Source organism: Sinohyriopsis cumingii, chromosome 5, assembly GCF_028554795.1.
Source record: "Sinohyriopsis cumingii isolate HCF-2022 chromosome 5, ASM2855479v2, whole genome shotgun sequence".
Classification (NCBI taxonomy): domain Eukaryota; kingdom Metazoa; phylum Mollusca; class Bivalvia; order Unionida; family Unionidae; genus Sinohyriopsis; species Sinohyriopsis cumingii.
In genome coordinates, this window is record NC_142965.1 from 91,692,557 (window position 1) to 91,764,645 (window position 72,089).

At 37.6% G+C, this 72,089-nt stretch overlaps 1 protein-coding gene across 1 annotated transcript; it reads right to left on the minus strand.

Annotated features, from left to right (window-relative positions):
* Positions 1-3,857: 3,857 nt before the first annotated feature.
* On the minus strand, positions 3,858-51,009 carry LOC149799756 (uncharacterized). Its single transcript, XM_089959147.1, has 18 exons — positions 50,640-51,009; positions 36,854-37,057; positions 24,504-24,655; positions 21,747-21,877; positions 20,557-20,689; positions 19,951-20,019; positions 19,172-19,269; positions 16,333-16,414; positions 15,797-15,964; positions 11,755-11,835; positions 11,169-11,263; positions 10,386-10,469; positions 9,922-9,982; positions 8,444-8,551; positions 7,364-7,428; positions 5,921-5,992; positions 4,688-4,857; positions 3,858-4,139 (listed from the first exon to the last, which is right to left on the minus strand). Exons 2-18 carry the CDS (start codon positions 36,936-36,938, stop codon positions 3,940-3,942), a joined length of 1,854 nt encoding a protein of 617 aa, XP_089815273.1. The 5' UTR covers positions 36,939-37,057; positions 50,640-51,009; the 3' UTR covers positions 3,858-3,939.
* Between the last annotated feature and the right edge of the window lie 21,080 nt (positions 51,010-72,089).

A 72,089-nucleotide genomic window follows, 5' to 3' on the forward strand; every position in this document is an offset into this window, starting at 1 on the left:
AAATATAAATGAATAAAATTGTCACCAATTAGCTTAAATGAATGATCACTTTGAAATTTTCTCTGCAAAGAAAATCGCATCTCCATTTCCGCCAAAGAAACTCGGCCAGTTAACACCTGACATTCCTCTACCGTATATGAAAAGTTTAATTACCATGATTAAATTACAAGGAATAAAACAAAATATACCATGCAGTATATGTGGCTCTAAAGAACTAATTCTGAATAAATATTTTATTCAGCAAACAGTGTTACATGCATTAAGACTTAAACCTAAGGAAATAAGGTGGGGCATAAAACTTGAGAAAAACAGTTGCCACATGTACGGTAACTTGTGACTGCAGATTTGAACTGTTAAAATGAAGTCCATGGCATCGTAAGTAACAACAAAATAGGCATCGTTTATTTGGTAATCAATTGCTGGTGCTTACACATACACACACTATCAAACATGGTTTCTTTGAATTATGTCCGAAGGGCAGTCCTTTTCACAAGATCAATGCAAGGATAAGGATTATGTTCATTAGTCACACCGGCTTTATTGTTTGAGTCCTTAAATCAAAACTTTAGCTATTTTGCAATTTAGCCAGAACTGACCAAATATGCAAAAGGGGCTTGTCGTGGGGGAATAATAAGGCGTATCACGGGGAGAAAAGGCACGTCAAATGGGCGGTCGCACATTGGGGCTGGGGGGGGGGTGTCAATAGCCCCCCCCCCCCCCGTTCTATTGTCAGACAGTTAATGTGAAACTTTGACCTCTTTTTTTTTAATCGCTGCTTTTTAAACTGCCCAAGGAATAGTCTTATATCAGTTCCAATTATTACAGATTACCGTTTATGCATACTACATGTATACAATGCATTTTTTTTAATTAAATTTTTAATTTTTATAAGATTACTGAAAATTGTGTTTTCTTGAAACACGACAGGTTTAGAATCTTATTTTTAGCAAAGCTTCCATTTGATTAAAATCAAATCTAAATTTCACCTAGGACAGTGGTGATTTGATTTAGATTGTGCCGTGTTAAGGCATGTATGTCAACATCTTGAAAATACATTTTCTCATTTCACCAGCGCGATCAAATGTTTTCTCAGGCAAACAATTTTTGTTTCGACAAGCCTGACGGGCACCTCACTTTGAATACAGGATGGGCCGGAACTAAAACCAGAAGGGGCCCAGAGTGTCGGGCTATTAGATTTGTTTTTAGCACTGCTGGTGTAGATAAAAGATATGTGGATTGATTGTTGCATTTTGTGGTCACTTACTCGTCCTTCTGCCTATTTTCGTAACTCACACGTTTAACACTTTTCCCAGGATTTAAAATGTCCAAAGGTATTTCTGGAACAGCGCCAACTTTTAGTTTAGGCCTAGCATTTGCGTATCTTTGAGCTGCCATTTTTTCATGATCCCTCTCGTAACATTCCTTTGAGAAATGTAACGAGCACATAGTGCTGTATGGTGTTGCTTTGAAATTAACTCGTTTGTAATAATGTACCCATTCTTTCATTATGCCTTTATCTTTCGGAAAAGAAATTTTTTTTTATGTCCACAGGCTTTTCTTAATGTTCTATTACACCCGTAAGTAACGCAAAACGGTATTGTCTTTTACTCTGGCAACACCCACTTGGGCTGCTGGAGTCGCTACTATGACGTCACATCCCGAAAGTAACCGAATAGGCGCGGAAATTTTGCATACGAGGTCACGGAAATTCAGCTCCTAGAAGATAGGCCAATATTTAAATATTGGCATTACGGTCGCAGATGATACTTCAGAATAAGGTTTTCTGCTATAGTACTTTTATTATTATTCTATATTTCCATTGGTTTCTGGTCTCCTTTAAACTGGATTTGTGGAAATTTTCATTGTAAATCTTGACAGTCTTATCTAGTTGCAGTACATGAGCAAAGGATAGTTCTCAAACATACAGTAGCTTGATTTATCCAGGGGTCATACTTAATTTGATAGTATTTCAGGACGCCTATATATGCCTATACATCAGACAGTAGTAGTATAAATAGGGCAGCACTGCATTGTTTGAATGAAATTCTAAATTACCGATGACCGAAGCTAGCGAGCTGTCGCTAAATGGTATGTGTATATACCTGGTTATACCTTCGGAAAAAGTTGGTCATATTTATAACACATACTTTGGTACATGCAGTTATCAAATTTGATGGCAATGTTCATATTTGAATCACTATAGCCATAAGTCACATGTAGATAAAGTATAATATATGTAGATAAAAGCAATACACATGTACGATTACGCGCTGTTATATATTTTCTTTCTTTCTGTATTTACATGTAACATAGTTTTATAAATCTGCTCTATATATAACCAAACAATACTGGTGTATGTATGGTCATGAAATACTGTTGTATGTATGGTCATGAAATACTGTTGTATGTATGGTCATGAAATACTGTTGTGTGCATAGCCTTGAAATACTGTTGTATGTATAGTCATGAAATAATGTTGTATGTATAGTTATGAAATAATGTTGTATGTATAGTCATGAAGTACTGCTGTATGTATGGTCATGAAGTACTGTTGTATGTATGGTCATGAAATACTGTTGTATGTATAGTCATGTAATACTGTTGTATGTATAGTCATGAAATAATGTTGTATGTATAGTTATGAAATACTGTTGTATGTATAGTCATGAAATAATGTTGTATGTATAGTTATGAAATACTGTTGTATGTATAGTCATGCAATAATGTTGTATGTATAGTTATAAAATACTGTTGTATGGTCATGAAATACTGTTATATGTAGTCATGAAATAATGTTGTATGTATAGTCAAGAAATACTGTTGTATGTATAGTCATGCAATACTGTTGTGTGCATAGCCTTGAAATACTGTTGTATGGTCAGGAAATACTGTTATATGTAGTCATGAAATAATGTTGTATGTATAGTCAAGAAATACTGTTGTATGTATAGTCATGCAATACTGTTGTGTGCATAGCCTTGAAATACTGTTGTATGGTCATGAAATACTGTTGTATGTAGTCATGAAATAATGTTGTATGTATAGTCAAGAAATACTGTTGTATGTATAGTCATGCAATACTGTTGTGTGCATAGCCTTGAAATACTGTTGTATGGTCATAAAATACTGTTGTATGTAGTCATGAAATAATGTTGCATGTATAGTCATGAAATACTGTTGTATGTATGGCCATGAAGTAATTTACGAATGGTCATGCAGCTTGACATGTGCATCACCTGTGTCGCTTATTGTAACACCAAAGAAAAGTAAACTGGTTGTAGTGATATACCTTTCATTCTAAAGTGGCTAATCTAAGTATACGGACCAGGTACCGGAGAATCAGTCGAAACATACAATTTTGACTATTCTTCTAACTGAACTGAGCAAATGCAGTTTTGCCATTATTTGTCTGGTGGGAGTCAAACCAGATTTTCTAAGGAGCCATATTGCCTGGTTCACTGAATGTTATTACCATCATATTCATTTTGGAGCATAAGAATCCTTTTGAGGAAAAATGTTTTAAAATAATTATAACATTTACAAATCATTTGCATATCATTATTCAGATATTACGAAATTCAAAGAATTTGTATAATGTCCATAACGCGTACTCGACAATTTGTAATTAAGACATGCAAATTCAGTCTCAAGTGGCAACAGTGCAGGTCCATGCGCCTAAATAGATTTTAATATATATATATATATATATATATATATATATATATATATATATATATATATATATATATATATATATATATATATATATATATATATATGTAATATTATATTTAATGAAAAACTGTGCTGTGACTATTTTTCTCATAAAATTGCCTAAAAAGGAATACAACAATATATTACAAATGAATTTTTTTAATTACAAAAGGTCATTTAATTACAAAATATTACTTGGATTACGACATGTTATCTAAGGCTTCTCTAAAGTAGATAATAAAAACATATAAAAAGAAAGATAAGAAACGCGGCATCGTTGTACAAAATGGACGACGCTTTGTTTAGCGCAGACTGTGTTTCACTCTCTTCCAGCCACTCGTCAATTATGTCATCCAGGAAGTCGAGAGGCATCGGACCAGCAGCCAGAACCCGGTGATGGAAATCTCTCTCATCAAACCGACTCCCTGGAGAAAGATATACATAATTTGATTGATTGATCATGTGCTAATACACGAATTAGGCCAATATCACTATTCCAATACAGCTTTGTCACTAAATGTTGAGACTAAGACATAGTACTAGTTTTTTTTATCTAACACATAATAAATAACTTCCTTATGTCTTTCTTAACGTTAATATAAGAGACAAATATATATATTTTGTGACAACACGTAAAATTAGAATCAGATGAAGGTGGACAAATATCGAAATCTTCGCTCGAATTTGCTTTGTCTTCCAGTCTCAATAATTGTATCACACTTTGAACACCTGAAAACTTAAAGAGACTTTTTAAAATGTGTTAAGAAATAAGTTAAAGGTGAAAATAAAGGATCTCTTCTTTTTTCTCGTCTGCAAGTTAATTCCCATGGTTTGGGTCACACACACACACACGCACGCACGCACGCACACACACACACATACGTGTGCGCAAACAACAACAGAAAATCAAGAAATAACGCAAGAACCGGCTTAATTTAAATTTATTTGGAACCGTGTCAGGTGCAGATCTTACCCAGCACCTCCTCTGCTTTCTTTCTGAGGGCCCTCATTTTTAGCTCCCCCATTTTATAAGCACAACTCTGTCCAGGCCATGTGATGTAGCGGTTGATTTCAGTCTCGATGTGAGTGTACGAGATGTCCGTATATTTCTTCATGTACTCCATAGCTTCAGAATGGTTCATTCTGTTTAATAATAATAATAATAATAATAATAATAATGACAATGATGATGATAATAATAATAATAATAATAATGACAATAACAATGACGATGATGATGATAAATAATAATAATAATAATAATAATAATAATAATAATAATAATAATAATGATAATAATGATAATAATAATGACGACGACGACGATGATGATGATAATAATAATAATAATAATAATAATAATTTAAATGATAGTTATTGTCGAGAAGAAGGAATATGAGTTTAATTAGGAGAAAGACATTAATATAAACAACAATATGGTAAACAACGAAGCATCATCAACAAAACAAGACCACGATGGACTATCTTCGTGTCTTAAAGAATGATTCACCAGCTAAGCTGTGACTGCTAACCATTTAATCCCTCAAGCCTTCCTTAAAGAGCAACTTCATCAGTGATAATATCTCTGAATTAAGTAAAATCAGTGAATACATATTGATTCTATAATAAGAATATGCCGGACGCATTCCGTATCGTCCTTATATTTCATGCAAAGACTAAATATATCAGTCAGGCGACATTGTGATGACTGATTACTTTTGGTTTTGTTTCCTGTGAATCACTTTATTGAAGTCATCGAGTAAAACTGCAAAAGATAATATGCACCAAAAGATTAGTAAGATTTGATTACATCACTATAAAATATCGGAATATTCTAATCTCAGAAGTAAATTTTTCCACACATCTAGGTCGTTGAATTCGCAAGCACGATTTGCTAGACATTTGCTCACTGAATTCTCCTGAAGAAAAATATTGGTTGATGCACAATAACATTTATTAGCATCATGCTTTCTCTTGTTAAAAATAAAAGTGAAATAGGATATTAACAAGTGCAAGATTTTCGTCAATTATGAACGAGGATGACATGACAAACTTAGAACAGCCGTCGCATACATTCGAAATTATTTGTAACTTATTGAGTCATACCCTGATTCATTGCCTTTTGCGTCCAATTAAATCTGTGTGATTTATTTTAACATACAAAGGAAATTTAAAACAAGTAATTTATACAGTGTAAAAGTCTTACCCAAATGCATGTATCCCAGTATCAACCACCAATCTGCAAGCACGGAACATTTCCATTGTCAGCCTTCCGAATCTAACAACACAAATAACATTTTCAAATTCAGCCTTTTGAATCAAAAAACACAAATAACATTTCCAAAGTCAGCCTTTCGAATCTAATAAAACAAACAACATTTCCATAGTCAGCCTTCTGAATCTAATAGCACAAATAGCACTTGAATAGTCAGCCCTCCCAATCTAATAACACAAATAGCATTTCCATAGACAGCCTTTCGAATCAAACAAAACAAACGACATTCGACTATTAATAAACAAAGTCATCATAAATTCACTGTCGGAGTGTTCAATATTTTTAGGGGTGAGAAGTTGGTACGATTTGGGGATACGATTGTTTCCCACTTCGTAGCAAAGAAAAGCGGGGTACAATCTATTTTTTTGGGTGGGTGGGGTGCAAAATTAAATGCAGGTTAAAGGACACACGGTTCTAATTATAAGGAAAAATGGGAACCAGTCTGGAAATGGGTGAACATAAAATAGAGTATATATGGGTTTGGCTGGTCAGGATTGGTTAATTATGTAAGTTATTTTTTTTATAGTAAAAAGAGTCTTTTGAGAGCTTATCCTAGTTGTAAATGAAAAAATAAGAGACACTGCTTTATTGATGAAATTTCAGTCCTTTAACAGTCTTGAGTTTGGAACACTCATTACTAAAATTAGCATCTGACTTTGGTGCGGAATTGAAAGCACATGCTTCAAACACACGCAGGTCCAGAAAATGCCTCGGCTCATATCCTTTTCTCTAAACAGAAGCTAAAATCCAGGTTTCATCTGTACTGATAAATATAGGTTTGATCATGAGCACTCAAAGATGTTAAGTTATTGAATTTTTAATATCATGGTGTTTGCATAGGTTTACTATGGGAACTGAATTAGTACCGTGAGTCCCTAAAGTTATACGTCTTATGGTTGATGTATCGTGTACTGTGTAATGGCAATAAAAAAAGGTTGAATTTCAGTGTAATATATCTTTCAATTCCACGGCCCACCACGCCAGTAACTATGAACAGAAAATCTGAGGCGTGCATGATTAATAGAATTGCGAGGGAGATAAATAATGCCTACAGCCTTTTCGCTGTTATATTCATTAACTTAAATGGCTTGAAAATTGTAATCAGGTAATTCGATAAATATTAAAATGTTAATTCCTATCGTTGTGAAAAATTACAATAGCATCTCAGACAGATGTGATATATCATACATTTTTTTCTTTAACTAGGAATAAAAACAATCATTGTCAAACGCAAATGATTATCACGGAATATATTCCCGCCTATAAGTCGTTATTTGTTTTTTTTTTTTTTTTTTTTTAAATGGCGAAACTGCATACAGGAAAAGCAGCAAAATATCACAGTACTTACGACACTAATTAATTTTGAATACTTACTGCTCATGCGGATCTTCATATAAACCAAGTTCCTCCCCGAGATATTCCGCATACAGCGCCCAGCCCTTTACAGGATACAAATTTAGAGTGGAGACATATATCAGGTGTTTGCCACAGTATTTTATTAATTTATGTTTCAACACTTTTTTGATTAAGTAGCAAGATATTGATATTAAAGATAAATATACTGGGATTTTCGTCTCCAAACCATTCTTGCATATATAAATTAATAATAATAATAATAATAATAATAATAATAATAATAATAATAATACAGTAATAATAATAAAGGCTGACAGTCCTAATTATATATGTGCATACAAATATGGTACACACACGAAACTTAGGAATGCTAGGACAAACACCCTGACATTCAAAGTTAACAATTATGTAAATGAATAAAATGGTTGCTAATCTAATGAGAGAGTTTTATAACTTTATGCAATTTGTATTACAGTAAATGTTCCAGGATAAATAAGATTTAATAAAATTATTAAACATGGGGCACTTTAAAACAACAACAAAAACAATATGATAATAATAATAATAATAATAATAATAATAATAATAATAATAATATTATTATTATTATTATTATTATTAGTAGTAGTAGTAGTAGTAGTAGTAGTAGTATTTGCATAGACCCACTAACTCTTTTCATTTAAATTAAGAATACACAAAATTTAAAATGAACATTTAGTCAAGATACTTAGTAAAGCATCCTGTTCCATATCAAACAATTTGAAATTTATGTGAGTAAATAAATAAATAAATAAATAAATAAATAAATAAATAAATGCTTTTCAAGAAAGACATCATAGATCAGACATGTGCAACCTACATCCGACGACCCGGTTTTATTTGATTACATTTATCATAAGGGTACATTTAAAAATCCCTGCACTGTAGGAAGATTGTGGTGCCTGACGTAGCAGATTTAGAAGAAAATTTTCGGCTTCTATATGTGCTATATGGTTGATACCACTTAGATTGTGTTATTTAGCACGAGAGAGAGAGAGAGAGAGAGAGAGAGAGAGAGAGAGAGAGACATATATGGAGACATAGACAGGGAGAGAGTACCTCGGAGTAGGCAGTGTAGGTCGGTTCTCGAGAAGGAACTGAATATAAGTGATAATTTTTCAGTTTTCGTCTGTATTCAGGGATCTTTTCATTTGCAATATAATTTAACTGGAAATAAATAGAGGGATTATATCAGTACAGTTACTGAAAGTTTACTATGATAAGGATTCAAGTTCAGCTTTAAAATTTCATTACAATCTTTGTAATGTAACATTCTGCCTGTATAAATGGGTAAGATCTGAATTAAATGTCATGTATTAAATATCCAATTAAAAACCACAAAAGCAGCCAACAACATACACCTCCCGACCCCACACATCTCCTCTCAATTTAAAGCAGATTATATACTCGTTAATATGACACTGCTAGAATTTTCCGGCTTTTCTTCTTCCAGCAATTACTGTCCAGTCCAAATATAGTCATATATTTTGCTTACCTTTCACTTATGTCAATAAGCGCTATGCTTGGTTTATAACATGTCTAAGAATGACAATAATATCAATGCTTGGTTTATAACATGTCTAAGAATGACAATACTATCAATGCTTGGTTTATAACATGTCTAAGAATGACACTAATATTAATACTTGGTTTATAACATGTCTAAGAATGACACTAATATTAATGCTTGGTTTATAACATGTCTAAGAATGACACTAATATTAATGCTTGGTTTATAACATGTCTAAGACAATAATAGCAATGCTTGGTTTATAACATGTCTAAGAATGACAATACCATCAATGTTTGGTTTATAACATGTCAAAGAATGACAATACTATCAATGCTTGGCTTATAACATGTCCAAGAATGACAATAATATCAATGCTTGGTTTATGACATGTCTATGAATGACAATAATATCAATGCTTGGTTTATAGCATGTCTAAGAATGACAATAATATCAAAGCTTGGTTTATAACATGTCTAAGAATGAATGACAATACTATCAATGCTTGGTTTATAACATGTCTAAGAATGACAATAATATCAATGCTTGGTTTATAACATGTCTAAGAATGACAATAATAGCAATGCTTGGTTTATAACATGTCTACGAATGGCACTAATATTAATGCTTGGTTTATAACATGTCTAAGAATGACAATAATATCAATGTTTGGTTTATAACATGTCCCAGAATGACAATAATGGCAATGCTTGGTTGATAACATGGCTAATAATGACAATCTGAGTTATGCTTGGTTTATAACATGACTAAGAATGACAGAAATGTCATTGCTTGGTTTATGACACAATAACGGCAATAAGGGTTTTGCGTGGTTGTAACATGGTTAAGAATGACAGTAAGGGGTATGCGTGGTTTATAACATGGTTAAAATGACAATAAAGGTGATAGTTTGTTTATGACAAGGATACGAACGACATTATTGGATATTCGTGGTATAATTATAACGTGGCTAAGATCCACGTATGTTTTTGACTATTCAATTAAGTAACCATCTGAAAACTTGTACCTGAAAATGATGACCTGGATTTGTTTCATGCATTGCGATGGCCAGCATGGTATGCGACTGTCTGAAACCAAAAGAAGAAAAAATGATGAATTATTTGCTTAACAACGGCGTAGAAATATTGAACGTATTTAACAGAAGAACAGAAAACGGTATAAAAGTGAAATAGTTAAAAGAAATATTTAATTTGTATAATCTTGCATTTCTGAAACAGAATTTAAAAAACAAAACCAATTAAATATGTTAATCATGGCACGGTCAGTTGCGGAAAAGTAACTGTTTTCGATGTTACACTTCGTCTAGTAGAGCTAAAAGACTCACTTATTTCAACACAGTAATATAATTTTTCATGCATGCCCAAGTATATTTGTAGAACAGTGTCATCTTATAAAATGGAAAAATGAGAGAGAGAGAGAGAGAGAGAGAGAGAGAGAGAGAGAGAGAGAGAGTTAGTTTCCCTAACTTACTGTTCCTCGGGGTTTTGTACATTTATAAAGAATGTATTATATCCATAGTAAGCCATAAGGCCGGGTTTGTCAACGCCTTGAACCCTGAAACAGAAAATTAAAACTATGTAAATAGTAAAATCATGTCAAAGCATGATCAGTCTCTTCGCAGCCGGCAAATTGTCAACTCTGCAGTAATATAAATAAGAAAAGTAAGGTCTTCTAATTCGTCAAAACTCAATCTTATCGGTAAATGTCCTATTATTACTGTTATTATTATTTCCTTTCTCGCAACCTTTAAAAATGGTATCATGGACGGAGCTGTAGGTCACGTGTCTTGAATCAGAAAACGGATTAAGGTCTTTCTATAATAAGTGAGCCGCGGTAGCTCAGTTGGCAGAGTGTCGGACTTGTAATCCAAGTGTCACACGTTGGATACCCGCCCAAGCCAACCCCGCTTTTGCTGCCTTTGAGTGTCCTTGGGAAAGGTACTGGTTTCTATGCCCTCAGTACGATAATGCCAGTCATGTACACTATATGACATTAAAAACTAACCAACCAACTAACCTATCAGCCAATATTAACGTCTATACTAAACACAATTTGTAATGTGGGACAGGTGATTCAAACTTGCGATTTGTTATGTTTTTATTACATCCAAGGGGGAATGTAATAATTGCATTTGTAATCAAATGTTCAATCGTTATAGGGATGATGCGTAACATCTGTCATAAGTTATTATATTTTGCAGCTACCCAAACGAAAGATCACATGTTTGAAACATGTGATACTGAAGAGTCTTACCTGACAGGCGGAATTTTGACGTTCCGGAAAATTTGGGGAAGAGTCGGGTTGATTCTTTCAGTTATGATTCTCCTGTAGGCGTCGAGTATATCGTCCTGGAAGGAAATTTAGGTTATTCCGATGCAGATCCTAAAGTACAGAGATTGGCAAAAAGGTAAATAGACATTTCATTAGTACTTTGTTTGCCACCATCACTCAAAAACTTATTAAATATTTCAGCGGTTAAAATACTCACTTTTATCAATTTAATTTCCTCCTCAGATCATCCCTGGTTTTGAATAAAATATTAATTACATTTTTAAGATAAATTGTGAAATGTGATCATAAAATAGGGGAAACAGTACTATACAATTTTTCCTCATTTTCTTTACTTCACATTTTGTTTTTAATGCTTGAATTTTGTTTAATAAAATGTAAACTATAAATAACTGACTAAAATGTAAACTTTTCCCCAAGGACCAGTGTTGCTATAATTAAGTATATATCTCAATTTTTGTTCAACGGACTACCGCTTGTAAAGACATTATGCAGGTATTTTTTGGTGATAAATCAATGATATCTGTCCCCAGGAATATGTTGTACTTACCGCGGTTCTATTGGGTTCTCTTGAACGTAAATAGGCGTAGAATGAGGGCAGATCTCCATCAAAATCTAATTTCCGCATAACCTAAAATAAAATCCAAGCAAACACGATGTGACCGTTGGAACTTCAAAGATGCGGCTAAACTTTATGATAGGTACTGAACGAAATATCATCTGAAATGAAAGATAACGTGTTCTTAATTTAGCTCTGACCCGGTTATCAAAGTAGATAATTCATATTTGATGTCTGCTCATTTACTCGTTTTTCAAGTGATCTGCACCTCAGAAAAACATGTGGCACATGAAGCGTTTTGAGCAAAAAACTAATTTGATACTGGATTTATGAACCAACACATACGGCATGTAAGCATTTAGTGCTTAATTCAATTTAATGATAATTTGGTCTGATGTTTGAAGGCACAGCAACACAAATAGTTTACCTAGTGCAGAGATAACTGGAGCCAGGTGTCTTGCCAAAGGATATGCCACTTTAGCGGACTTGGGCAGTCCAGATTGTAATATGATGCGCTAAAACCGATCAGAATTAATATAATCCAGTTTTGTATTATCTGCCAAACCCCAGCCTGTTTGTAGTGTACAGTAAATGCTGGCTCTAAGCTATATATGACTCAGCTATGAAGGTTTGACTCAGCAAGTAAATAGTACATCTCTACCAAGTTACAGACCAACCTTTAACCGACAAAACAGTAAATGAAGCCAATAAATTAATTTTGTCTTTGCTAGTATACGCAAACACATGTATAATAATGCCAATACACGAATAAACGTATGATTTAAGATTATGGTATATCTGTAAAATATGAAAATTTCTTTATAATTCCATTGTGGACGAGTTTGAGTTGAATTTTGTATCTGGCTTATGGATATGTATCTCGTGTAATTTGGTTATTCCATGTATATTTTGCATCTTTCTTAATTTATATCTTACCGATTTTTGTATGTGTCCTATATAGTTGTATGTATGTATGTATGTATGTATGTATGTATGTATGTATGTATGTATGTATGTATGTATGTATGTAAGTTTGTATATATGTATGTATTCATGTATGTATGTAACTCAATGTATCAGATAACTGACCTATCACCAGAGAGGAGACGTTTTCCCTAATCACCAGAACAGACTAGTTAGTTTTTTTTTTATAACCTGGAGCTGTTTTGAACCATTAGCATTCAAATAATTTCAAAGAAGTTGTGAGGAAAACCCAGAATAATTGATGAAATTGGTTTGAATAAATGATGTAGAATGAAAACTACGTAGGAGTCGGAGATAAGCCGGACTTCTTTAAGAAAGACTGAGTCTAGTCTATGCAAATCCAAACTATCTAATTTGATGAAAGTTAAGCCTGACTTAAGATTGGCCCATCAAATGCTTTGGAGTAGAGACTTAAAACATACAATAATGTGGTGTAATTGGTGCATTGTTCGAGAAAACTACAAAGCAAGTTCGATTACATCCTGCTCGCTACAGAATTCGTCCACGGTTACCTGGAATTTAATATGTGCGGTGATTAAGTGGGAAAAGGAACATACTTCGCCGGCATTTCACTACAAATAAAATGTCATATCCGGCATTTCCATAAAAAGGATATGACATATTGTGCATTTCCATGAAAAGGATTTGACTTAGCTGTAATTACCATAAGTCCCGAACATAAAAGAAGAAATTAAAATGCTTCAGCACGCAGATGATTGCACTAACTTTATAAGGGATGCCAATTCATTCAAGTACCTTATGAGTGAATATGATAAATTCGGTAAAGCATCAGGTTCCCAAATCAACCACGGAAAGACCGAAATTTTAAAAATAGGCAACTGGAGGGGAGATCACTTTGGGATAACCCCCAATCTAATAAAAGGTACGGTCAAAGCATTAGGAATATACTTTGGCAATAATGAAGATAAAGAAAATTATAACCTTATTAAGAACAAAATAACCAAAAGTGTGAACATCTGGGCTCTAACGCCATTATGTCTCATGGAACGGGCACAAGTAGCAAAGACATATATGTATTCAAATATCAACTATATAACTAAATCAATTGACTTTAAAAATGATAGGCTAAAAATAATAGATAACCAAATTATTGACTATACCTGGGATTTTAAAACTCACTATATTAAAAAAGAAATACTTTACAAAGCAAGGGAAAAGGGGGGTTTAGCACTTACTAGTCCAACTATACTAAAACAGGCAAATATAATAAATAGGTTTAAAGATTTAAAACCCATACCAGATATGGCATGGGAAGGACTTTACATATATTGGTTTGGTTTTTTAATGAGGCATAGGAAAGACATATACAATAATAATAAACTAAGCAGACTACTGGAAACACCCAAAAAGTTCAGGGAAATTAGAGAAATACTTATGAAATATAGAGACAGAACAGAACAGTGGGAATTAGAAAAAGACAAGACATACAATTGGATTAGGGAAGATATAACCGGGAAAACTAAGAGTAAAGTAGAGTTAGAAAATATATATGTAAACTGGGATAAAGCATGGGGAAACTGGGTGAAATTAGGGTCCTTAAAAATGCAAAGCCTCTGTTTCAAATACATGCATAATGCATGGTTGACCGGAGAAGTCGCAGTGAGGCGGCACATGATCAGAGTATCGCCGAAATGCCCACTGTGCAAAAAATACAATTTTACTAAAACACATACTATAATACAATGTGAAACAAGACAGACTCTAAGACAGAAGATAATTGATGAAATTAAAGAGAAGACTACACACAAGACGCAGAATCTACTATATCTCGACGGTAATTTTGACAAGAAAACCTTGTACACAGTGACAAATTACATAGTAGACACCATGATGAAATGTGGACAAATTATAAAAATTGGAAGAGACTGACGGACAACCCTCTGCAAATCGCAAACCTCCCATTTAGGGGAAGTAGGGGGAGGGACAGGGCCCTTTATGGAGCAAGTACTATCAATGAACCACAGGGCTATATCACAAGGCGCCACGCGAAGTGAGCAGGTCTGTGGAAGAGAATGGAAAAAGCCCATAAAGGGAATTACAATAATACAACATAACACAAAAGCTGACTCTTAACATTTAGTCTTACTTCTTTTTCCTTGCCTACTATATTCTCACTCTTCTATTTCTATACAAAATTTAGAACAAAAATAAACTTTAGAAATTTTGGAAATAAATAACTAGAAGACAACCTGCTCAAGAGGGGAGAAGTACAATAAATAAATAAAATACTGAACCCACCTCGAGCACAGTTGTCTTAATTGAAAAATACGAGAGAGACACCATATAGCAAACATATAAACCACTAGGGTTTTAATTTCACAACAACGCAACGCTATCTCGTCCAAAATCAAAATTATATAGCCTCCGAGAGAGGTGATAGGACAACTGGGCTGAGATTTGAACACCGCTGAAGTCCCTACATAGAAACAATATATAGCAAACACAACACATAGCACCAACACATAACACACACGGGACGTAAGAGACCACTAGCAAGGTCACCAAAAGAACAAAGGGAAGCAAAACCGAAATTAGGTGATGGAAATCTATTTCGGAAAACAACCCTTTATACACACTAGGGTCATTTGGAATACCCCGACAAAATTCTAAATAAAACTTGCTTTGTAAAATTCTTTTAATAAAAACAACAGATACAACAAATCATTGGGGGAAACATAAACACATAAAACTACTTTCTCTTTGACTAAGTAGGGGTGGAGGGGCATCTGTCTGGTGCCTCTCCAAAAAAAAAAAAAAATAATAATTACCATAATACGCATATAACAGTGCATTCACATCCATTAAAACCTCTTTCTTAAATGGAACCTAAAATACACACGCCTCTCTACAGGACAGCTGTCTCTTTAAGGCATAATTTGTGGTTCCTTTGAGTGTCTTATAAAAAAGGTTTCGTTGTATTTCAAAACCCGATACAAAATCGAGATAAACATTCCTATAATAAAATATAAATAGTAGATGCCATTACCTAAATGGGACCAATCAAATTTACGAATGAAATATACCTTACTTCTTTCATTTTTCCATGAATGAGTTCCACCTCCTGCAGACCAACCGTGTGAATCTCCTGGGCAGTGACCCGATAACCCAGATGATACATGAGGCATGCATGGTAGTATTCTGTTCCGTCTTTAAGACCGTAAAGACCTTCTGTCTTCCGGGTAGACGGTTTGTACACCTATAAGGTTATAAGATTTAGGTATTTACGTTTTGCCCTGGAAACTAATCGCTGTGCTTAGTATGGAGAAATACTTGCAAATTGTCTAATCTTTAGAGTAATTACAAAAATTTAACATACAAACATACAAACTCACGTACATGTAATATGTAAGTATCTCAAGCAAAAACACAGGTCCTTTAAATATGATTATCACCTGTCTTTTGTATCGAGGTCATCACGTCACTCATATGATGGAATAACCTTTCATTGGGACCGGTGTAAAAATAACGATAAGATTGTTAAATAATTTTCCAGTTCAAAAAATCTAAATCTTCCATAAAGGAGAGAGAGAGAGAGAGAGGGAGAGAGAGAGAAAATGTACGTACGTTTTCAATAAAGTGTGAGAGATCTTTGTAGGCTTTTCTCATAATTTCGAGATGGACATGTGACCTATTCTGGACATCTGCCCTACATGAGAAATAAAACAAGGTAATAACGCTCTATTGGGTAAAACAAAATTTCAGGAATTCAAGATAGGGTCATTAGGTTCTTTCAACAGCCGAGGGTTGAGACCATCTCTTATATTTTTCATCAATAAAAAGATTTTCAAATTTGCTGTTGTGGTGGATGTATAGGATGTCAGATTGGATCCCTTTTCACTTAAGCAAATTATAAACCATTATAAATCTTTTGACAAAAACCGCATGTCATAATGATCATCCATTGAAGAGGTGTAGCGACAACAAGTTTGTCAAAGGCAGCCGTCTTGGAAGCCATATTGGATGTAGGACTGGTACCATAATCATTTAGACACAACTGTGTATCACAACTCGATTGGTAACAACCCGTCTGAATTGAGTCCTCCATTTGGAAATAAATGAGATAACACTATTTTCAAGATAGATACAATGGTGGCTATTTGAGGATTAGTCATTTTCATTTACGAGCTACAAGACACCATAACACTTCTTCTGTGAAAAACCTATTGTCAAAATGAATTTCCATTTAAGAGGAGTTGTGAATTATTTTTTTCAAGATGGCCATATACTGGGTATCAGCTTAGCGCCATTTTAATATAGGAAACAAAAATATTATCAGAAGCTATGCTGGAGAAGTAGTGACAACGAGATTTTCAAGCTAGCTACAGTGGTTGCCGTATTAAACAGCATATAAGTACCGCTGTCATTGAGGACTATAGTGTTGTCTTACCCTTCATTTTTCACCACCCTATCTATTAAAAAACGAAAAGAATCAAGGATATAAAAACAGTCAGTTCAATCATTAATTTATGCTTTCTAACATGGTTGTATCTAGTTTTATGACATGGTTGTATCTAGTTTTATGACAATCCTCCAAGTAGTATAGGACGAGTGGCGACAAGGAACTTGTGCTTTCGGACGGACGACGAACGAAAGGCCATCCCATATTCTCATCCGGTCTACAATCATTAGAGCAAAAACACCCTTTTAAATAAAAGAAGGTAGTGTTGATGCATTAGTTCATTTAATAGATGCAGCTAAGGCGTGCGAACTCTGTCATACAAGCAAGATTTCAACAACTAGATAATAATAATAATAATAATAATAATAATAATAATAATCATGAGACATGAAATAAATAAATTAACTAATAAGCTATAAAAAATTTAAAACAAATAGGAAAACCTAAATATCTCAAAAATTAATCCATGCGTGCAGCCGTCTCTTGTTATTGATTTGGTAAACTAAACGAAAAACTTTGGATCCGCATCATATAGAGTTTTTCTGTACTTTTCGAAGTTTAACTGTATATTTTGACGAGTTGATTTCACAATTACTAAATGAAGGATATATAATTTTGTAATTGCATATACGTGGTCATTTCAAAGGGCATTAAAAAGTCCCTATCATAATTTTTAGATCCAAGTGACAGAAATCTCCTGTATTTGCGACCGTGACGTTTTGGTCTCGATCTGGTGTTTTTGATCATCAAGCGACTGTTTCATGGCGTCATAATAAAGTACGACGGACTTTAACGATGAAATAGTGCTAGATACGATTCGAGTGTTTGCAAGAAAGCAATGACATAATGGAATAAAACTGAATTACGTTTCTTATCCACTATTAAAAACAAATCGTTGAGAAAATAATGAAATTATAAGCTGGCAGTTAGAGGAGGAAATCCAGTTTCAGAGTTGCATTATTTGTATTCGACTCAGCGGAGCCTTGAAGAATGCAAAGAGTGGAACTCGTCAAATGATTCATTTTGTCTAGGTACCACCCTTAACAAAGAGTTTGTTTTATGGATATCCTTTCATGGGTTATATTCGGAAGAAGCTGAACAATAAAAGTATTACCAGAAACCTATTTCTCTCGGAAAAATAACACAATGACTGTAAATGCATTTTTTGTTTAAAAACGAACGGGGAAAAAAACCCCAACAACCCAAACAAACAGGGAAACCAGGTTTATATTGTTATCTTATTCTTAACGATACTTGGAAAGGTTGAACAAAAGGATGTAAGTCACGTGAGGCAAATTAAAAACTAGCTATCTTTATAGGCTGACAGTTGGAAACATACCTACTTTATCCAAAGCAAACCGAGGCTCCTTTATCAGCCGATGGATTGATATTGGTCATGGATGGAGAACGCTTATAGTATAAAAGTTGACATATGATGTCATAGACGTTAACAACGTATAATTTGTTTACTTGTGAGAACCAAAGGAAAATATTGTTTATTTTCATAAAACTGGTGCTTTCTGAAGCTGTTGGCCCAGTTGGGTTCATTGTTTTACTTTGCTGTCATTCACAAAGACAGACTTGCTTTCATGTTCCTTTGAAGGTTGACTTTAATTATATATTTCATGCGTATAGTTTTACATTTATTGTACAAAGGTAGAGACTTTGATCGACAATGTGCATATATGTACATGAAAGAATATCCTTTGAGTATGATTGACATGTGGCCTATGTGTATGAATGCATATCCTTTGAGTGTAGTTGACATGTGGCCTATGTGTATGAATGCATATCCTTTGAGTGTAGTTGACATGTGGCCTATGTGTATGAATGCATATCCTTTGAGTGTAGTTGACATGTGAAGTATGTGTATGAATGCATATCCTTTGAGTGTAGTTGACATGTGGCCTATGTAAATGTATGATTATCCGTTGAGTATGGTTGACATGTGGCCCAGACTAAGTGTTTTAATTATTGATGATCTGTCCTCTGATGAGTACTAACTTTTGTGCATCTGTGAGCTCCGTAAAATCCACAACATCTCTTATTGGGAAACTGTAAATAGCTAGAAGATTGTCTATGGAATCTTGGTTAAACTCTGCCTAGAATGGAACAGAAAAATACGTTTTATATCACAGTATACCCCTAGCTATCTATCGATCTATAATGGGAAGCTACAATTCGCTTCTACATAATCATATAACAAACAAGGCCAAAGTGCGTGCGCGCACACACTCATAAACATATATACTGGAATCGGACTTACATTACAAGATCAATTATGCGTATTTATGCATTTGATTAAGTTTAATCAGATACTAAGAAAAGTAAACTTGGCTCCAGTTTTAATGTGCCAATTACGGATGTAAATTTCCGTTTACATTATATAACACGAATAATCTACTTCCCTCTTAACAACGTGCTTTTCAAGACTGTCTGGGTTTTAAATGATTTACGTGACTTAGATTAGATGCATGTTTCACATTTGAGCTAACAGTCACTGCAATGCAATCCAAAGCCCAGCGAAAGCATGATACTCAAGGGAAAGCATCATCTAATCACGGTATAGAGTGAACTGAACCCATGAAAATTCCGCTGTATTAATAATAACAGAAAGAATGAGGAGTTTCATTAAACAAAAACAAAGATGACGACAACAACAACAGCACACAGACTCACGCAACGCGCAAACACCACCTACCGATCCACACAACCATTCACCCACCACCAATCACCATCACCAAATGAATAAAGCTTTTGCGTGACCTTAATGATGAACTTACCAGTGACGTTTTATAGAGCGTAGTTCCTCTGTCGACTGCATCTTGCATTAATTTTTTCACATCTCGAATCTGAAATAATAAAGGAATAAATGACTGATCAATAAACGACAACCATACTCGACGGATCGATGAAAGACAACCATACTCGACGGATCAATGAAAGACGAGATCGATGAATGGGTAAAGTGACTTGTGAATTGATAAAAAATATTTGAACCAATAAATAAATAAACGAATAAAATAGTCAAATATAACTAATCGGAACTACATAGAAAGGAAATATTACACTTTATACACATTTGGTTTGGCGTTTAAAAAAAACAACAAATAATGCGGCTCATATGATAATTACAATATTAGCATCAAATGCCATGAACATGTACATGTATTTAATCTTTATCAATGCATGTATCTATTTGTCTGTTATTATTTCGTGCTGATTATGTGTAATATTGATGAAAAAAGTATTTTCACGCGAGATATATGCGCATGACTGCACTGATGTATGTGGTGTGTGTGTGTGTGTGTGTGTGTGTGTGAGAGAGAGAGAGAGAGAGAGAGAGATTAAAACATACTTCAGGCACTGTTATTTATGTTTGGTCGTACCTGGTCAGGAATAGCGGCTAGTCGGGAGAGATATTTTTCATAATCGTCCATCCTGAAGTAGTTCCCAGCTGGTACCCACACCGGTTGAATTAACATGTTGGACAATGGCGTCATTGGGGAGAGAGCTCCATAACTGCACATAAACCAAACGTTTTACTCTTGCTGGATACAGTGTGTTGAGTATTTAACTGAGAATGACGGTGCTATACCATAAATTGTTCAATCGTTAATTATTTCATTCTTTTGTTTCGTTGCATGTTTCCTTCAGTTAAGTCAAACAGTCAGTCAGTCTGTCAGTCAGTCAGGCAGTCAGTCCGTCCGTCCGTCCGTCCGTCAGTCAGTAAGTAAGTTGTTGTTGTTGTTGTTGTGGGGTTTAACGCCATTTTTCAGCACGATAGGCTATACATGGCGGGCAGTATTAATGGTGGAGGAAGAACCCGGAAAACCCCGGAAAGAACCACCGACCCACGAGAAGCTACTGGCAGGCTTTCTCACATGCCCACATTGGCTGAATCTTAGACTCGAACCGCCGCAGACAGAGGTGAGATGGCAGTGATCCGTAACGAAGAGCGCTTTAGACCACTCGGCCACTCGGGGCCCCCAATAAGTAAGTAAGTAAGTAAGTAAGTAAGTAAGTAAGTAAGTAAGTAAGTAACATAGTGACTAGTCTACATCTTCAACGATTTACTCTGGATCAGGTCGCCGACTGCCAAATATGCTGCTTGTCGTCGCACAAAAATTGGTTGCTTAAATCGGTGCAGAACCGATGAATACAAAGGCGCTTTACGAGAACAATGTAGCACAAAAATGTATCCGAGGTTTCTTCCCGACTTGCACTTTTGTGATCTTTAATATACTAACACCTGTGTGGTAATTCCCCCGAAGTGTTTGGCTGTGAACTAATAAAGTATGGAGCAGAAACTTTAACATCAATTTTAAAATTTCAGGAATAAAATGTTACCATAAATAACTTAAATTCGAATGAGGTCTTAAAACTATGGGTACAATTAAATGTTATGGCAAGTCAAAGCATAGCAAACGGACTATATTAAGAACCCTTGAATTCCTCAGGCCAATGAAACCAGACTTGGTCCAATGTAACCGATCACGGACCTATCACAAGACAAATAAGATAAAATAATAATATAATACATTAATACATTTAAATGTATCTTCTTCAAGATACTAACTCTTTCCATTCATATCCGTTGATATACGTCTGAAGGTAGGATTTCAATATATCAGCGTCCCGTCTTCGTGGTCTTGTTAACGCTTTAAAATTTAATTTTTTAACTGCTCCCAATAGTTCTGTGTAAACTTCCTGAAAAGACATATTGTGACAAAATGTTTTGATGAAAATAACGAATTTAATTCTTATGAATTTCATGGGAATAACACACACACACACACACCCATATATATATATATATATATATATATATATATATATATATATATATATATATATATATATATATATATATATATATATATATATATATATATATATATATATATATATATATATATATTTTTACTTTAACTGATCGCAGATATGGACAAACTTGAAAGATGTACTGGAGCAGCGACATGAGAGAAAATGTTCTAAAATCTATAATTTTGCCATACAGGTCTAACCCCCGTTTCCGGTAGGTCACAGTCACGAATTCTAATCTGGATAATGTCCAATTTAGTCGAAATAAGGCTTAGAAAATAGACTAAAAATATTTTCATGTTAATCACGACAATATTTTTTCCGAAGATAAAAATCAGAGGAATTTCTAGTTTATACTGACCATTGAAATTAACGAGTCCAAAGGGACATATACCGAATCCATCACCTCTTCAATGAGATAACATTAATGAGTTTCTTTTTCTTGTTGTTTAATAAAATCAGTAGGTATTAACATATTCCTTTTTTCTGGGTCATGCAGGTTTTTGTTGTTGTAGGGTTTAACGCCATTTTTCAGCACATGATAGGCTATACATGGCGGCCAGTATTAATGATGGAGGAAGAACCCTGGAAAACCCCGGAAAGAACCACCGACCCTCGAGAAGCTACTGGCAAGCTTTCTCACATACCCACATTCGCTGAATCCGAGACTCGAACCTACGCAGACAGAGGTGAGATGGCAGTGATCCGTAACGGACAGCGCTTTAGACGGGTCATGCAGGCGCTTTTTGGTTACTTCGTTAACGTCAGTTTGTTTAGATTAGTAATTTAGATGTACAAAGACGAGACAGTCAACCGATGACGAAACCTTCCAGGATTTATTGAATTTAGATAGATTAATGTGTAGCAAAAAGCGATAGAGGTCTGTCGATTTTGATAAAATTGGCATAATTTGCGTATACAGAAAGAGAAATAACTGTGGGATGAATCCAACTGAGAAACAAGTGGGTCATCCCTCATTGTGCTATTGCCGAGCTGTCACCTACCGAATCTAAATTTTCATTGAGGAATGCGAATTTTCATAATCCAAATAAATGACTTGAATGTTTCAGACAAACTTGTTTTGAGAGACTAAGGTCATATTCAAGTACTGACGTGGGTGCATATTCCTACGAAAATGTAGACGGGAAGCTTGCTGCTCTCTATGGACCTCACACATTTTTTTAACATGGTATGCGCATACACCTTAACATGGTATGCATTTACATCTTAACATGGTATGCGTATACATCTTAACATGGTATGCATATACATATTAACATGGCATGCATATACATATTAACATGGTATGCGTATACATCTTAACATGGTATGCATATACATCTTAACATGGTTTGCATATACATATTAACACGGTATGCGTATACATCTTAACATGGTATGCATATACATCTTAACATGGTATGCGTATACACCTTAACATGGTATGCATATACATGTTAACATGGTATGCATATGCATATTAACACGGTATGCGTATACATCTTAACATGGTATGCATATACTTATTAACATGGTATGCGTATACATCTTAACATGGTATGCATATACATCTTAACATGGTTTGCATATACATATTAACACGGTATGCGTATACATCTTAACATGGTATGCATATACATCTTAACATGGAATGCATATACATATTAACATGGTATGCTTATACACTTTAACATGGTATGCATATACATATTAACATGGTATGCATATACATATTAACATGGTATGCGTATACACCTTAACATGGTATGCATATACATGTTAACATGGTATGCATTTCCATGTTAAAAATCCTTGCCTTGCTACATCAATGAATATATTCCAGTTTTAATTACGTTTGATGTAGTCCCATGAATGTCGCGATTTGAGCAGTGCAGTAATTTGTATCAGTCTGGTATATGAAGAAAGAAAAAATTATTCAATGCTGACCATGTATATGACAAAATAATACGTTTACTCATTCTTATGTCCATCTCAATACAACATATAAGTGTAAATACGTTTACTCACTCTTATGTCCATCTCAATACACCATGTAAGTGTAAATATGTTTACTCACTCTTATGTCCATCTCAATACACCATGTAAGTGTAAATATGTTTACTCACTCTTATGTCCATCTCATTGTAATCTGAGATATTATCTGAGAGAAAGAAATGTCTATAATTCGAGTCCATCTCCAAACAACATATACTCGATTCTGCCGTCGTATTATGTGCCAGTAGATCAAGGTCTACGATGTTCTAATAATAACTCCTAACAAACCGCATAGAACCACATCAGCCGGCGCATCATCCGACGGCATATCTGGGTCTATGCAATTTGCAGTCAGACAAACTTACAAGCGAGAAAATGCGATATATTCCTAATCTTTCATATGTTGCACAAATACATGACTATAACTTAAGTTTTATTATTATACTTAATTTATAGCAATATTTGCAATATCAGTTGAACATTATATCTTTCTCGTTACAGCAATAATGTTACTCACAACTCTTTTGTCTATAGATTCTTTCGAATACGATTCAAGTTTGTCGTCAAACTGATGATCCCCAACGAGAGTTGAAAATTCTGGATATTCTCTTTTCGTGATATGAAACAGTGTTTCCTCTAACTGATGCAATTTTTCGTCCTCTGAAGTAACTGAAATAAAACCGATGTGCAAGACCACCATTATATTTTGTCCAGTAAGTCATACAATTAGTTTAAAAATGGGGTTGAAAAATATATTTCCTATGCAATTCACTTGCAGTTTGCAGGTTCAGGCAATTATTGAATGACAATACACATTTCTACCAGTCCCCCCAACAACCCTTCGCAAGACAGAACATATCATATTACGCAAGTAAGATATCGGAATTTTTAAAACAGTACAAACTTGTGAAAATGCTAGCACATCATAGTTGAGGAATCACAAATAGAAATTAAGTCAAATTTAACAATATCTTAATATATTTCTTTTCACTTTGACCTCCACTGAATAAAAAGCGCAGTGCGTGCATAAAACAGTGATACATGCTCCATTGGAGCGAAAATCACTTTAATCCAACTAAGTAAGTAAGTAAGAATCATTAAGGGACTGCTCTGGTGGCCTATGTTAGATAGTCCGCCTGAGATGCGGGAGGTCGCGAGTTCGAACCCTGGTCGAGCCATTCCAAAGACTTTTAAAAATGGTACTAACAGTTGCCTCGCTTGGCGTTCAGCATTACGAGGTTAGCGTTAGGACTGGTTGGCCTGGTGTCAGGATAATGTGACTGGGTGGGACATCATGCTACATGTCTGCGGCATGATGCCCCAGTGCCATACATCACTATAAACTCCCACAGTGCAGACATCGTAGCGTTATGACATAAAAAATGTAAAGCTACGTACATCACACACACACACACACACACACACATACACACACACACACACACACACACACACACACACACACACACACATATATATATATATATATATATATATATATATATATATATATATATATATATATATATATATAGAGAGAGAGAGAGAGAGAGAGAGAGAGAGAGAGAGAGAGAGAGAGAGAGAATCATTAAAGCTCGAAGGTGGTGATAAAGCACAAATTATTTTAAAAATGTAAGGCTAAGTGGCTGTAAATGTCACAAAAAGAGATTAAAATCGGCAATCTAAATGTCATTGCAAAATTCACAATTAGATCTGTGCTTCTCGTTCTTTAGATTAGCAAAAAGTGAGATTATTGAAGATAAATAAAACGAGAAACATCTAGCTGATTGTAAATGTCAAATCGAAATAGATGTTTACAATAGTAAAGATTTTCTGCTTACAATAGTAGAATTTAGATGCATACAATAGTAAAATTCAGATGTTTATAATCGAATAATTCAGATGCGTACAATTTGTAAAGTTCAGATGCTCACAGTAGTAAATTCATATGCTTACAATAGTAAATGTCACGCAAGACACAAAGCCGTGAACTGTTGGATAATCTGAAGAAGATGCAAGGAAATCCTTATCACCACTTGATATGTTATCAGGTTAAATATACCCCAAACAGTAACGCTGAATGAACAGTGTTAAAAAATATATAATAATATTATAATAGAATGATACATTATATATTTTAACATTCAGCAGCCGAAATATGATTTAAAAAGTACTTCGTTCCTTCCATAAACCCCTGGAGCCGTATATTTTAGAATGGAACGTGAATGTGGAAGCATTATCTGTAAAAACAAGTTAGGAAAAAAACAGAAAAAAGTTTTCTGCATGACTGTTCGCATGTGATAAAGAATGCAACTTTTTTCTAGCAATGTACTGTATCATTCTGTTTAGGTAACACAAAGGAAGATACATAATTACCAGTATCGTTCTATTAAGGTAACACAATGGAAAATATAGAATTTCAGGTACCGATTTATTTGTCAGCGTCAGAAGAAATGGTCAATTGTGACGAGAGAGAGAGAGAGAGAGAGAGAGAGAGAGAGAGAGAGAGAGAGAGAGAGAGAGTTTCCACGGGCTCCGATCTCGATACCTATGTTACACTATCCGATAACTATAACCACTGAGCTAAACAGGGAACATCAAATGGGTTTAATCCCACAAACCTCTTGCCTGCTTGTTTAAGCCCCCCTCCCCCATACTATTTCTGGATTCGCCCCTGAAATAGTGAAAATAAGTGTACAGTTTAAAATTACTAAGATATATTCATGTTGTTAAATATCAAGCAACTCAGTTGTAAAACAATTACGGACTATCACATTATTGAAGATTCGGAACTGCAAATCCGATAGTGCTCGTGTTAAGAGGAATCCGTGTGTGTTGCGTTATAGATGTAGACAAATTGAACTGATTAGGAATGCCGTTAAAAGAGAGCAACCCAGCGCCTGTCCTTCGAACAAGTGAATTGCAACAAATACTTGTACCTGTCAATACAGAACACTTATCTACTACACTACACACGCTCTAACTAACATTCCACATACACGCAAAGCAAGCTTGATGCTAAAATATGTCCAAACCAAGCAAATGTTATGTTCAGAGAGAGATCAAAATCTCTTAGATGAATATACAAGAATCTCACGAAAAGTAATTCAAATTCATTTCTTCCTTCAAACTACTGAGTATTGAAACCATATTTTGACATTTTCTCAGCAATAACGTGATTTTCAAATTAGCTGCTGTTGTATACATATTGGAGGTCAGCCTGGCGCCATTTTCATTTACGATAAAATGGACCTCATTAGAAGTCTTTTACTGAAAGCCGCATGTCATAAAGATTGCCCATTCATGGGACTATTGGCAAAATTATTTAAAGACAGCTGTCATGATGGTTATATTTATGGATGTACGACTGGTACCATTTTCATTCATAGCCATCAAGAAATCATAATAAGTCAATAGCTGAAAAAAATCACGTTAATATAGCTATCGATTTGGGAAGAGGAGAGATAGCAATATTTTCACGGTATGACTTTCTATTCAGGAGTTGCAATACCAAGGTTTCGTCAGGTATGTGCCATTTTCTTTTAAAATCTTCTGGACATCAAAAGAAGTCTTCCGATGAAAACCCACACATTGATAGGTATTTGTGTTTATGAAGAGTTATGATAACAAGATTTGTATGATGGCGGCCATGGTGGCCATATTGGATGTCAGAATGGCGTCATTTCTATTCTGGTCTAGCTAAACATGATAAGAAGCATTTTAGAGAAAATCCCATGCTGGAAAGATCCTCCACTCAGGAGAAGTAGCAATTACATGGTGTTTTATGTGGCCGTTTTGGAGGCTATATTTGATGTCCAGTCAGTACCAGTTTCAGTTACGACCAGTTTTACCATGGGATAAATGTATGTACAAAGTTACTAAAGCAATCATCCAAGTAGTTTAGGAGGAGTAGCGGCAACAAACTTGTGCTTACGAACGGACATAAGATGACGTTCCATCCCAAAAACTTTTCTGATCTATGACCAGTAGAGCTAATAATTCAAGTCAATGTTTATTTCACATCTAGCTCACGGACTGCATTTTGACTGACTCTTTTCGGTAAATATTTTTATGTGGAGAGTTGCATTTTCAACAAACCTACACATCTCTATGAATTACACACGAGGGAAGCTAAGAACAAGAGAATGTCACAATGAGACTTTCCGTCTGGACAAACATTGTTAAGTTACCGCCGATCACCAGAAGCTTCAGGACTGCAGTTTTTATTAATACATTGTCATGCCAAAGGTAAAACAATACTTTTCTATTAGTATATAACTACTTTTCACGCACAAATGTCTCTGACTGACCATCTGAAAGAAGAATTCACACCGTCTCTGCAACTTTAACCAACTTGTGTGCGAGGTAATCCTTTCTGTCAGACCTCCATTTCTAAAGAACCTCTCAAGAGCACCTTTCAAACTACGATTTCCGATTGGCAAAAAATAATTGAATGTTATTACGTCATGACCCTAATAAATTACAACCAGTTAGATATTGTTGCAGTATCATGAATTTTGTAAATAGATTACAATGGCAAATGTAAGTTAGCCAAATTTGTCTTGTATAAACTAACTACAGACTTAAAACATCTGCCGTTGTCTTCTTTTTGAATGCATGTATAAACCTGTCCAGTCTTCCAACCACTGGTGACCTGGGACGAACGTAGCACTGACCAGACGAAAAATCACAAAAGTCTGAGATTTTCTAGCTCTTATCTAATCACATATAATAATTCATAAAGACACAAAAAATGATGCCAAATACTAATTCCATGAGGAAATAAAGGCCAAGGTTTTATACAGCACCTTCTGTATTTGGTATAGACACCCTACATCCGTCTTTTCTTACATATTTATTTTTAGTAAGAGACCGTGTATTAGAAGAGTTTAATAAATATCGGTGCCCTCACTCTAAGCACATACTTTGCAAAGAATTTTAATCCCGATGTCCTCACTCTAAGCATATACTTTACAAAGAATTTTAAACTCGGTGTCCTCACTCTAATCATATACTTCGCAAAGAGTTAGTTTAAGCATTGTGTCCTCACTCTAAGTATATACTTTGTAAAGATTTTTAATCCCGGTGTCCTCACTCTAAGCATATGCTTGGCAAAGAGTTTTAAACCCGGTGTCCTCACGCTAGGCATATAATTTGCAAAGGGTTTTAAACCCGGTATCCTCACTTTAAGCATATTATTTGCAAAGAGTTAGTTTAAACCCGATCTCTTCACTCTAAGCATATAACTTGCAAAGGGTTTGAAAACCGATGTCCTCACCTTAAGCATATAATGTGCATAGTTTAAAACCCTGTGTCCTCACTACAAGAATATAATCTGCATGATTTGGTGATTTGGGCCCATTTTAGTCGACACCGTGTACATGCATAAAACACTAAAACAAATACACAACACAAAAGCATCGGCTTATTTTGTGCAATGTTCTGTACTGACAAGAAAAAGGCAAAATTAATGCATAACTGACATACACAGAATGTTGAACTTCTGCACTTGTTACGGTTGAACATGTGAATAAATCTTTTTGAATGTGTAAAGTGTCTAACGCCCAAGGTCGATGAAGATGTATAGTTTTTACTTTTTGTCTGTGCAGTCAAAACTTGTACCCAATCAGGGGGAGAGGACGAACATTTTCCTGAGACAAATATCAATAAGGAACATTCTCGTATTGACGACTGAATATCATATGTTACATTCTGCCTTGGATATTTTAACATAATTGAAAATGTCTGCATCAAAGTGGCGATACAGGACTCTAATTACGATCTAAATATCATATTTCGAAGGTAAAAAGGTCCGAAATCCGAACGGAAAGAGAATTTCATAAAAGTGAGATTGATATGCATAATTAGGACCAGTTGAAACAGACGAGGTATACGATTACAAATGAGCACGAAAAGAGACAACAGGGAAGCAGATTTCTTTTCGTGTAATCTGCTGATATGAGTGATTGTGCGTGATTTGGATTTTTAACGTAGCTTTAACAAATTTTCAGTCATATCATTACGATGTCTGCAGTGTGGCAGTTTATAATGATATCTAGCACTGGGGCATCATGACGTAGACACGTGGCATCATGTCCCATCGAATCACGTTATCCTGACACCAGGCCGACCGGTCCTAACACTAATCTCTTAATGCTGAGCGCCAAGCGAGGCAGTTTCTAGTATCATTTTTATAAGTATTCGGTAGTTGACTCGTCCTGGGTTTGAACACGCTACCTCCCGCATTTGAGGCGAACGCTCATGGCTACTGTGGCGGTCTAGCTGAGACGAATACAGAGAAATAACAAAACTTCAGAATATATGGCTGATTTTATAAAAAAAATCTACCCTTTTAAAATTCAGGTTCCATTATAAAAGTAAACTATTTATTATTTCCAAATAGTATAAATTTGATTATATTCACGATAACTTGTTGTTATCGGGGTCTAATTGACTGTTATATATTAGAAACAACCTGACACCACGATTGAGAGGTGAATCCTAAGACCTGCATGACTACCACGGATTGCAAATTGGCAATATCAGAGACTAATTATCCTAAAGATAAACTAATTGGGTTTTTTTCTTCTTCTTCTCTTCTTCTTATCACCCTATGTTTGATACTGTTATATAACTAAGTTCCACCTTCTTGTCCAATCATAATTCGTATGTAGCATAATCTACACACCTCTTAATAGTAACCGGTCGGTTTCAAATCTCAGTTTTTGGAAACACTTAGTCCATTACAAAACGTAAGAGTAAAATCAATTTTTATCTGATGTAAAAGGCACCCCCCCCCAAAAAAAAATAAAAAAAATAAAAGAAATCTCGAAAATTATTTTTAATGTAGCCTTTCTGTGAAAAGGAAGAATATTGTACATGTCGTGTGGTTAGGAATTTCGAAGAATTAAGAACAGTTTAAAAGTCAGATGACTTTATGCAAACTAAACTAAAGCGGTGACAACAAACGGAGTTAGTCACAGGTTACAGATTTTCATATTTTCCGTACCCGCTAGACTGTACAGTTCTTTTATCAAGAGAAACATAGTGAGTGTGTAATCTCGTGTGTAGACCACGCGATTAAAGATGATTTTAATGTTTAATTTGGAAAAGTATATGACAATGCGAAATTTATGCATTGCTATATTGTCTAGGAACTTCCATCTATACTAAACTGTGTGGAGGTCCTAAATTTAAAGGAGGGAACACGAATACTATTTGTAAGTAGGGAAATTACTTATGCATTATTTTGAACTAGAAGACAGAAAGTCGTTTGGTTTGTAATATAGGCTTTGTAATCCAGTCTATATCAGTGTTCTACTTGCATTAACTGCAGTAACTTCACGTACGCATTCTGTTCTGTATAACTCTTAATATACATATAATGTCTAACATAAAATATTACATACCTAAGAAAAATATGCATGTAATGCTAACGGAAATACATGTAATGCCTATGAGAAATATTACATACCTAAGAGAAATATACATGTAATGACTAACGGAAATATTACGTACTTTGGGGATATATACATGTAATGCTAAGAGAAATATACATGAAATGCCTAAGAGAAATATACATGTAATGACTAATGGAAATATTACGTACTTTGGGGATATATACATGTAATACTAAGAGAAATATACATGAAATGCCTAAGAGAAATATACATGTAATGCTAAGGGAAATACATGTAATGCCTGTGAGAAATATTACATACTCAAGAGAAATATACATGTAATGACTAATGGAAATATTACGTACTTTGGGGAAATATACACGTAGTGCTAAGAGAAATACATGAAATGCCTAAGATAAATATACATGTAATGCTAAGGAAAATATACACGTAATGCTAAAGAAAATATACATGTAATGCCTAATGGAAATATTACCTACCTTAGGGAAATATACATGTAATGCTAAGGGAAATATACATGTAATGCCTAGGAGAACTATTACATACCTAAGAGAAATATATATGTAATGCTAAGGGAAACATACATGTAATGCCTAATGGAAATATTACCTACCTTAGGGAAGCATACATGTAATGCTAAGGGAAATATACATGTAATGATAAGGAACATTTGTATGTAATGCTCAAGGGAAATGTACATGTAATAATTTAATGAAATAAAGAAGTACATTTGTAAAAATCACGCAGTGCTCATATTGTATCAGGCCTGTCTTCATTTACATTTAACAGGTGCGAATCCAGGTTTTCATCCTAGAAGGTCTGACTTGAAAACAATAGGAGAGGAATAATTTAGCTTAATGCAATTAACTTCCTCTGCAATTCACCAAAGAGTGCACATTTTTAATACAGGCACGCACACACACACACCACTGCATGTATTTAACCTAATAATGTGCAGTCTTAACTGACGGCAAAATGAGATTCAACCGACCCTTACATTATGTTAGAATTTTTAACACCAAATGCTGGTTAGATGTTGAATATATCATGTGTCATTTTCTCCTCACCATAATAAGTTCAGTACAACATCGACAATTCAAACATCAATAACTCTAATACTCGGAAAGACTAGAATACTCGGCAATCTTCGAATACTCACTCAGTACCTATGAAAAGCATTATTTTGTGTGCGACATCGGTAAACTCGAAAACTAACAATAAGTGGCACCAAATACTTGGTCAATCGAAGTTGTACTTTTATGTTTTGCAAAAAACAACAATTAATATCTGAATCACATTACCAGATCGTTCTGTAAGATCACATCATATTACAACATTACCATATGATATTGTAAGATCACGTCACAGGATAACATTACTAAGTCATGTTGTAAGATCACATCGCAGTGTCTCATTACCAATCATATTGTAAGGGGCTCCGAGTGGCCGAGTGGTTTAAAGCGCTCTCCGTTACGGATCACTGCCATCTCACCTCTGTCTGCATAGGTTCGAGTCTCGGATTCTGCCAATGTGGGTATGTGAGAAAGCTTGCCAGTAGCTTCTCGAAGGTCGGTGGTTCTTTCCGGGGATTTCCCGGGTTCTTCCTCCACCTATAATACTGGCCGCCATGTATAGCCTATCGTGTTCTGAAAAATGGCGTTAAACCCTACAACAACAACAACAACCAATCATGTTGTAAGATCTCGTCACAAGATCGCATGCCCAAATGATATTGTAAGAAAACATCATAGTTTTCAAATTACCAGATTATGTCGTAAAATCGTATCACAAGATCACATTAACAACCCTATTACATCACAGTATCACACGACTAATCATATGGCAAAATCACGTCGCAGTATCACATGAAAAATCATTTGGCAACATCAGATCACAGTATCATATACCAAATCATTGTACCACACTAAACCTACCATATAGCCAGATCATATTACAAGATCATATCACATTACTACATTACCAGCATATTGTTAAGTCACATCACAAATGCCAAAGGAAAGTAAAGCAAACCAAAATGCATGTAATGGTTAATTTTGCCCATGAAAATGGAAATCTTGGCCATGACTGATTGAAAGCGTGAAGTTTTATTTTGCCTAACCTTGACCCACTGATAGTTGGTGAATTGTTCATCGGAATCGTTCAATTCAATCACATAATGCTCACATACCATACAAACGGAACAATTGCGAGAAACAAAATTCGATTCCGAGAAAGAAGTATCCAAATGTGAAATGTCTGATCAGATTGAAACAAAAGCGCGCAATGCCGCCTGTCATGAAAAATATACGACTAGCAAATCTTCGACACTAGGAAGATAATAAACAACAATAAATGCAGCTCACATTACTTAATAGTTTATGAGATATGCCGGGTAAAACATAATTCTGGGAAACTATAAATTAAAAAAAAAGAAATAAGTCTTAACTTTAATTTTGTCTTAGGAATCAGCAACTCCAATGCGATAAAATAAAGTGTCCTCTTTGAAGGCGCTCTAAGAAACATTTACACAAAACAGAATTTTAACAGATGACGATATCTCGTGGACCATGCTCAAACTGACACCAAACGTCATTTAACTCATTAACCCCTGGAGTTTTTTTGTTGTTGTCGTTTTCACCTGAAATGCGAGTAGGAAACACATTTTGTAGGCTATTTCTGAATACATCATAATACATCGACTTCCAAGTGATTTTCCATTAACCTAATTCCTAGTTGTTGTGTTATAAACATCGTTTTTCATTGGTTATCTCGCTCGCGTATGAGTAGAAGGGTAAAAGTTGGAGTTTCTTTTATTGGCTTAACGGACCCTTCATTTTCGTATCGAGGCCACTCTTTATTCCAAATGCCCATCTTATCCTACTTTTTGAAAAGGTTCATCTGTTTGCGTTCAGTTCAGACGGATCTGCCTTAGATCTGAGACCAAAAAGTATACAATCCGGACACAAAATCGGATTCCGACCACGGGGGAATTTTAGATGGAACAAAATTGGGTCCAAAAACTAGATTTTTCCCTCTGTATTTTGTAGTACAACTAGAACTTCCAGATTATTTGGTATCATTGTAGAGCTACTTCTGTCCACCTTTCTATAATGCCACCCACTTTAGCGTACCATACATGACCTTGACGCTACTGAGACATGTAGATTGTTGCAATGACTTATATATAGAAACGACATCAACATGAATGTGTCTTACATGCAGAGCAAATAAAAATAAAGACCTATTTTTATCTCGAATTAGTTCGTAAGGAGTATACCATATTTGAACAATTATGGACTAAAAACACTTCACGAAACATTGACCTAATTGATGTTCGTAAGTAATAAAACTAGATTTGTAGTTTAGGAGCATATGACCTATAAAATAAATTGCCCCATTCTATTATAATTCAGATGTCAATAACTAATAAAAGTTGTCATATGTTTGTCATTGTAATTTGGACTGTATAATTCTTGTACATGTTGTTTAGAAAATAGCTTCCATAGGCATGACATCTTTTTATAAAGTTCCCTGTAAGCATGACAATCTTATTAAATTAATTACTGATATTGTTCTGATTGCTCATTATAATTAATTAATCCAATTTTGTTAATCCATAAAATACATATTTCTTGAAAATGTGCTGAATATTCTATAAAGTAATGTTCTTTTCCCTTTTCTATTTATTGACTCGTTGTAAATTAGTGGTAGAGCGTCTGATTCATAAACCAATGGTCGCTGGTTGGATACCCACCCAAGCAAGCCTTGGTTGGCAGCCACAGTGGGTCATTGGCAAAGGCACGTTGCTCCTATTTCCTTGTCGTGATATGACAAATAATGTGTTCAAAGTGCCATTAAAAAGAACAAAACCAGACAAATCTACTTATCAACTTCCAATTTATTTTCATGACATTATTTTGTATGCGGAGGCCAATAGCTACATCTCACAGCTCTGTAAAGCAATGTGTTGAGCAATACAAAATACCATGGTTGTTATATTACTTTCATACCGTGTCTAAAAATGTCAATGTGCGAACACAATACTTTGTTTCGGGGCAGCTGATTTCACCGCGAGGAAACCAATGCGATGCATTATTTTCGATCTCAATAAGAAGTCGGAATAATTGGTATGAAAGAATTAAAATGTAATACATTATGTAAATATAATCTTTTTAAGGAACAAATTAACTTTTTTTATTATACACAGAGAAATTTTTCTTCAAAACATAAATTTCAGGCAAAGCATCTGTAGTAACCATGATGAGAGTAACATGTTGAATGAAAAGAAGACAACGTAACACAGGCTGAATGTACCATGTTGTAGAGAAAAGGGAATATAAACTGTAAACAAAAATAAACCGCAAATTTAACCACAAATGCCTCAGCATTGTCATGAATAATAATCAAACAAAAAAAACTCTACTTACTCGCTTGTAAGTCGAGTCAAAGTGCAAGCCACAGACAGAGATCTGTCGTCACATACTGCGCAAGCAGGCCTACACCTATGCAGTTTATAGGGAGTAATCACTGCAATAAGCATCATAGACCCAGATCGGCTTTCCCATTATATGACGACAAAATCAGAGTCTATGTTGTTTGCCTTTGGACTCGTCTTATAAGCGTGTACGTATCGTAGTTAACATTCATCTGATTTATTCTGATTAAATCGATGAGTAGATGTGACAGGCACCAAAAGGCGGCCATTTTCTGCAGACCTTTGATTCGCAAATCAAGTTACATCATTCATGCAGTTGAAAGTGAGAAGAAAAAAACATCATTCAGAATATCTTTGTTAACGAGTAACAGGAAATGATACGCTTCATCCGAAAGGAAGATCAAGTTAGGTGTTCGGGGAATTTCCAAAGGAACCAGAACATGGACGTTAATGGCTGCCTTCCAGATCTACTTATTAATAAGTAGAATTTGATTTTATTCAGTGCGCTTTGGTAGTTTGGATATACTATATTAGTTTCATTTATTATGTCTTCCCACTAATCTGCGTACTTTAATTCAGATTCCGTGTTTAATACGATCATATGAATAAGATGGTTAATGTTCCTTTAATTTAATGTATGCCATTGACGAAGGTTAGATCTTAACAGTCTGGGTTTCATTACATTATTCGCGCACTGATTCTTTACAATATTAAAAAAATGGAGACGTATTCTTAATTTATGTTCCAAAAGGAATTACTAATATTATAGGACAGAAAACGAATATACAATGACTGATTCCGAAAATATGTTCCAAATGAATTACTGGTAGTGGGATAGTACAAGACTTTTCAAAGACTGATTTCTAATGTATGTCCCAAAGGAATTACTTGTACTATGCGACAGAAAACGAATGCAAACAATTTTACTTCTACTTCGTCGGTAATTTTTTTCTAGCTCAAGAAACAGATGGTGAAAATATTTTGCAGCATGGCAATACACAATTATATTACCTGCATTAAGTTCGGCTGAAGTCAGGTTAGAAAAATGACTTGTAAACACGAACAATGTGCAAGAAAATATCCACTTTCTGTCCATGTTGAAAGTATTATCCGTCTTGACGCATACGTCCTGTACAGCCGCTATAGTACCTTGCGATCACGTGCTGTCCTCGTCGTACCCTTGGGCTATTTTATAACTCGACTGCAAGATAGAATCTGGAAATGAAGATGTAAGCAAACGTAATTATACGCTCAGTTTACAAAACTTGCATGTGTATAGAATGTAGCCGTGGAACATTTGGTGCAATTTGTTATTGAGAAAAACTTGGTCGACACCCTCAGACTGTATAAAGATTGTTTTTAATGGATTTCAGTTCTAAACAAATGCAGATGTTCCTTAGGAGGTTTCTGAGCAATGATTACAAATAATCATGAAGAAATAAATGAATAAGCAAAGACATACATACAGAGTGGTCAATCAGCACTCAGCACTGTTAAATGATGGAGGAAATTACACACACCCACAACCAACCCCACCCACCCACGCCCACACCCACACATACATGTGTGTATATATATATATATATATATATATATATATATATATATATATATATATATATATATAGAGAGAGAGAGAGAGAGAGAGAGAGAGAGATAGAGAGAGAGAGAGAGAGAGAGAGAGAGATATTAATTTAAGGTATACCTTTATTTATTAACTTAGAATGTTCTGGAATCTTGAAACAAACCTGTGGACACATCTTGGTCATTTTATTCTCTTATGTTAAGTATAATTAGTATATACGGTTGTGGTAAACAAACTTATTAATTTCCCGTTTTAAGTTCAGTATGTGAAATCATTTGTGTTCAGATTTAATTTGCCCGGAATAATTTATTTAAATTATTCATTGGACTTACAAAGTGCTCATTGACGTTTTGGACAAAACCCAATTTTTGAGATTATAGTGAATGTATTCAAAGAAATGTTGGATTATGTCATTGTGATACACCAAGACCTCTGAGACAACAAACGATTTAAGATTATTGGCACATCAACCTATTCAATATTGGAATTCATTCGGAACACTCTATACTTTTGGACGTGTGACAGAACTCTTCGGATTATTTAGGATTTAATTCACAATACTGCAGATTCCTCTTAAATTTGCACTTTGTAACTTAGAAAACTAAATTATTTGTTAAGTTTACTAAACTTGTTTGTTTCGCTTCTTGACTGTTATTTAGTTTAAGACTATATAATTGTAACGATATTCAGTGCTAATTGAAAGCTAATATCTGAACACGTAAATGTGAAAATCACTAAACGCATTAGGAACTTAATCCCGTTGAACAAATCTTAAACAAATACTCCTAAAATATACAATGAAAGGTACAGATGTTAAGATTCTTTAAAGAAGCATACAATGGAATCCACATTGAAAGTCTGATAGTAGCTCGTTGCATCCAACAGACCAGAGGATTCTGGCACATATCATACATTACATGGTTTTGTTTGCAGTTCTGTATGGTCCTTTTTTATGTGGTTACTTGTATCAGTGTTGCTTTTCGCGATGTCCCCAAGTAGTATGACGTTTCCAAAGTTGTACTGAAAATGTTAAGTAGTTAATGAGAGCTGTATTAACATGTTTCCTAATTTGATAAAGGATATCATCTAAACATGCTGAAGTGTCATTGGCTCGATCAAGAGCTTCTTGTTGATCTCTGACACTAGACAGTTTAATCTTCAAAACTGGCAAATTTACAACTTTTAGGATTCCTTTCGTTTGGGAGTTTTTTGTTTGTTGATACGGTGGACGGTTTAAGAAGGCTCTCAGATGAAGAATTTTCTGGAGATAATGTTCAGGCTATGTACTTAAAATTTCTGGTTGAGTAGTGACAAATATATTATATTTCTTGGTGCAACTGGTTTTGTTTTCGCTAATGACTTTTCGTATCATACTGCATTAAAAGAGTAGCGAGAATTCAACTTTGAAACATAGGAGTTCCATTGTTTCATCTTGTTCCAGTTATACATTTAGTTTCGGTAAATACAGCATTTATTCAGTTTTCAGCTTTTGGTCTGGCATTGTAAGAAAGACATTTTTTGGCTCTCCGATGGTATTCCTTCAAATATCATCAAATCATAATTTGTTGACACGTTTAGGAACCTATTAAGATTTTGGAACTGTATCCCCAGCAACATCCTGGAATAGTTACGAAAATAGGAATGTTTTGGAGGCGATCAGCTGTCAAATTGTATTCGCAGAGGGACTGAAAGAAGTCAGTGCTGCAGAGGTCATTACGTACTTCTTAAGAGACGTCAAGCACAAGACGAGTAGATGTTACGTTCGGGTGTAGGTAGGTATACGTTTTGGAGGCTGTTCGCATGTGTGTGGGAGGCTACTCACGTTTCAGAGGCTGTTGGTGTGGTTTTGGAAGGTTGCAAATGTATGCAAACTTTACATGATGTGGCGTCACGAGCTGGCAACGGTTCCAATAGTTTTGTTACTTTGTTTGTTTCATTGTTTAATCTATGTAATGAGATGCAAATTCATCTTTACTTTCAGGGAAAAGTACGTAGTATTAGCTGCCAAATAACACACCTATATCCAACATGAAAGCGTGTAATAAAAGAAGAATCCATCTCAGTATCTGTTGTTGGCATGCCGAAAAGTCGTTTTGCACCACTAGTTATAAAGACAGAACACATCTTAAAGGAATAAATATGTGCAATGATCTATTGCTTATACTGTATCAGAATAAGAGAAGAAACCGTTAATTAGTTACATATTTGCTTATGTATAGACCCTTTCATTGCCTCAATTATATTTTTCCCCCACCGCTTGATGTCTTAAGAAAGCACATCGCACATGTTTCTGTGTTTATTGTTACTGTTTCTATCATTCTGGATGAAGCTTTGTTTATAAGGAAGTGTGCAACTGACCCTGTTATGCCGCATTTATCTTTACCACAGATTAAGAGTTTTCAAGCATGCCCGTCTCTCGTGCCTATCTGTCTGCTTTTATGCTCAAGAAGGTTTTTTATTTATAGAAAGATCAACAGTAGGGTCACACGTGAGCTCCTTTGAGAAAGTCCAGGACATGCTCTTAACTTTCTGAAAAGTTTCATTCGTTCAAATGGATCTGCCTTAAGGATTAAAAACAAATCTGATCACGCGCCAGACATGTGCAGACTGACAAAGAAAATTTGTTCCGTACCAATCTCAATGAGTCAAAATGTGTAACGAAATTTGGATGTTTATAACACATTTGGAAGATGTTCTCGTATCAGAGAGTTAAAAGCGAATAAAATAAGTCATACAAAAGGTATACTGTTTTCGGTTGAGTGAAGCAAGTTATACAAAGTCAATGTTTTAGTACATACTAAGACGTTGCTGAGCCAGAGTTGTATTAGCAGCTTCAGAAAGTTTTTTGAGATACTAGTATCCTCGTGGCGATAAATTCCGTAGAACATTTTTCATTTTTTGCTAGATGCCAGCATCCTTCTGAAGGGTTTATTCTTTAGACTATTGCTTTTGAGATAATAGTATCCCTTGTGAATTGACTTCTCCGTTGGCCTAGTGGTTCGACATGTGTCTGCAGCACGATGTCCCAGTGCTAGACATCACTAAAAACTGCCACACTACAGATATCATAGTGATATAACTGATAAATTGTTAAAGCTATGTTAAAAAATCCAAATCACACACACACACACACACACACACACACACACACACACACTGGGAATTTATTCTATCGCTTTGGGGCTTTATTCTGTAGACTATTGTTTTGAAATGCTAGTATCCTCCTGGAATTTTTTTTATAGACCATTGTCATTCGATAGACGTAATCGTTTTCCAGATACAAGACCAACATTTAACAGATCATTAAAGTGAATATAGCACTAAAGGCTTTTGATGGAACATATATTTAACAGATCATTAAAGTGAATATAGCACTAAAGGCTTTTAATGGAACATACATTTAACAGACCATTAAAGTGAATATAGCACTAAAGGCTTTTGATGGAACATACATTTAACAGATCATTAAAGTGAATATAGCACTAAAGGCTTTTAATGGAACATACATTTAACAGATCATTAAAGTGAATATAGCACTAAAGGCTTTTGATGGAACATCCATTTAACAGATCATTAAAGTGAATATAGCACTAAAGGCTTTTAATTGAACATACATTTACGCTACTTTATTAAAAAATGCGATTTTATTTACAAGCTCGACATTGTGACATCGATAGCTGAATGAACGAGGAGAAATTTGTAAAAGTTTTTTGGGAACACATAAATCTCAATTAGTTTTGTTTATCTGCATATAGCTTCACATTGCAGTTTTTTTAAATGCAGATAGCTTAAGAGTGAAACTGTTTATTTGCAGAAAGCTTCATAATGCAGTAGTTTATTTACTTAGTGATATAAAATTTATACTTCTCTGCAGACGGAACTTAAAGTTTTCGGCTTTGTCATTAAAAAAATGTTTAATTTCCGTTTTATATTTGGCCAGTAAATAAACTCCAGGCATGAAGCCATTCCACATACACAGTGGTATACGAAGAAAAAACAAATACGGAATGCAAGACACCGTGATGACCTAAGTTTTCTTGCTTCGTATTGGCGTTGTATATTTATCTAGATTCATATGGCACGATGGCACCAGTGCCCCTTGATAGCTGTAATTTATATCCAGATTAACCGAGTTTTATTTAACGCACGTTATGCATGATGACTGTTGTATGTTATCTTTGACTGGAGTGAAGGTATACATAAAAATTTGGAATTAAGGACAAGCCTGATTTATTTGCAACCCGGTCTCTCAAGCAACGTGAAACATACGGACATTTGATATTGATAGCTGTTATTTATTTTCAAAATAAGCAAATTATGTCGCAATTTGGGAATTGTATGGTCCATTTGTCCCTCACATATATGTCACAACCTCTTTTATGATGCTTTGTAAATATGTATTTAAATATATTTCACGTAAATACTACTAATAATACTGTCTATAGGGAAACTCTTTACGTTTTCAAAGATGTTTGGACGTGACTTTAATGATAGTTTTATCCAAACCCGAAAAAAATTTGGTCGGTTGATTACTGAATATAATAAGAAAATAATTTTATGAAATCTCTACAAATGATATAATTATATGTAATAACCCATATGTTAACGTTTTGAAACTTTATATCACAAAAATATCCTTATTGAACATTACAAGTTAATCACACACACATACACACACACGCATACACACACGTTTCTTTTCAAGACACAAAGCAGGTTACTGGGCATAGAAAACTAATTCGATTCACATAGAATTATAACGTGTAGAGGTAAAACCAGTAGAACACAATAGCCCGGGATCTCCATAGTCAATCCCCCTCCAGTTCCCCATAGTCAATCACCCCTCCAGTTCCCCATAGTCAATCCCCCTCCAGTTCCCCATAGTCAATCCCCCTCCAGTTCCCCATAGTCAATCCCCCTCCAGTTGACGTGGATAAAATGGCATGTGTTTAAATATAAAACGTATAAAGGTCTAAACCGTCTAATACTTAGCCTAACATATCTATATTAATTGAACACATATATAATACTGTTTAATGACTTCGTTCATGGTGTATTTGTAGATCGTAAATCAAACCCCATTTAGGGGGTTGGCAGAAACCCTAAATTGGCCCCGTATCCAGTGTAAACATCGAAAATTTCAGATTGGACAAAATCTGCCCGTTTTCATCCGTTAGTACCAGTGAGGAGACAGTGATGCAATAAAAACGGTTTTAGGTTCAAACCTACTATAGCGTGTACTATATCCATATCTAGGCTTCTTTTTAAAATAATACAAGACTTTTCCCGCCAATTATTTTCAGCCAATCATCGACCATTATTTCTTTTTGATACGGTATTTAATATTCCATCACACACGGGCTGCTTCTGTACCTTGAAAATAAATGTAATTGCTTGCGAACATTATAGTACCGTAATATATTGGCAGTTACCTCTTTTTGTATCTCTGATAACCCCACTGTTATTAATAACACCGCATGATGTCGGCAGATACTCATTTGGACCCTGCTAGCCTCAGCTATTAACAGTACTTAAAATGTGGACAGATGCATATTTTTTGAAATCCTAGCTACGATGTCGTAGCCTCAACTTGATTTGTTGTGGTTGAGGCTACGAACTGATCCCATATCATGTAATGGAGCAAAAAAAATCATCACTAAAGTCAGAAAAACAAACAGTGTAGAAATCAACTACATAAGTATAATCATGTTGTGAATGAAGTTTGGCTTATTTTGAATGTATTAAGCCCTTGTACGATAAAATAAATTGGCATGGTTACTCTAACCTTATCCTGTCCGCCATGACAGATAACGCGAGACTCTCGTCGTGACCCCTTTTCTACGTAAGGCTTGCCAGATCATATTTTGGATATTCTACGCTATATTATTATCTATCAAGTGCGAATAATCGCTCTTTGGTGATAATTTCAAAGTTGCCGATAAACCGTATTTACTTTTAATGCGCAGAATTTCTGACCCAAACGGCGCCAAATTTTTACTACGATTTGTTTACATTTCCAAATAAGGCGTCAATGTCCTTATATGGCACACAAACAAACAAGGCTGAGAACGGAAGTAATCATTATTTGAAATAATATGGCGGACGATCTAAACAAAAATATGGGCTAAAAAAGGTAAACGAGATTTTAGAACTATTTCTACAAAGATTTTCGTTACTTCCGGTATTAAATAAGAGGACTACTCAATTTATTATATTATATGCAAAGAATATGTTTAAAGTGTTATTATAAGGCTAAAAGAGCGCCGGGTGTGAATCACACCCAGCTTGCTCCATTAACACGTATATGCTCATGTTTGTACCCTGTCCACGAGGTACGAGTAAGGGTACTAATATTATTACTATTGAAATCCATGTAAACCTCATTGTTCTAAGAGCACAGCAGGCCGTTGGTAGATACCTCGTGGTGTCCATGATAAACTCACTATTATTAATAGCGCCATAGACCTCTTTTGTCTCTATAATAACCTTGATGTTTTAAATGGGAGATAACTGGTGTGTGTGTGTGTGTGTGTGTGTGTGCGATTTGGATTTTTAACGAAGCTTTAACAATTTTTCAGTCATATCGCTATGATATCTGCAGAGTGGTAGTTTATAGTGATGTCTGGCACTGGGGTATCATGCCGCAAACATGTAGCGTGATGTTCCACCCAGGGACATTATCCTGACACCTGGCCGGCCAGCCCTAACATTTAACCTCTTAATGCTGAGCTCCAAGCGAGGTAGCTGCAGGTACCATTTTTTAAATAAGTCTTTGGTATGACTCAGTCGGGGATCGAACCCACAGCCTCCAGCATCTGAGGGGGACTCTCTAACCACTAAGGAGATAACTGGTTGCATTATACTATAATACATTATGAACTAAACAAAAACCTATTTATGTGTAGCATATTTCCACAAAAAGCAAAGACAAAAATAGTTTGTGAAACGGAAATGAATGCGAAACATTTGAAAGTAATACGAAATATGAATAGTCCCTTTAAATGATTTCTGCAGACAGCCCATGTTAAAAAAGTCTCACCTTATACTAGTTTTATTAAAATAGCTTTAATTATATCATATAGTAGGTTGCCAGCTGGACGACAGAGGGTGGGGATGAGGTGAGGTCGGAATTTGCCCAAGAGCATGCGAATCTGCAATACCTATTTATTATTCAGGGTGCTCGATAATATCGAATACGGGTATATTGTGGTATTAAACCGACGATATGATAATCGTGATATAACTTTCCTATATCGATATAGTACGATATTGACGTAAGTTTTGATAAGAAGTAGCAAACGAACTCTGTTATTATTATATGTTGATGTTAGCCATATTTCACTACTTATAATAATTTCTGATTGACAATGACCTACTTAATTCTATACCTTTACTTCCGGTAATAAGCTTCATTATCATTTCTAATTCGTTTCCTGGGCAGTTGCAGCAAGGGTAATCGGAGGTTACATGACTCTGAATCTTCATCCTTTGGAAGCTAAACTTCTCTTTGTCAACAAAAAAGCACCTTGCTGACATTGATGACTAACTGACATTGACCTTGAGTTACAAGTACTTCAAGCATGGCTGAGTACGACCTGATGAAAAATTCAAAAGCATGGTCTGATATATGGACTCATGTTGCATTTAAGAAAGAGTAATTGGGATGGGAAAATTGATGAGACAACAGCTGTGTGCCGACTACGTGGCGCTCATGTTAAGTTTTCTGGCGAAACCACTAATCTAGCATACCACATGAACAAACACCATCCCGGGAAAGGTGGCAGTTACAAGATGACAGACAATAGATCATCGATCCCTGCTAATGCTAGTTCATCATGTGAAGATATTTCCGATCTTTCTAAAGCTAATCCAGTGAACCATACCAGGGCTGATTGGTGCGAAATACCCCTCGTGTTCTTCTCGTGCTTTACAGATAACTGACAAGGTGTGCAGATTTATAATAAAGGACATGCGTCCATATCGATAGCGGATTTTCCAGTTTATAGACCAGTTTATAGACATACACATGACCCCCGATATAATGTTCCAGGTAGAAAGCAGTTTGCAGAAGTGATCATTTCTCAAACATATGCTGAAGTCAAGGCACTGGTAACGGAAGACCTACCAAATGCTGAGAAGATTGCATTGACAAAATATAGTTGGACGGCGAGGTCAACTGAATCATATATGACAATCATGCTAACTCACATTGATAAACATTGGAAGCTGATAAACTATGTTCTTCAAACTCGGCCCATGTATGAAGGACAAAAGGTGCGAATATAGCTGTTATGATTCGTGAGGCCCTCAAAGAATGGGAAACATGATTTATCCCTATGCCACCCATTGTATCAGATAATGCATCTAACATGGACAAGGTATGTACTCTTTCAGGATGCAACTTTCACAACAAGTGTTAGGCACTTACAATTAATTTGGCTGCACAAAAGGGTCACAAGATCAGACGCATTGAAATTCTCCTCAGCAGGATTCGTAGAATAGATGGGTTCTTCCACCGAAGTACAATTGCAGTAGCTAAAGTGAGAAGCCATGCTGAATTGCTGGGTCTACTGGATCATAAGCTTATAACTGGTGTGCCCACTAGACGGAACAGTACTTATGACATGATTTCAAGGTTTCTTGAAATGCAGTGTGCAGTAATTGCTGTTTTGAGATCCAAAGGTCTTGCTAAAATAAAACAGAAAGATTTGAACACATTGTCAGATGACATTTGTCTGGCAGATGAAGTAATGGTTTGTCTAAAACATATTACAGTGGTGACAACCACTCTTTGTGCTGAATCAGTTCCAATCCTGTCTGTTATCATACCTCTTCATCGTCAACGTTTCGACGGCATTTTCCAACATAGCGATGATGACTCTCTAGTAATAGCTCAGATAAAAAGAGCTGTGGTTGATGATCTTCAGGATAGATGCACACATTAAGAAGAAGCTATCACGATTGCCGCTGCCTTGGATCCACTTTTTAAAGTCTTACCTTTCCTCAGCGATGCACGAAGGAATGAACCCTTTACCAAAAAGTTTGCAGTGCATCAGAAATCATTGTTAAAGTGAAGGCTGAACATGACACTGATCGCTCACCTGTGGGTGATAGTAGGTAGTCAGAACTGCCACCTTTACCACAGCTAACCGAACAGTTGTGTGTGTCTGCCAATTCGGCTGCTAACAATGCTCAACCAGTTTGCAAGAAGCTCAAGTCAGACATTGGTCAGAGTGATATGATAGATAAAGGTACCTGTTGTTCTGGCGTACAAGAAGTTCTTGGTGATGTCTACATAACAGGTGTTGAGACTTCAAAAACACAAACGGAAAGACAAAAAGAAGAGCTTAAGAACTATAGAGTGTTTCCATCGTTTTCCTTGAATTCAAATCCTCTTTAATGGTGGGAAAATCACACAGAGATTTCCCAGATTAGCTAAGCTTGCCAAATCCTTACTGTGCATCCCAGCAACAAGTGTCCATTCTGAGAGGGTGTTCTCCACTGCCGGAGATAAAGTAAATGCACAACGTTCAGCCCTGAAACCAAATCATGTTGATGCTCTTATCTTCTTTAAAAAATATGAAGTAAGTTCCATCATGTGATTTTCAATGCAGTTCAGTTTGAACTACACTGGATAAAGTGACAAGGAAAAGACCAACCTGCAGTTTATGCATTTTATGTTTATCAAAAAGTAAACCACAAACTGTGAACTGTTCAGACAATAGACTTAAATTGTAACTCTTTATTTCTGTGCTAGACTGAAACTACTGTACTGCATTCTATGCATTTTCTCTACTGCATTTTAATTACGTAATTAAATGATTTTAAGTAATTTTCTGCAGTTTGTATTCATTTTATTTCAATAAATTAACAGTAATCTGTAATTCTTTCTCATATCAATATATTGCAATACTATTGTAATATTTCGCTTAATATTATAATATATCGCAATATGATTTTTAATGATATACACACCCCTACTAATTATAATTTAATATGAGTTAATATAACTTAGAAACAATTCTAATATTTCGTACATAGCTTGTATTCTTTGAAAATCAAACAATATTTAATTTACACGTATCTAATAATCCAAATCTTCGGTGATTTGGGGGCATTTCATCACATTACTGGTTTATTTTCCGTGCCTAATTTTGTGACACCAGATGCTTGACAACTTTAGAAGCAAACAATTTTGATCTGCGCAAAGGCTAAAGGCGGCATTTTGTACAAACGTAGCCTGTAACTAGTAAAAATATGAGAAACCGCATGTTTATTGGTCACTTCGACAAAACAAATGAGGAAAGAATTATCCAAGTGTGTCCTAAGTTCATTAGTGCAAGCCTTAAGCTTTTGTACGCGAATACATTCTAAGAGAGAGAGAGAGAGAGAGAGAGAGAGAGAGAAACGACAAAATAAAATAATATTTGATAATAGCAAGTGCATTTATACAAAACTCTTTTTTAAGAGTCAGAAGTTGATAACAATTTTGTAGGAAGTAAAACAGACCAGCTGAATTCAATAAAATGTCCTATCAAAGCTATAGTTTACGTAGAAAAAGGCCCTAACCTGGCGTCAAAGAGACGTCAAATCTATGCAGATAAGTTGTAAGTTACATTGCGCAATTTTGGTTTGCGACCGTCACTCTAAGGTGAAAAAAGTGCCGTGTATTATGCATAATAAAACGAACATGCTTCATGAGGATTCATTCAAAGTAGGACAAGGTCTATCAATGGTTTCAGAACATAGAATCAAATAAAACGCTTTAACCAAAGGCTCAACGAAGCTGGTGACGTTGCACTACTGTAGGAAAAGTTATTGTTAATTTTTGCTTGTCTACAAACGTGAATTCGATGAAAATGTACTCATATACATTTCTAACAATCATAGCCACTGTAAACATTACTTGGACCACATAGTAAATGTTAGTACGAAACAGAGATCTCAAGCTTATTGTCCAGAAATGTAAATTTTGTACGCTACGTTATTGTCACATATGAACGCTTTAAACGAAGTACACAGCTTTGTAAGAAGCATTTTGTGGGATTGAGCAGGCCCAACTTATGCCATGGAGCCCTAATACCAACTATTAAAAAATGTATGCTACAAACGTTACTTATATAAAAGAAATTCCCAGACTAAAAGTCTATTCTCAACATAAAATTATATTTGGTTTATATTTCAACAACACTGGAGTTTCTTACGAGTTTGGTACACTGTATTACATTTCCTATGCTTTCATTTTCATGTGTGTGTCGCTATATAAAGATAGGTTATTGAAGTTATTGGAATAGGAAATATGAATTTTGGTTTCCATGCATAGTTTGGGGAGGTGGGGGGGAATAACATTTTTGCAACTTTATGCAAATTTCGTTCAATTATGATCTTTTGAAAAGATATTCTTTTAGTTTTGTGTATAAAATGATTGCCTGACGCCGGCTTCTATATATGTTGACATTCTGGTCATCGGCGTGTTCAACATGGGTCAGATATTCGGATTTCATTTAACATCACGAACTTGGGTACCACACGATCATAAAGTATTCTCAAATAAAAAGGGTTTGTTCATTTTTTCCAAAACGATAAAAGACTGAAACATCTTCCAAAATTTAATTTTATGTCTTTTGAATAACCATAGTGAAAATATAGAATTTTTATTCATACCAATTTTATCATCTATTATGTGATTAATTTTCAAAGATGAGAAGATGGAAGATAAAAGCTAACTTGATCGTAAATCTAATTAGGACCACGCTAATGTATAACTGTGTGACTAAATATAACAGAAATACCTTCCACTTAAAGCTCAGTTAGGGTGCTCTTGGATTACACAATGTACCGAGATGAACAAGTCATGTCCCTAATTAATGTCAGCTGCTTCGTTCCTGGCTACAACTGGCATAGAGCTGTTGATTTGTGGGTGAACATCGTTTTCCAGCCTTTTGAAGGAGAGATTTATCTAAACTCCGGGATTCCGTCAGTCAAGTGGAACAAAAATGGAAATGGGTTATTTGAAATTCTGTGGATATCACCACATTAAACGAGTGACCTATCGTGTTGTGTTCGAAGGGTGTTCAAATAGTTTATATGTTGATAAAAAAAGGTGTATAGGTGGGATTGGGTAAAGAATTTGCTATGATGGATGGGATTTTAAGCTATACATTCGAAGAACAGGGAGAAGAACACACACACGTGTATATGTTCGAGCAAAATATACGGTATATGTACGGATTCAGAGTCGAACAATGATCCTCGTCAAATTTGGCAGTCAGTAATGAAATAATGTTTGCTCTTCCTGGCGAAGTGCAGATTAGACTATTTTTAACTAATAATTTTCAAGGTATTAGCAGAACATCATGCGTCATTAAAGACAGCTACTCTTCAGTTTTCGAAAGCAGTTTAAGTTTGCTCAGGTCCGGAATGTACAACTTAAGCTTCCTGTTGTATTCACCGTGATTATAACAATAATGACAATGAATACGTTAGTTTTAAATAAATTTAAATACAACATTTCAACTGGAAGACATTTGTTTACACGCAAAACCTATTGAATATATGTCCATCAATCTACAAAACAGAAATATAAAAGAATAAATTGCTATCGAAAAAATTTCGTGTCTCATTAAAAAACATTTGTAACATCACCCACTGAAGTGAATATAAGTACAGAAGTGATGAAAGTCACACATTTCATGCAAGAGTATTCTTTCTTCAGTTCACAAAAGGTTTTTAAATATAATGAAAACTTGCGGCTTTAATATAAATATCGGCACATGTCGAACATCACCGCGATAACTTACACGCTCCACACCTGGCGGTCATACTAAGGGACATTACGTTTTATGACTAATCACTGTGTATCAAAAGAAGCGTATTTTGAGAGTTTAGTGTTACATGGAATGGCAAAACATGCGTGGTATGCATATTGTGCATTTTACCATTGTCTTAGTAACGTTTTGAGTACGAAACTTTAGAGGAAGACTAAGAAACTAAAACCAAATAAGAATGAGTAGTCCATCAGACCTCTAGCTTGAGAGATTTGTTTGAAAAGTTTCGAGAGTACATCCTAATGTTGACTCCTATATACAACTAGTTATTCCTGGATGAGTAAAGAAAAAAATGTAACTGAAAACATAGGAAGAAATTTTTTTGAACATACTGTTAGCTATGTATGTATGTATGTATGTAGGCAAGCCTTTATTATACACTTACCTTGTGGTATCAAGTGCGAATGAAGTCTGTCCCATGGGAAGCCAGGTTGACTGTAATATAAGAAGTAGTTGCCTTGATTCTCCCCCCACTGCTCCGTTCTGCGGGAGTAAATGATAAATGATTTTATAAGCAAAATCTGCGATGTTGATATTGGGAGTTGCTCGTTCTTGCTACAACAAGCGTGTATCATGTAACAGTGCCAACTGTGGCAGGGCATACACTTTAAAACGAGCACCAGTCATGGCAATTAACGATAATGGCTGTTGATCGCAATCCCATAAACCGTCATTCTTTCTCCTGGGAAAGTATTTTTCGCCGAGCCCCTATTTCTCCATAAAGCAGTGGGCTGGTTCCATCTTTATAATATTTAAGCTTAGTGCAAAGCTAATGGTTTGGCTTTCGAAATGATATGAATCATTGATGAATGTGTAAGACATTTTAGATACGTTCTGCATGTCTTTGATCCATTTTAATTTATTACAATTCCACTGACCCAAATTGATAGCTAAATATGAAAAGGGAAATGTGCAAGATAAATCAGCAGTTAACCCATTGCTACTCTCCGGTGTAAAGGCTAAACAAATTCCCCTCACACTCCCTAAGATACGAATATGACACTTGTTTCGCCGCGTAAAAGTTTGAACAAAGACCATTGGCAGATAGCTACGAGATAAATCATGTAAATTGGAAAGCAATCCAATATGCTTAATAATTCAACCAAATCGAGTCTGCACCAGTTCGTTAGTTATTCGAGTAGTATCAAAACTGTTTCAAACTGTTTCAAAATAGAGTTAAAAAAATAGATTGTCCGCACTTACAAGTTAACGGACAAATGATGTAAATAAAAGGGGACTCCAGCTCAGCCAGAAGTCTGACATTGAGTAACTATTTTTCGATCCGCAGATCGATGGTCAGAAAAAAAATGCTTTGATTGATCGAACTCTTGATTGATCGAACTCTGTATAACTAAGGTAATGCAAATAAGTTATATAAGTTTTTATGTGCATGTGTAATGGGCTTCGTTCTCAGAGGGACATTTTAAAATAAAGTTACGTTTAACGTATTTACTTATATAGCTCATTAAGCAAGTGCTAAGTTTGCTCCTGCCAAAATACACACACCCGTGTGTCTCTCATCCGTCTCTCTACAGCTATTTCTATATCTTTGTAGTTATCTCTACCTATATACACCATATTTGCCACATTCCAAAGAATAAGTCCACGTGCACGAATGAACGACTCTGTTTTCCATGGCTAATTTCGACTGTTTTTGTCTGAAAACAAATGTTGTAGCTGTTTACAAATTTATGTCGCAAAACGTCCATCGTTCGTTTGGTGAAATTAATCAATGTTGTCTGTTGAACTCTGTTTGAAGGACACGTGGCTCCAAATCATAAAGCATACAACTGAAGGCAGATTGTTTAAAGTAGGTCAAAAGCTAATTTGCATATATGAAATAGTTATACTCGCCTGACGCTGACTAGAAATGGCAATACTTTGCACCAGGAATGAATAAGGAAGGAGGTTGCTTCACTCTCTTTAACAGACTTTGATACTCAGGGCGTTTGATTAATTTCAAGGTTGCTGTAATTTCCAATAAGCACTGCAACTCGTACGCAATACTGTATGTACAACTGTATTCCTTCACCTCTTTGTGATGTGTGTGATGTGATTTGGATTTTTAACGTCATATCGCTACGATGTCTGCAATGTGGCAGTTTATAGTGATGTCTAGCACTGGGGCATCATGCCGCAGACATGTAGCATGATATCCCACCCAGTCACATTATCCTGACACCGGGCCGACCAGTCCTAACACTAACCTCTTAATGCTGAGTGCCAAGCGAGGCAGCTGTTAGTAATATTTTTGTAAATCTTTGGTATGACTCGGCCGGGGATCGAACCCACGACCTCCCGGATCCGGGGCGGACGCTCTAACCACTATGCCACCGGGAGTGGTCACCTCTTCGGAAACACTGCATGAGAAGAGTTCCTTTAATTCGTGCCTCAGTGACTCAGTTCAGAGTAAGAGCTCGAGTTGTGCCCGAAATCAAATGGCACATGTGATATTAAACCGAGAAGCCGGAATATGGTTCATCTTTCATATATGTCAGAAATGAGCGCCATGTTCAAACTACAAACTTTAGACAATCGTTTGAATGAACATTGGCAATTTTTGTTAATGGCAGAATTTGTTAATGAATCACTTTGATTTTATTAGATCTTAAAAATAAAAAAAAACAACCTGTTACGCGTTTAGGCTCGAATAAACAGTAACACAGAAAGAGTGAAAACAACAAGCTTTTTTAAAATTTAACAAATAATTTATTTTCCTGGAAAATTCTGTAAAAATGAAAACTGGAGAAGAATTTACAGTTTCAAAAATCAAATCCAAAACTAATCTAAGAATAATCCACGAATTAAATTGCAAAATCCCTAGTAATAAACGTTATAATAATTTCAAGTGCGAATCCTGATGGAAAATCTAAGATGGATGACGATGATGTATGCTGTAGTCAGTACTGTCTTTATCTACAGTTCCTTGTAGAAATACAAATAATGGCACTCCGGTGTTGGAAATCCAAATTAGATTTGTAAGCAATGTCTTTCCAAAATTTCTGTGTGAGCACTCCTCAAAATATTTACAGAGAATAAAGAATTAATCCTTTTGAAACCCAGCCGATCTGAATAATTATTATAGCTCCAATATGGCTACAACAGTAGTGAAGTGGGATAGTATAGGGTCTATGGGACTTATCATTAAAAACACCCTTGGGAACATATAGGGTCTATGTAAATTTAACATGGAGAAAAATCGTGGGAACATATAGGGTCTATGGGAATTAACATGGCCAAAAACCCATGGGACTGTATAGGGTCTATGTAAATTTAACATGGCCAAGAAACCCCTGGGACTGTATAGGGTCTATGTAAAATTGAAACAGGGAGGGTCTCTATTTTTTTAAAAAAAATAAAATAAAAAAAAAAACAAAATAAAAAAGGGGTAGGCAATTCAAAAGGCTATCTCTTTTCGAGAAATATGGCTGGCCCTGAAAAGGGCCTTTGGGTTTATGTTAATATGCCCTTAACATAAAGGGCATTTGCGACATCTTCTTGTCCTCAAACTTCGTCTTACAGCAGGACCATACATCAGAGTCCTCTTGAGGCAACCTTGTCTCTCTATATAGACTCTTCTTATCCACAGGCTGCTGTTGGTCCTGTGGACAACGGTCCACTTGGATTGGACATACATGAGCATGTCCGTCCTGAACATCATTGTTGACACAAGGGTTGAAGATTCAACGTCGGTCCACATGTTGAGGCTCCGAGAATAGGTGAATCAATGCACTGAACTGCGCTTATTTATAGGCAGAGGTAGGATTGAAACGGATTGAGTTCATTCACCAATCCGAACACGCGTTACAGAATTCAGTCAGCCCGCATCCAATCCGAAGACAGCAGTCTGTGACGTCACGTAGTCTATATAGATTCGCTAGCGCTTGTGTGCAGTCAATCTATGTGACAGTGATTCAACATGACGGAAACTCAGAAAACGATCCAGTGGGGTGCACCAGCAGGGGAGACCGCCCAAGGGAACCCGGACTTACTTTCAGAAGAGGTGAATTGGGATTTTGTGGATTTTCTCTCCTCGCAAGAATTTGTTCCGGAACCTTCGTTACCTTCTTCATTACCGCAAGTGGAGAATTTTAGACAGAGACAGAAAGAAGAATTGGAGAAATTTATACAACGACAAAAGGAAGCGGAACAGGCTTTTCTCCTACAGCAACAAGAAGAAGAGGTAAGAAAAAAACAACAGCAAGAAGAAGTAGCAACAAAGAAACAAGAGGGTGAAAATCAAACGGTCACGGTACTGTTGGACATTTTAGCGGAGTTAAGAAGTCTGAAACAAATGTATCAGACTTCTTTATCATGACCGAAGAGAATACGACCTTCCCGAGCTAAACACGTCAACTCTGTGACTAAGCCTACCGTACCACCCTTAGTGATTTCAACCCAATCATCATCAACATTACGCAGTTCAGAAGTAGGCCTTGGCCGTGGCAAAGGCATAAGGCAGTTAAAGTTGATTGCTTAAACTCACCCCTACACCATAAAGAAAAAGGCCCTTTTCAGGGCCACCCACATATCTCGAAAAGAAATACAATTTCAATTTGCCAATAACTCAAAAAAAACCCACCCATTTTACCCCTGTAGTACGTGTCTTTGTATGAGTGCGTGAGTGTAGCTTCTTATTTTAAAATCAAAACTCAAAGACACTTACCTTATATCATTCATTTATTCTTTTATCCATTGTTACAATACAATTCACAATTCACAACACAACACTTTTGATTAAAAGTTCATTGACCTCTTCTGTCTCCTTGTTTAGTCTCTCTGTTTTTTGAATTTCTTCACCGTCACACTCTTTTCCTCTTCTTCCTCCTCACTTTCTTCCCTTCTTCTTTTCTTCTCCTGTTTCTTTTTCTTCACCTGCCTTCTTTCTTCCTCTGAAGAATCCCTCTCTTCTTCCGAAGAATCCCTCTCTTCTTCTGAATAATCCTTCTTTTCTTCTGACTCCTCTTGTTTCTTTTTTGGGCAATCTGGAGACCAATGTCCTTTTTCTTGACAATAATAACAGGTATCTTGACTTTTGTCTTTTTTAGTCCCTGTTTTTGTTCTTTTTTGACGGTCTGGACACTCTGAAGACCAATGCCCTTTCTTCTGACAGATATAGCAAGTATCTTGACTTTTATCTCTAAAGGAAGGAGAGTAGTCCGTAGGCTGGTCTGAAGAGAATTTTCTAATGACCCCTCGCAAAGCTCTGACGAAACGTTCCATCTGGTTAGTCTCTTCCATCGTTGTGCTCGGCTTGAGAGTGAAATGAATAGTGAAAGGACAAGACACACACCCTTTTATATACGCTGGTCTGTTATGACTATAAAGTAGCTCATGGTGTTTGAACTTGAGTCATTTGACTTTTTGCTTTCAAGATGAAACGATCCCATTCATTCGAGAAGAAAGAAGAAGAAAGTAAGAGGCAGAAACGTGATCTATCGCCTCGAACCAGGGCTGAAATCTTGGCACAAATTCATGCCAGTGATTTTGAAGAGGACATGAGTGAACCAGAATTTGAAACCTCTAAACCAAGTTCACCACCCTTAGTCAACCCTGAAAAGTACTATTCCATTCGAGAGACGGAAAAGCGCTCCTCTAGAAAATTTAGAACTACGGCTTACAAATACACAGTGAAGTTTAAAGATTTTAAGGCTGAAGTGCCGTTAGAGAAAGCAGAAGTGTTCATCACTGGGGTGTGGGATTCTTTGCTCACTGCACTCAAGCGACAATGTCAACCCAAAGAAGACGATCGCTTGAGACTTTCCATACAACACGACGGTTCGAAATCCCCTGTTTGGATCGAGTTTAGCACCCCTGCAGAATTGACTGCTTCCAAAGTCATGGACAAGATTCAACACGTACAACAATCTAATGACCAGTTTGACATCACCGATGGAAAAGCCACATTGGACATGACCCACGTCTCTCCTCCTCAAGGGACAGGACGCAAAAAGATGTTATTGGTGAACGACCTTCGCAGCATTAAGCGTAGCCTTGTCCGAATTCACAATCCTCATGACCAGATGTGTTTAGCCCGTGCCATCGTGGTGGGACGAACCTATGCCAACAAGAACGACACGGTAGAATGGAAAAGAGACTGGGAGAACATTCGACAATCGGACCGAGCCAAACAACGAAGTGAAGCAGAACTCCTGTTACGACAAGCTGGCCTGTCCAAAGACACACCCTGTGGCATTCCTGAGATGCAAAAATTGCAAGATGCCCTAGCTCCACGATACACCTTGAAAGTGCACCCTCAAGAAGTGCGCGGGTCTTTGTTGTTTCGAGGGCAAGACTTTAAGGACGGAAAATACATTCACGTTTATCATCACGATGAACATTTCGATACCATTACCAGTATCACTGGATTCCTAGGATACGGTTATTATTGTGAGAAATGTGATTATGGTTATAACAATCGAGAGCAACACAAGCATTGTGGATCGAAATGCCCAGGATGTTTGGCTTCTTCACCCTGTCTGAGCGAAGAACCAGTGCCTTGTTCGACTTGTCTGCGTACGTTTGTCAGCCCTACCTGTTACCAGCAACATCTGAAGACGCAAGGTTCACAGCAGAAATGTGCTTGTCAGCTCTTGAGATTGTGCCCTACATGTGGACAAGGCATACTTACCAACAATGCCAAGGCTCACGTATGTCGAGGAAAGAAGAAATGTCACATTTGTCACCACATCGTGGACTTGGAACACCAATGCTACGTGCAAAAATACCAACCCCCACCAGAGAAAGAGGACGGTCACAAGAAGAAAGGCAATTTCATCTTTTTCGATTTCGAATGCATGCAAGAGACCGGCATTCACATCCCTAATTTCTGCGTGGCTCATCGAGCGTGCGAGAAGTGCATTCAAGAACCTATCTTCAGTCATTGCCCTCACTGCAGCAAGATTCCCGGAGGACGTGAAAAAATCTTTCGGGGACCAAAGACGCTAGACGATTTTGCCAAATGGGTCTTAGACCCCATCGACAAGACGTGGAGCCAAGAGGACATCGAACGTTACGGAGATTGTCATTGTCATGCCACGGTGATGGCTCACAATTTCTCCGGATACGATGGACAGTTTCTTTTGAGATACTATACGGAACAAGGCACCGAACGTCCTAAAGTGACTTTGAACGGAGCCAAAATCATTTTCATGCAAGTGGGACAAGTACAGTTTAAAGATTCGATGAGCTATTTGGCCATGCCTTTGAGTCGAATGCCTAAAACGTTTGGAATGACAGAAATGGCTAAAGGGTACTTTCCACACTTTTTCAATACGGAAGCCAATCAACACGCCGTTCTACCCCATTTACCTGAGGCTCACTATTACGACCCCGACAACATGCGTACCGAACAACGAGAAGCTTTCTACGCTTGGTACCAGATTCACGCCTCGGACCCTTTCGACTTTCAGGAAGAAATGCTAAAGTATTGTCGTTCCGACGTGGACATTTTACGGCGTTGCTGTGGAAAATTTCGAGAACTGTTCATGGAACACGGAGGGGTCGATCCTTTGAAAGAAGCTTGCACCATTGCCAAAGCGTGTTCCTTAGTGTATCGACAACGATTCATGCCTGAAAAGACCGTGGCTGTCATCAGTCCTCAAACGACCCACTTTGTCAAACGTCAATACTCGGTCAAAGCCCTACGTTGGTTACATTACTTGTGCGACAAGGAAGACAAGTGGATTCAGCATGCCCGCAACGGAGGGGGCGAAAAGACCATCGGAACGTATTCGGTCGATGGTTGGGACTTAGAAAACCCCAAGATCGTGTACGAGTTTAACGGTTGCTTATTTCACGGATGTCCCGTCTGTTACCCTGACCGTGGCACTAAAAATCAGTTTTTGCAACGAACCATGGAAGACTTGTACCAGGACACTTGTCAGCGTCGCCTAAAGTTAGAACAGCAAGGATACCAAGTGGTGGAAATGTGGGAACACGAGTACGATCACCGTATGAAAACCGATTCCGAGTTTAAACGTCTCGTGGAAAGTTACCAGTTCATGGACCCGCTGAACCCGAGGGATAGTTTGTACGGAGGAAGGACCAATGCCACCTGTTTGCTGTACCAAGCCGACAAAGAGAAAGGAGAAGAAATCAAATACTTGGACGTGTGTTCGCTGTATCCCTACGTGTGCAAATATTGTCGCTTTCCTGTAGGGCACCCGCAATTGCTGACGGAACACATCGACCTGAAAAACATTCGACAATACGAAGGCTTGATCAAGTGCAAAGTTTTGCCTCCCACGAACCTATACCATCCCGTCTTACCTCACCATTGTCAAGGCAAACTGATGTTTCCCTTGTGCCGTACTTGTGCCGAAACGTGCAACCAAGACCAACCTTGTCAGCACAGCCAGGAAGAACGGGCCTTGACGGGAACCTGGGTCAGCGTAGAATTGTTCAAAGCTCTGGACATGGGATACCAACTGTTAGAAGTGTACGAAATTTGCCACTTTCCCAAGACACAACAGTACCGCAAGGGTGATCCCAGTCAGAAAGGCATTTTCGCAGACTACGTGGATGCCTTTTTGAAACTGAAGCAAGAAGCCAGCGGCTATCCTTCCTGGTGTCACACTCCCGAAGACCAAATACAATTCAAAGAGAAATACTACGAACAAGAAGGCATCACTTTAGACCACATCGAGAAAAACGAAGGCAGGCGATCGTTTGCCAAAGTGATGTTAAATTGCTTGTGGGGTAAAATGGCACAACGACCGTGTTTACCGAAGACGGAATATTTGACAGAACCTTCCCGCTACTTCCAGATGATTCACGACAAAACCAAATACATGAAACACGTGGACGTCGTTCGAGAGAATTTGATCTTGGTCAATTACGAAGAAGATCTGGACTTTGTACAAGACGACCCATTTGGAAATGTCATCATTGCGGCTTACGTGACAGCCAATGCTCGCTTAAAATTGTACGAAGCTTTAGAACTGTTAGAAGAACGCGTCCTGTACTTTGACACAGACAGTTGCATTTACATCCATCACCCGATTCAACATCACCCTGACATCGAAGGAGACCGTTTAGGAGCCTGGACAGACGAGCATCCCGACGACAAGATTCTAAGTTTCGTCAGTGGCGGTCACAAAAGTTACGGCTACGAATACCGGGACAAACAAGGAGAAGTGCACACGACGTGCAAAGTGAAAGGACTGACTCTGAATTATCGTACCAGTCGAGTGGTCAACTTTGGGGTATTGAAAGAAGCCTTGCAATCGGGAGAGGATGGAAACTTTAAAGTGACCACTTACCAACCGAACAAGATTGTACGTTTACCCACTCACCACATCGTCAGTCGACCTTTGGAAAAAGTCTATCAAATCGTGTACCAGAAGCGAGTTCGACTTCCCAATCATTTCACCTTACGGTACGGTCACGTCGGTATTGGTCTGTATATAAAAAAGGAACCCTAGGCAAGATCGATAGTTCATTGTGACTACCAAGACCGAGCGAACAAGATGAATACTTTGAAAGAGACATCGTTCCAGTTTGGGGATTGTAAAAAAGCTGTATCTTTCTCTAGTGTGACTAATACTGGATGGATAAGACCCAGACATTGCGACGGAAAATGTCCGGAAGGAAACTGCGATTGTCCATGTGGTTACCATTGTAATTGCGTAACGGAGTTTGCAGACGAGTGCGATTGTGAGCCTTGCGATGGGACCGATGCTGTACGTTGTGACCTGAGCGATGCCGTAAAGCATCATGGGAACTTTAGTGCCCCTACCCCTATCATGGAAAGTGATGCTGTGCGTGTCAAACCTGTGGGGTGCGAAAGCGATGCTGCTCGTCCTCTTGGACATTTTACTGGGTTTCGTTTTAAAGGGGAATGTTCACCTTCACGTCTACCCCCCTACGGATGTCATCCAGCCCTGAGCAAACTCCTGTTCATGTCACTCAACCCTCATCGAAACGAACCTGTGAAAGACGAATATTCGTTTCCTGTGCGTTTGTCGGAATACTGCGACTTTGAAAATCGTCTTCAATCGTTCAAAGGAAAATGGCCTAAGTATCTGGGAGGACCGACCCCCGAAGAATTAGCCAGAGCCGGATTTTTCTACTTGGGCGAAGGAGATAAAGTCAAGTGCTTCAGTTGCGGTGTGTCACTTCACCACTGGGAACCGCAAGATTCGGCCTACGTTGAACATGCTCGATGGTCACCGAATTGTCATTACTTACCCTTAGTGGGACCGAGACATTGAAGTAACTTCTTACCATAATAATTTGTTCATGGATACTTTACAAGAGAACATTCGTGCTTTGCCTGTGGAGTTGAGAGAACGCATTTACCGAGAGCTGGTCAAAATACAAGTGAAACGTAAAGAACAATTGCATCCGTTACGTCACCGGTGTTTGAACCACTGGTACCTGAAGGCTATACAAGGATTGATTCAATTGAAAGTGTTCCATCGGACAGACATTGATCAACGATCCTCTAGTTTTAAAAAGGATTGGTTTGGTATGGACGATTGTAGTTACATCATTGTAAACGTACTGCATCGAATTCCAGAGGAAGAGTTAACGAATTACCAACATCTTAAACACAATGTCAACTTGGTGAAAGAGGAAACTTCTGAACGAATTGTAATGTGTAGATTAGTGACTCAACGATTTAAATTCGACACTGAAGTGAAACCATGTTTGTGCAAAGAGTACATTTCTTGTGTCAGACCAAAGAGGATTTAGTATGACCTATTCATGGATACTTTGTTAGAGAACATTCGTGCTTTGCCTGTGGAGTTGAGAGAACGCATTTACCGAGAGCTGGTGAAAATACAAGTGAATCGCAAACTCAAAGTGATTCATCCGTTTTTAAATTATGCTCTGTTCCAAAGTACAAGAAGACTGATTATGAGTGGATATTACATTAGGCACAAAGTTAAACGAGGCTATTGGTCACCACCCAACGATTCCAAAAACAGTGTATATAATTATGGATACTTTACAAGAGTACATTTTGGGCTTGCCTGAGGAGTTGAGAGAGAGGATTTACCGAGAGCTGATGAAAATACAAGTGAAACGTAAAGAACAACTGCATCCGTTACGTCACCAGATCTTTAACCACTGGTACCTGAATGGTATAAGAGAACTGATTCGACAGAAATTGTTTCAGTGGTCAGACCTTGTTCAATACTTCCAGGCCCCCGATGATTCACGTGTTGATCATTTTGGTTACTTCGAGATTCACCTAGAGCAACCCATTGAGGAAGACGAGGTAAAGGATTACCAACATTTGTTACGTGGAATCTACTTAGCGGAAGAGGAAACACCTAAACGAACTCTGACGTTTCGGTTACAGTATGCAAGATTTACATTCCCAACTGGAAAACGAAGATCTCTGGCTAGAAAGTACGTGTATTCTTTTCGAAACAAAGAGACTATAAAAACAGGCTGTTATGCCACGACTTATGTCGTATGTCATCCAACAGATTCCGTGGAAGGAACTCAATGACCATATTCAAACCGTGGATCATTACCATCAATTATTACAAGAATTGTATCCATTCAATTTGGGACGACAAGTGGTGTGTGTCTTAGTGACTTGTTTTCTGGGATTTCGTTTACCAGCCGATTCTTTGTGGACTCTTTACGATCAGTACTTACCACCTCCATGGCCTTAAATGGCCACGAAAAACTCCTTTTGCTCAAAGCCTTGCGTTTTCATCTGGATACTTCTCGACCTCTACGGGAAAAAAAGATTCGTCAACTTTTAGCTACCCAAGACGTGTATGACGATGTGTGTGTAGCTTGTGACTTACATCCCCATTGGACAGATGTCCGTGCCTGGAAAGAATGGGATTTTGAGGCTTGGACCCAAGAAGTGGCCCAGTATGCGCGAGAGTTGTTCAAGGAAAAAAGTTACTTTTCAACCCGTGTTAGTGACGGTGCCAGAAGAACCCGTCACCCAGGACAGGACTGTCGTGGACAGACCTGAAAGACCCTTTCGGGAGGACACTTGTGTGACCTTACCCCCTGTTGAACTGGTTAGAACTTTACCCAAAACATGTTGTACAGACACTTGTGTTTATTCCACGTTCATCGTTATCATGTGCCTTTTATCCTTGTACTTAAGCCTTTGGCTTTTATGTATTTTTGTCTTTCGTGTTCATATTTGAAACATTCAATAAACGTGTTCTGAAAAAAAGTATATAAACTCTTGTCTTGTTTGTTTTTTCGTGTCACAAGTGACATTTCTCACGCCATGGCTACCTCTGCTGTCTCTGCTCCCTCTTCCTCTACTGTCAAAGTCATCGACGAACACTTAGATCGTGCCAGTTGGGAGGCTTTGTATCTTCGCCATCCCTTTAACATGCTCATTGCTGGACCTAGCGGTTCAGGCAAAACCGAATTCGTCAAACGTTTGATCGAACATAAACATCATTTGATCGATCGACCCCCTCAACGGATCGTGTGGTGTTACAAAGAGTGGCAATCGGCGTACAGCCTCTTGCGAGAAAGTCAAGGCGATTCCATCGTGTTTGTGGAAGGCATTCCTAAAGAAGACGATGGCATCGTCTCTGACTCTCGTCTAACCCATTTGGTCATTTTCGACGACATGTTAGGAGAAGACGAAGAAGAAATTAAACTGTGGTTTACGCGCAAAGGGCATCACCGTAATGCCAGTGTCGTTTACATCACCCAAAATTTGTTTCAACAAAGTAAAGCCCATCGCACCATCAGTCTCAATGCGCATTACGTGGTCTTGTTTAAAAGCCCTCGAGATAAATCGCAAGTGCAAGTCTTAGCCAAACAGTTAGGAACGCCTTGGCTGACTCAGGCGTACGACGATGCCACTCAAACGCCACACGCCTATTTACTCGTCGATTTGAAACCTACGACTCCCGAGGATTTGCGATTTCGTACCCACTTGTTTCACCACTGGTGCCAAGACGGAGGGCCTGTCCTGTACACGTCTCCGTCCTCGACTTCATTTCACTCCCCATGAAAAAAATCTATAAAAACCTCAGACCCTTTTTCGTCTGTCTCACACAGTGTGAACATGACGTCCCTTCAGTCGCATCTTCCCGTCAAATTGATTCGTGCCTTGTATGGCATCAGTCGAGAAAAAGATCCACAAACACGAGCCCGTGTCTTAGAAGCTAGTCTCAAAGAAGTCTTACGATGGTTCACGGTGACGGCACGTCAATTACTCCAAGGAATCATTCAGATTCCTCATCAAACCCAACGCTTTTTCGATCGAAACAAAGTCGCTTTGGTCCAACTGGCCGATCCCCGCATCGACACTCAAACCAAAAAACAAATCATTTTGAAACCTGGAGGGAGCGGTACTCTAGGAGGGGTCATCATTCGCTCACTCTTAAGATGGGATCCTAATGCCCCCAAAGTTATCCCCAAGACAAAAGTTCAACGAAGCCCCAAGAAGAAAAAGAAAAAGACCAAGTCCCCAAGAAAAATAACTTCTCCAGTGGCAGGACCCTCCTCTTACCAGACACCACCACCCCGGAAAAAGAAAAGAAGCCCCCAGAAAAAGAAACAGAGAAAAAGTCCTCAGAAAAAGAAAAGTCCACAGAAGAAAACTAGTCGCAAGAGAGGCACTTCGGCCAGGACGCAACCTTACACTCGCAAACCACGACCTGCCACGGCAGTGACTGCGTCTCCGGCATCCTCACGTTCATCCACTTCTCCGTTGATGACACCCAGAACTGAAGAGTACTTGGAGACGTTGATCACACCAAGAACATCTCCGTTGATGACCCCCAAAAGAACTTCCCCAGTGGCAGGACCCTCCAATTTAGCGGCAGTGGCTGCTGCTCACAAAGTACCTTCTCCCAAAATCAAAGTCCATGAAAGATCGGGCATGTTACAAAGTTTACTGGATTTGTCCAAGCAAGAACTGGCTCGATTTAGTCCGTTACGTACCCCTGCACGACGTGTCATGCCTGTCCTCAAACTGATAAAACGTAAAGACAATCAGTGGCGACGCGTTCCAGTATAAAAAAGGCCTGTGACCGAGTAGGGTATCAGTGTTTTTAGGTGCTCCTAAAGACTCAAAGATGTCACCCTCCAGAAAACCCCAAGGAAAGAAAAGGAAAGGACTACCACCACGTTTAGCCAAACATGGGGACCTGTTATCTGTCCTGTCCAAAGCTTCTCCACCCCTACGAAAAAAACTCATTCAAACGGCCTCCAAAGAGGTCATCGATACCGTGTGCGAATGTTGTTTGAACGTTTTGAAAGGCACGATCCCTTTGTCCAAACACCAGAAACAATGCTTAGGCAAACATCGTCACGTTCTTCGGAAAATGGTTCAAAAGAAAATTCCCATTCGTCAAAAAAAGAAGATGTTGGTCCAACGTGGAGGCATTTTACCTCTCTTGTTAGGCCCCATACTGAAAGGAGTCTTGGGAACCATGTTGGGAGGACTGATGGGAGCAAGATAAAAAGGCCTTCGGAAGTCCCAAGATCTCAGAATCGACCGCTGACAACCCCATGGAAGGACGAAAACTAGCTTTAGTGCCTTACAAACGATGGATGGAATACCATCGGTGGCAAGAACAACGCACCCCGCATTTACCTCCCAATCCCAATTTGAGCGAGATGTCCCAGTTACAACACGAATTGCAATCCTTGATGGATCGCCAAGATTTGTCCGAAACAGAAAAATCGCAAAAGTACGGTCAACTCTTGCAAAGACTGCAACTCTTTCACCAGAAAGCTTTAGACGACACAGCTTTACCCACTCTAAAAGATTTTAAGACCTTGATGAAAAGTCCAGCACCATCATCATCATTACCACCACCACCACCACTTCCATCCCCAAGGGTCAAACACCGTCAGCAGCTCCCATTTCGAGTAAGATTGCAGCATCCTTGTTGACCCCGTCCCCCACACCCCAACGAGAAGAAATGAAAGCTTGGGTTAAAAAGATGATGTCCACGCCTCCTTCGACAGAAGTGAAAAAGAAAGAAGGGAAACCAGAAGCGAAAAAAGAAAAGAAAACCAAAGCCATTCCATTGCCACCTCCACCACTACCTTCGACTTCTACTCCCGTAGCCCATCGGACACGTAAATCTGTTTCCAAACCACCCTTTCGACCCACCCAAAGTAGCATCACCGAAGAGTGGGTGACTTATTAACACACCAACACAAAATAAAAAATGGAAAAAGTCTTAGCCAACATTTACTACGATCCCTCGCATCCTGCAGGTTACGCAGGAGTTCAAAAATTGTATCGTGCTGCCAAAACGCGACTGAAAAGTCTCCGTTTACCTCAAGTGCAACGATGGTTACAAGAACAAGCTACCTACACTTTACACAAACCCATTCGACGCAAGTTTGCCAGAAGTCGCACCCGAGTGGAAGGCATCGATCATCAATGGCAAGCCGATTTAGCCGATGTCTCTCATTTGGCCAGCTACAATCGCGGCTACAAATATTTGTTTTGTGTCATCGACGTCTTTTCCAAATTTGCCTGGGTCGTGCCCTTGACTTCCAAATCGAGCAGCGAGTTAGTGCGAGCCCTGCAACGGGTGTTGAAACAAAGCGGTCGTCGCCCTCTTCGATGGCAAACGGACAAAGGCACCGAATTTCTGAACCAAGCTTTCCAAAAAGAATTAAAGAAACGTGACATTCATTTTTTTACCACCGAGAATCCCGAAACCAAAGCCAGCATCGTGGAACGTTTTCAACGCACTTTGAAAGAACGCATGTGGAAATATTTTACGCATCACCACACTCTGAAGTACATCGACATCTTACCGCACCTGGTGCAAGCGTACAACCAATCTTACCATCGAAGCATCGGACGTGCCCCGCAAGACGTGACTCCCGACAACGAAGTGCTGGTGTTCGAGCGCCTGTTCGGTACGTCCCCGACGAGGGCTGTCCCCAAGAAAAGTGGAGAGTTGACCGTAGGAGATTGGGTGCGCATTGGCAAAACCAAACGCACTTTCGACAAAGGTTACTTACCTAACTGGACGACCGAATTGTTTCGCGTCACTGGACAAGTACATGGCCGTCATCCTGCCGTCTATAAATTGGAAGACATGAACGGAGAAGTACTCAAAGGAACGTTTTATTTGCCCGAGTTACAACGTGTCACCAAAAAAGAAGACGACGTGTACGACATCGAAAGCATTCTCGAACGCAGAACCCGTAAAGTGGGCAAACGACGTGTCAAAGAAGTCAAAGTACGTTGGAAAGGATATCCACCCAGTTTCGATTCTTGGATCGACGCTTCGCAAGTCATCGACTATAAAAAGAAGAAGTGACCATCATGCCCTTTCACACAGCAGACGCAGCTACGTCGACCACTCCTCCTTCCCCTAGTTCTTCTGTGCAAGATTTACAAAAACAACCCTTGTGGGTGTGGTGTGGAGAACGTGTGCCTAAAACACAAATCGTCTTTTTCTGCCAAATCTTCGTGGTGTATTGTGTCATCGGGGCAGCCATCGCCAATTTGAGTTTGCAACAAGGAGACAAACAATTGTGGACCATTTTATTGAGCAGTTGCATCGGTTACCTGCTTCCCAATCCCTCCCTGAAATTCTCCTCGAACGGGAACGTTGTGTCCAGTGCCAGTGCCAGTCACCACTCCAACAACAACCACAACCAGAACCCCATTTTGGGCGGAGACACACCTCTGACATCCACTAATATTCCCTCGGACAGCCACAGAACTCTGGAATTATGAGTCACCAAAACCAATTTTACTTAACCTTACCCAGTGACAGTTCCATGGAGGTGTTTCCCAACAACACGTTGTGCTGTTACACGGCCAAATTACCTCAGGCCATCCCCTTAGATCACGAAGCCCATTGGGAAGTGGCTTTAGTAGAAATGATTCACCCGACCCAAGTCCTCAATGTCCTTCCCAATCAAAATTATTTTACGGTTCAAGTTCATGACGATCAAGTGCAAAAGTGGATGGATAGCAATAGCAAATATACCATGAAAAACCCTAACAAAGAAAATCCAAAGTGGACCGACTATCACTTGTTCATTCCCCCAGGTTATTATTTTAGTGGTCAACATTTGGTCAACACCATAGCCACCAAGTTTAATGGTGTGTTTGGGAAAGCTTTGGCGACTGCCCAAAAAAGTGTCACCCTGGAGTACCACAAAACAGCTCGTCGCTTCCTGATAAAATTTCCTGAGGGGGATAAAATCATGTCTTTCTTATTTTGTCCTGAATTGTTTGACATGTTGGGCGGTGACATGGAGCTGAGGAAGAGAGGAGAACAAAAAACAAAACCCGAATTATCAGTCATTTCTGACAACGATTCTTTTGCCAAGTATTTTCGTACCCCGGTAGAACTGAACCAAGGACTGAATTTGATGTTCGTGTATTCCGATGTGGTGGAATATAACGTGGTGGGACACACCTCCGTGCCGTTACTGCGTGTCATTCCTTTCAAAGTGGATTCTGCCGCAAACGCTGACGAGGAAGGTGGAAACACTTACCACTTCCACCGCGAATTTGTCCATCCTCACTATTTACCTGTCAGCAAGTCGTATTTGGACACGGTCAACATTACTATAAAAGGAGATTTGGGACAAAATATTCCATTCACCAAAGGAAAAGTCACGGTGAAACTCCATTTTCGAAAACGGTTCTCTCACGATTCGTAAGTAAGTCATGTATCCAGTGTACCGAGGGGTGGCTCGACAGCGAGGACACGGTTTAGGAGACATGCTGAAATCGGCCTTTCGTTCGGTGGCCCCGGTGTTGAAACCGATGGTGACACGCGGATTGCACGCCTTGAAAGATGCGGCACTGACGCAAGGCAAAGAATTTCTCCAAAATGTCATCATCGACAAACAAAACCCTAAAGAAGCCTTCATGAGGGCAGGCAAAAATGTCTTGCTGCAAACGGGTAAAGACATTTTGGGCCGACGAGACACACCTATAAATGCCCTGCACGCTACCGAATCAGGCATTCAGCAAGGACAAGGCAGAAAGAGACGACGAAGAAAACACCCTTTCACCAGACTTCAAGCGAGAAAGGCCAAGAAAAGAAGAACCGTTCGAGACTTAGACGTTTTCGATTATTGAGACACAGAAAAAAATGATGCACCGAGAATCTTGCGCTTGTTCCAAGACGGAACTGGATCTGTTTGCCATGCCCCCTACCATGATGACGATGCAAGAATCTCAGTGGGTGGAATTTCATCCCGTCTCCTCTTTGACGGAATCAGCTCCCATCGAGTTTGAAATCAAAGGACAACCCGAAGATTACATCGATCTGAATAGCAGTTACCTGTATTTGAAAGTGAAAGTGAGCAAAACGGACAACACTAATCCTGCAGACGTTGCTAGAGTAGCTCCTGTCAACAATTTCATGCATTACTTGTTCAGCGAAGTGGACTTGTACTTGAATAACAAACTGGTCAGCAGCAGCATGGATACTTACCCTTATCGCGCCTACCTGGAAAATCTCTTGACGTACGGAAAAGAAGCCAAGAACACTCATCTGGATGCTTGCGTGGTATGGAAACCTGACACAGCGGGTACAACCACGTTTACCGACCTAGCTATTGCAGCAGAAGATGACAATCCTCACAATGCGGGATATATGGCTCGACGACAGAAAATTCTGCAAGGGCGAAGTTTAGAACTGATGGATCGTTTGCATTTGGACATGTGGTTACAAGAAAAGTATTTGCTGAACGGGGTGGATATCCGTCTGAGACTGAATCGTAGCAGTGCCGCTTTCCATTTGATGGCCCATGCCAATGAATACAAAACTATCATTCAAGAAGCCCGACTTTACGTGCGTCGTGTGGAAGTGTTACCTAAAGTAGGTAACGACATCAGTCAGACGTTAAGCAGAACGACCGCCAAGTACCCGATACGACGTGTAGAAGTGAAAACGTTCACCATTCCCACTGGACAGCGATCTATGATCGAAGATCATCTGTTCCAAGGACAGTTACCCAAACGTTTGATTGTTGGTATCGTCAGGAATTCAGCCTTCAATGGAGTCCACGATCAAAATCCTTTTGAGTTTCAACATTACAATGTATCCAAGATCGAAGTCAGTCGCGACGGTAAGACCTTGTGTACCCGACCTTTCGAGCCTAACTTTGGTGCCGCAAAGAATTATTTGAGATCGTACTTGTCCCTGTACGAAGCCACCGGCCAGTTAGGATCCAACACCAGTCACGGTATTACGTACGACGATTATGCAGGAGGTTATGCTTTGTGGGCTTTTGATTTCACTCCAGACCAAGGCAGCGATGAGGGACATTTCCACCCTATAAAATCTGGCCAGATTCGTGTGGAACTTCAGTTTTCGAGTGCTCTACCAGAGACGGTGAACGTCCTCCTGTATGCAGAATTCGATAATACAATAGAAATCAACAGTTTGAGAGAAGTCATTCTAGACTATTAGAAGCCATGGAAGACTGTTATCCCTCTTTACCTAGTGGAGAAACTTTGGACACGGAATGTGAGGAGCCCGTGGAAAAAGAAGAAGTGATCATGATGAAGTCGAGATGGCCAGAACAAGAAGCCCATTTAGTCTCCTGTTTTGCCAAACACTTAGTCGACAAAATGACGGAATTGATCAAGAAAAATTGCTATGGATGTCAAAACGATCATCCCAGTCAAATTCAACACGATAAATGCCTGATGCTGAGTCAAGAAGAAAAATTGGACGAGTATCTGGACGAAGCTTGGAGTCTCATCTCAAACAAAGACGTGTTGCACCAGTGGTATAAAGACTTGCGTGAACATTCTTGTCCACCATTAACCACTCAAGAGATCCATCGTATCGAAGCTCTCCTGAATCAGAGTGAGGAAACAGAACGAATAACCGTTTATTCGTCAGACATTTTCAAGCAAAAAGTCAGGATCGAATTGACGACTTATTATTACCTGTGAAGAAGAAAAAAACATGGATACCTGGGAACTTTATTACCTTTTGAACCACAGTTCGTATACGTCTTCTTGGAATCCTGTCGTCTGTGCTAAAGATGAACTCCCTCATCGCAAACCTAAAGACCATCAAGCTTACGTGATCAACACGGACGACAGTCATCTCCCAGGAACCCACTGGGTAGCCGTCTACTTTCCTCAAGAAGGATGTGTGGAATATTTCGATTCGTACGGATTGCCCCCTTTGGAAGACGATATCATCGACTTTATGAGAAGAAATGCTCAAACCACCCGATTCAATAATGTGAAATTACAAGGCACAGATTCCTTGGTGTGTGGACAGTACTGTGTGTATTTTCTGCATCATCGCAGCCTGGGCTATTCCTTAGAACATTTAGTGACTCATTTCGATCCTCGTTCTTCTGCTAGAAACGATGTGAAAGTAGATCGATGGTTTTGTGACCATTATGCTTATCTTTTGTCTCAAGCTAGGAAACGTAGTGTCCATCAATGGCCTAATGATTTCCAACAGTGGAAATCACAATTTCATTCACAACGTTGTCAGCCCTGTTCAAAGTAGATTGTAGATTGAGAAAAAAATGTTTGTGATTTGAAAAAAATTGTTTGATGTTATAGTGTTGGATTATTGTTAAAAAATGTTAGAGTTGTTGTTTAGTGTTAAGTGATTTCTGAATAAAAAATGTTGTGTTTGGAAAAAAAATGCCTTTGTCTTTTGTTTAGCTATAAGAATGTTGGATTGATGCTCTTTCATTTCTTACTATCCCTCTCATGACACTCACTGAACGTTGCGACTCGAAAACCGTGTGGGGGATGTTTTCCTTCACGTCCGCGCTTTGACTTTAAGAACCGGGGTTGTTCCCAGTCTAACCATCCATTGTCGACTCATCCTCCTAAGAAGATGTGTTCCAAACTAGCTAAGCTCAACGAAGCCTACGTGAATCTGCATAGGGTCAGACACAGTCTGATACCGAAGCCAGAAGAAATAGAGAATGTGAGAATGTTAAAAATCACTGAAGACCTGATAGAAGAGCTCTTCAGAGAAGAAATGAACAGGGAAAAAGAAGAATGGACAGAGAAGTACAGACTTCAGAGACAGCAGCAACAGCAGCAACAGCAGCAGCAACAACAGCAACAACCTGAAGCTGACAGAGGCTTTGTCGATTGTCGTATCGACACTAAAGAGTTCTTCTTCTCTTTCCGAAGAAGCAGACCTATCGCCAGAAAGTCTATCCTCAGAGGACATCGCATTCTTAGAAACTAAAAAAGAATGCCATAGCAAAACAAAAAAACAGCCCTTTTCAGGGCTACCCAATACTCTAGAAAAGAAATAACGATCAATTTGCCAATGTGTGTAGGTAGAGTAGTGTGAATATAAACACTAACTCTTTATTAATAGTGGAAGTGTATGTGTTTGTGTGTTTGTGTTAGTAAGTGGTTAAGTAAGTTGGTATGGATAGTAGATTAAAATGATGTTTGTTTTTTTGGCTGTTAGAGGTGTATATTTGGGGGTTAGATTGGATTGCTTTGCGTATGTGGATAGTCTATTGAAGTGATTTATAAAAATTTTTACAATAGTGATGGGTAGCATAAAAAGTGAGTGAGTGTTTCTTTTAGGTCCGCGCGTTGCTGTTTTTTTGGGTCGTGATCTAGGTAAGATGAATTTTATGTTTTTAGGGGATGTTTTCCTTCACGTCCGCGCTTTCAGTATAAATTGAAACTCGTTCGGCAGTCCAGCTACCCTTGTTGATTGATCAACACCAAAAATGAACACGAGACTGGAGAAACTGTTGGAACTTCATGTGCATCTGGAATATGCCAGGCGCATATTAAATGAACTGGCCGCGGAAGCCATCGTCGAGGAGGGAAGGATAAGAGAGAAGGAAAGAAGAAACAAAGAAGAGGAGGAGAGAAGATATAAAGAAGAAGAGGAAAGAAGATACAAAGAGGAGGAGAGAAGATACA

Coding starts and splice junctions, on each gene's coding strand:
- LOC149799756 (XM_089959147.1), bottom strand. CDS start 36,938: ATGGACAGAAAGTGGATATTTTCTTGCACATTGTTCGTGTTTACAAGT. Junction 20,020..20,556: donor TAGCCGCTATTCCTGACCAG/GTACGACCAAAC, acceptor TTATTATTTCAG/ATTCGAGATGTGAAAAAATT. Junction 5,993..7,363: donor TATGAAGATCCGCATGAGCA/GTAAGTATTCAA, acceptor TTGTGTTGTTAG/ATTCGGAAGGCTGACAATGG.